Genomic DNA, 71,669 nt, shown 5'->3' with positions numbered 1-71,669 from the left:
CAGGGGGTGTCTCGCCGTTTGACAAAGGGAATCCCTGCCACCTTTCGTGTAGTAGTCACTACCAGGGAGGCTGGCGTGGAATGACCTGATATACAGAGGGTCTGACGGAGGACGAACGTTTTTCTATTCGTGGGTTGACACCTCTTATGAGAGCAGGTGTTGATAAGGAGGGCACCAGACGTTTCTGAATTGAGAAGAGGAATAGCCTGGCTGGTGGTTTCTGCTTGAGGATGTTTTCCACGAAGTCCGCTTCGGGGACCACTTCATCTGTAGCAATTTTAAAGTGATCAGCTGCTTTACGCAACATTACGTTAAAAGTCAACTGATCATCCACTGGCGAGGGTTGTTGCCTAGTGGAGGTGGACTGGGGAGAATCTAGAGACAGGGCATCCAGATCTTGAGGATCCAGGGACTGCAATGGTTGATGGTCACCAACATCTGGGTTCTCCTTCCAGCCCTCTATGGGATCATGCATGTCCTCAGGGTTGATGAATTCCAATTCCTCTGTCAGCAGGCATGTCCTCCTCAGTTAGGTTGTAGTTGTATATATCCTCTTCTAAAGAGGGGTCAAAAAGCCTTGGAAATTTAGCTTTGGGGTCCACAGAGCTCTCATCCCTTGGCCTCCTTGGTGTGGGTTGTTTTGAATGGGAAACAAACCTGTCCAGCCTTTCCATGCAGTTCTCAAACTTTTCTAGTCCAAACTGAGGACCTAGAATGGTCTAGAGGTGGCAAAGTGTCTTGAACAAATTTATCCGTCGAAAAGCATCAAGTTTTTTGTCTCATCGTCAACAGCAGCCCTTCTTCGCCCTCAGAGAACTCCTTGAGGTACCAAACAGAGGTGAGACATCTGTGCTCTTTCGATTTATGGGCGGGTTCCGGTACCATCCCCCCCCCCCCCCCTTTAGGCCATCCTTTGACCACGGCGGAACCTTGGCCTTTTCCGTAGGCCTCGGAGCATCCCCAGGCTGCTGCTTCTCGGTAGCAACAATCCTAGCCAAGCTGTCGGTGACGTCCTCTGCGGTCGGGAGGCGCGTAGCTTCTGTTAGGGAGAATTATCTGTAAAGGCTAATTTCCCAAACCTAGTGAGTCTCCCCAGCAGCTTTGCTGGTTTTTGGGGATTTTTTTCTCCTGCTAAGAGTGAGACTCTTTTTCTCCCACTCTTATGCATGATTTGAGAATGTCCTTTGACTTTGTAATGTGTTTTATCGGCTATGGGGTCTTTTACTCCATAGGGCTTCTGTGTTTTTGGTAAGTGTGTTACACAGCACCCCGACTACTGTCTCCCAAGGCATGTAAAGTCACCATTGACTTTACTAGTCTTAAATTGTGAACAGAACCAATACAAACCATCATATTGTGGAAGTACTGGTAGGGGTAATTCGATTGCCCTTGGGTCGGTTTTCCAAGGGGGCACTGTCCAGTCTCCCCCCCCCCCCCCCCCCCCCTCCTTGTCGAGTTTCTGGCTGGTGGCAGTGGTTACCACGCAAAATATTCCATCGGAATATTTCCTATGGGATTTTCCCATTCATCTTAAACGCACCACTTTTTTGGTGCAATTTTAAAGAAACTGCCGGGTTATTTATTTAATGTTTATTCCCCGGTTGGGTCTTTTTGCCAGAACTTTTAAAATGGCGTTTGTGTTCGCATCTGTAACTCCAACCCAAGTCGAGCCTTTTGTTCCACTTTTGGCAGGCTTCTGCACAGAAGCCTCCAAAAGTGGTGCCACTCTGTCTGGGTCTAAAGGATGTGTGGGAGGGTGGGGGGCAGGGGGAATAGGCACGCTGGACTGAGTTGCCTTGGCAACTCAAGTCGCACTCTTGTGATTGGCCCAGTGCATATTTGATTGACAGCTAGGCTGATGAATGGGGGTTTTGCTGCATAAAACCAGGGCTTTGGGGAATGGAACTTAAGAAGTCGCCACAGGACCTAAAGAATTCGGAGAGGGGAGAAGCTGAGCCATCAACAACGACACCACCAGTGGAGCCCTGCTGTACGAAACTCACTACTTTTCCGACAGTGAAGATCTTCTTCCAGGAGTCTTCTTCCCTTTGAGCTGGTGGGACCAACCAGTTCGCCTTTTTCACCTTCCTGGATCGTCTCGTGGTCGAATCGCCCATGCCAAGCACCCCCGCAGCCGGATAGCCACGCTTCACCAATACTGCGAATAAAAGGGTAGTACCTTTTAACCGGGAAACTCTGCGGCTGGTTTCTTCCCTGGCAGTGCAACGACCTCCAGCTTTCCTCCACATCGAGATCTTCTCTTCCCCTGGACGAAGCACCAACTCGCACCCGCTGCCAGGAACAACTGCCCCCGCTGGAGCTTTCTCACCATTTCAGGTACTGTGTCCCGCCTGGTCTCCCTTGCAACAGGCTGTCCAAGGTGTCCCATAAATCCTTGACTCTCTATCCTGAGGTGACCTCGGAACGGTTAACATTACCTTTCTAACTTGATCCAACCTCTTTTTTACTTTCCTGCAAAGACTTTCATTTCCACTGTGTGATCTTGGGCACATTCCGTCTTGCCCTCTCCAAGAGTGGGCCTGGCCTATTAACTTTTTGCTCTACAGTAGACCCTGCCTTTCTTGACTTGCTATGGTTCTTTAAAAGTGTTGGTACTGTGTGATTTTCCTATTCTGCCTTTTCTCTCCCTTTTTAAACAAATTATTGGAGTGCCATCTATGGTTACGCGCTCACCTCTATTTTGCTAAATAAGTGGCGTCTTAACCTAGACTTGTCAATTAATTAGGGAGGTGTATATATTTCTAGTGACTGTTTGAACTTGCTTGACATATTAGTGCCAGTGTATTTTTACTGGTGTTTTTAAATAAATAATTATATACTTTTATACCAAAGCTCTGGTCAGTGTTTGCTGGTGCTACTGTATTTTTAGCCCTATTGTGCATACACTATTTACTGCTTAACTCTTCTTGAGAGAAGAGCGACTTGGTCAGCCACAGCTACCAGGTAAATCTGGGTGGTACAGACTGCTACCAATTGGGTTTACTGCTAACACCTGGTCCCTAAGTGAACTGCACCGGTTTCTGCCTAACACTGGTGTACAGCGGTGGGATTTGTATTGAGTATACATTTTAGTGTGCTTTTAGATACTCTAGTGCAACTAAGCACAAAGCTTAGCACTAAAAAGTTTATTTTCTAACCTTTCAACTATGGAAAGTTATAGTCGAGAGTCCCTTGCTACAAAAACTGCTGATTGTTTGAGAGTTCTCTGTAAGCATAAGAAACTCCTGACTAAAGGCAAGAAAATGGAGCGAATAGAAAGATTGTTAGCAAACCAACGTTTGGGTGATGGTTCAGAGGAGCCTACTCTCCCAGCAAATGTAGATAACAGTGATGATATTGATCAAAGTATTGAAAATCTTGAGGTAGTCAGAAGAGGAGGGTGAGGCTGTTGTGACTGTCCCCCGGGGGCCTCTGTCTGCTCTACCAGCTGTACCTACTGGACCTTTATCAGGTCCCACATTTAGTCCCCAATGTATTGAACTAGAGAAAATGAAACTTGAATTGGAGTTTAAAAGACTTAATGCTCAAACAGAGCAACGGCACCAAGAACTAAGGCTCAGAGAAATGGAGCTCAACCATGAGCTAGAGATGAAGAAATTGTCTGTTGAAAATGCTTCTCTCTCCGGATCCTCTAGGAGTACCAGTCCCAAAAGACCCCGGATACCTAAAGAGATTGTGCGTATGTATGAGCCTAAGTTGGATGTGTTGAATTGGTTGGCTATGTGGAGTATAATCATGGGCTCCAGGACATCTCAGGGAACAAGTTACTTCCCTGATTGTTCTCTTGGCTCCCCCCTGTTGTATCTGATGTGGTAATGGAGTTGGGGGGAGGTGGATAGAAGGGACTATGAATGTGTGAAGCTAGCTTTAATAGCTAGATTTGGGAAGACCCCTTGCCCGTACCTTAAGAGGTTTAGGACCCTCAAAAAGAATGATGGTACCCCTTGGGCTACCTGGGTGAATGAGTGTTTGAAAAGCTTAAGAGGGATGGATTAAGGGTTACAAGGTGAACACTTATGAGGGAATGAGAAATCTTGTAATTGGAGTCAATTTATGATGCCTGCTCTCCTGAGGTCAGATAGCACTTGGCTGATTCAAAGGAATTAGATTCCAGGAAGCTAGCTAGCTAAGGCTGCTGAGTGGTGGGTTGCCAACAGGGCTACTCACAAGGATTCAGGGGTCACTCAGAAAAAGGATGAGGGGGAAAGCAGCCACCAAGAGGCTTCTAATACCTCCCAACCCAAAGAGGGCCCCAAACAACAAAATAACCAGGGTAAGCCCCAAGGTAAACCACAACAGGCTAGTGTACCCTCTGGTCAACAACCAGAAGGGGGTCAGAACAAGCCACCCTTTCAGAGAGCATTTGGAATATGCTATGTCTGTAAGGCAACTGACCACATCAAAGGAGATCCAAAATGTAAGGGTAAACCTACAGGGATCAGCACAGTCTCCTTAGCCTTCACTCCTGAGGACGAAGTCCAAATGGCTAGTGCTCACTTTGAAGTCTTTGCTGAAGAACCTTTGGGTGTTCAAGTAAGTGTAACAGTAGTCCATGGGTCTGGTTAGCAATCAGAATAGGAGTGTGTACAACTCCATACCAGAAAACTCTAAAGTTTATTATATGGACAGTGTTCTTGTCAATGGCCAGGATACTCCTGCCAGGCGAGACTCTGGGGCCAGCAGAACAGTAGTGGATGAAAGCTTTCAGTCCAGAGGATGTTGCTAAGGCACCCAAAGGTCGCACTAGGATGTCTGGAGGCCCTGTCCAAATGGTTCCAATTCTACCAGCCTCATTCTGTGTAATAACATGACAGTGATGATTCCCGTCAGTGTTCAGACTGAGGTGCCTGGGAGAGTCCTGTTGGGTTGGGAAATGATCTAAGAACTCTAGGAGTAGTATCCAGTACCCCCAGGCCTCCCAGTATGGAGACCCAGAACCAAACCAAATTGGCTAGAGAGGCCATCTTAAGGGACCACTCTAAGCCTGTGGGAACCTCTACTGAGAACTCCACTACAAGCCCTGGTGTTGGTAAATTGACCTTGCTTGACATATTAGTACCAGTGTATTTTTACAAGTGTTTTTAAATAATTATATACTTTCATACCAAAGCTCTGCTCGGTGTTTGCTTGTGCTACTGTATTTTTAGCCCTGTTGAGTATACTCTATATACTGCCTAACTCTTCTTGAGAGAAGAGTGACTGCTCAGCCACAGCTACCAGGTAAACCTGGGTGGTACAGACTGCTACCAATTGGGTTTACTGCTAACACCTGTACTCTTAAACTTTTTGCAGTGGTCCCCAAGGGAACTGCACAGGTTTCTGCCTAACAGCTTCAGCCTACGATTGCAAGGGAGTCCTCTTCGGCAGTACCAGGGCCTTGTCCTCAGTGGCTGCCTTCTTCGGAACCGGAACCCTGTCGACGCCAGATGCCTTCTTGCGATGAGTCTTGACGGAACCTTGTTTTCGATGGCCCGGTCGCTAGGCACATATGCGCTGCAGGGAGGGCCTGCCGATCCCGACGGTCAGTCATTAGTGTACCCAATGGCGCTGGAGTTTTCTTCGACTTGGCCGAAGATTGACTTGGGGTTGTGCGCTTTGTGCTGTGTACATGTTCGCCTTTGTCGCCGGGGTGTGGCTTCCCCATAGCAGTGCCCAAGCCGTGCCTAGCGGGGCCGGGGACAGACATGGAAAGGTCAACAACCTCCGGTTCGGAGGTGTGATGGCCGCTCTCACCGTCGTCACATTCGGTGGCTGTGGCAGAAAATTCAGCCTTCAACATACCGTAGGCCGCCCACCGCTTGACTTACGCTCCTTTAATGTCTTAGGACGGAGGAGCTACGCATCCTTCTTCCTTGTGATTGAGGGGCAAGCACTGGTTACACCATCTGTGCTTATCTTTCCAAGGGAATTTGCTCTTCCACATAGGGCAAAACCTAAATGGAGTCCTCTCCATAGCTGAGGGTGGATAGAGTGACTAAGACCAAAAGGGGAAGAAAAGGGAAAGGTATTCTCAGTTTGTATAGAAATGTCCACCCCGACCACACTCTCCCTACTGTACTACTGTACAGGCCGGTGGAAGGCCCGGCCACGTGGTCGGCAGCACCGACTCGGTCACTGTGGTCGAGTTCTGAAGTTCTTCGGCGGAGGTTTAACGGCCGTCGAAATTTTATATAATTATTCGACCAAAGGTCGATGGGACTTTAAGCAAAGACTTTGACGAGCTCCACATCAAGGCGACCAGTATGCTGGGCAGAAAAAAAAACAATCGGAGGGACATAGACACATGAGGGATCTTGGGTACACTACACATTACGTAGGGCTAGTGTTGCAGGCATGCCCATGTTGACATCTCCTTTTGATTTTCAAAAGACAAGATGCAATACTCTTTTACCACTGGATGTCAGGCAATATGCACAGCATGTGATTCTAAGCAGATTAACAAACTTCAGAAACAATGTGTGCATACAGCATGTACTGAATGGTCAAACTTTTAATTGCCAATTATAAAAAAGAAAAAATGGTTTAAAGAAAATAAGTGCTCAGAATAACCTCCAAAAAGGTCAAATGCTTTAAAAAAATGTAAATCAACCTGAAAACAAAAAAATAAAAAAAATAAAAAAAAACTTAAGAAAAGCATTGACAAGGGTTTCCTGGCCTACCTGCATCAAGGTGTGGCGTGCATTATTCATAACGTTTTGGAAAAGATGAGGGCAAGTTAAAGTGTTGATGGTGCAACCTTCCTCCTTGGAAGGGAGAGAGGCTAATAGAGAAGAATCTAGGAACTGAAATGGTGAGATGGAACAAGTTACTTACCTGTAACTGTTGTTCTCCAGCATGGGTCTGGCATGGATTCACATGCTCATGAATATTCCCCGTCGTCAGGCTGGGAATCCTCGGTAAAGAAAAAACCAGTATCAGTTTCGTTTCTGATCTGTCTTTCGTAGTAATAACTGGTCTCTGCGTCATACTGACCACAGCCAATGACTGCCCTCTACCTAAGCACCGCCTCTGGCAGCCATCTTCAGATTTGGAAGCACGTGAAGTGGCAGTATGACCAAGTGAAGAGCCGCAGAGGGGTAGGCGGGAGGGTTTGCATGTGAATCCATGCCAGACCCATGCTGGAGAACAACAGTTACAGGTAAGTAACTTGTTCCTTCTCCAGCATGGGGTCTGGCATGGATTCACATGCTCATGAATAAAGATACATAGCAGTACACACATGCACAACCACGGGAGGTGGCAAAGGCTCAACATTAAGCATTGCATCAAACTCAACATTAAGCATCTTACCTCCCCACCAGGCTCACCTCAGGCGAACAGGTTGCGCAGCACTGCTTGGCCGACCCTGGACTCCTCCCTGGAATCCCGATCGACGCAGTAGAACTTCGTGAAGGTGTGCGTCGACCTCCACGTAGCAGCCCTGCATATGCCCAGCAGGGGCACACCAGAAAGGAACGCCGTGGTAGCTGCGATCGCTCTGGTGGAATGGGCTCTCGGACGGCCAGGCAGCGGTCGGTTTGCCAACCGATGACAGTACATGATACAGCCGGAGAGCCATCTGGAAATGGAAGCCTTCGAGAGAGCCTTCCCCTGATTGACAGGTCCAAAGTTCACAAAGAGTTGTGACGTCTACCGAAAACACTTTGTGCGGTCCACGTAGAACTTCAGCACTCTAGCCACATCCAGCGAGTGCAAAGTTCTCAGCCGGCGATGAAGGCGACGGGAAGAATACAGGCAACACCAAGGGTTCGTTGAGGTGGAAGTCCGACGGTACCTTGGGCATGAAGAAGGGGTGCGTCCTGAGCACTACCCTCGTGTCGTGAATAGTCAAGTACGGGGCCTTGCAGGAAAGGGCCTGGATCTCTCCCACTCGTCGTGCAGAGGTGATGGCCACAAGAAACGCTGTTTTCCACGACAGAAACTTCAACGGGGCCGAGTGCAGAGGCTCGAACGGAGGTCCCATGAGCTTGGTCAGCACCACGTTGAGCTCCCACGCCGGGGCCGGAGCCTTCACCGGCGGGAACGATCTGAACAGTCCCTTCATGAACTCTTTCACCAGACGATGAGACCACAAGGACGTCCGCCCCGTGGTTCTGGTGTATCGGGAGATCGCAGCAAGATGAATCTTGATGGACGCGTGTGCCAGTCCAGCTTTGGGTAGCGTCAGCAGGTACGGTAGTACTTGGGGAGCCGTAATCCGTAGAGGGTTAATCTTCTGTGCGTGGCACCAGACAGAACCTCTTCCATTTGTGTCCGTAGCATTTAAGAGTCGAGGACGCCCTGGCCTTTGCAAGAACCTCTCTGCAGTCGGACGGTATGTCGTATCCTCCAAACTCTAGCGCTGCAGGAGCCAGGCCTGCAAGTTCAGCGATTTCGGGTCACGGTGGAGGATGGCGCCTCCTTCCCTGGAGAGCAGATCCGCGTCCACCGGCAGCTTGATTGGCGGGGACGCTGACAAGTCCAGAAGGTCCGGGAACCATATCTGCCTCGGCCACGCAGGTGCGACGAGGATCATCCTGCACCGTGACCTCTTGAGCTGGTTGACGAGCCGGATTAGCAGTGGCAAAGGAGGGAACGCGTAGAGGAACAGGCCCTCCCAGGGGAACGAGAAAGCATCGTCCATGCTCCTCGCCTGGGGAAACCTGCTGGCGAACCTCCGGCACTTGGAGTTCGTCGCCGCGAACAGGTCGATCTGGGGTGTGCCCCACCGTCGGAAGAGGCGATCCACTAGATCCTGCCGTAGTTCCCACTCGTGGCACGAGCGCAGCTCCCTGCTGAGTGAGTCGGCGATGGTGTTTTTTTTATCCCTGCCAGATGAAACGGCACCAGAAACATCCCTTGGGCGACTGCCCAATGCCACAGGTCCTGCGCCTCCTTGGACAGTGCTGGGGACCTGGTTCCGCCCTGTTTCCTGATGTAAAACATGGTGGTGGTGTTGTCGGTGAAGATCCTCACCACCTTGCCCTTGAGGGACGGAAGGAAGGACCTGAGGGCCCAAAACACTGCACGGAGCTCCAGGATGTTGATATGTAAGGATTTCTCCGTCGGGAGCCAAAGGCCTCTTGCGTGCAGATTTTCGGTGTGCGCTCCCCACCCTTCCAGGGAGGCATCCGTGGTCACTGTCTCCTGGTGGGCTGGGGTCTGGAAGTCCATGCCCGCCATCAGATGCGCGCGGGTGCCCCACCACCGGATCGCTCGTCGGAAACTCTCGTCGAGTGTGATGCTTTCCCCGAAGCTGCCCGTCGTTTGGATCCAGCGCGCGTCCAGGAACTCCTGCAACGGGCGCATCCGGAGCCTGCACATGGGAATGAGGTAGATGCAGGAAGACATCATTCCGAGGAGGGACTTGATGGACCTCACCTTGGCCGCGTCGGCCACCAACATCCGCTGCACCTTGCCCAGGATGGTCCTGGTCCTCTCCTCCGACGGGGAGGCCAGAAGGGACACTGTTGAGCCTCGCTCCCAGAAAGAGCGTCTTGCGCGGGTACCAGGTGGGATTTGGCGTAGTTCACGGAGAATCCCAGGTCCGTGAGAAGTTGGACGGTCCTTGCCGTGTGAACCACGGCGAGCTCCCTTGTCTTGGCTCGGATGAGCCAGTCGTCCAGGTAGGGGTAGACGTGGATCCCTTCGCGGCGCAGCTGCGCCGCCACCGGTGCGAGGCACTTGGTGAACACCCTGGGTGCCGACCGTAGTCCGAAGTGGAGGGTTTTGAACTGGTAATGACGCCCTTGGACCACAAACCTGAGGAATTTTCGGTGCCCCTTCAGGATGGGAATATGGAAGTAGGCATCCTCAAATCCAACAACGACAGGCAGTCTCCTTCCTCCAGCTGACCCAGGACGTGCTGGAGGGTGACCATCCGGAACTTTTGCGCCTTGATGAACTTGTTCAGACGTCGCATGTCCAGGATGGGGCGCCATCCCCCCCGTCTTCTTCTTCACGAGGAAGAATCTCGAGTAAACTCCGGAGCCCCGAAGCCTCTTTGGGACGAGTTCGATGGCGCCCTTCCTGAGCATCGCCTTTACCTCCAGGAGAAGTTGAGGGACGTGAAGTTCTTTCCTGGCCACGGGGGGGACGTGCGGACACTTTCTTTGAAAGTCGAGCGCGTGGCCCCGGGCCAAGGCGTCCCGCACCCAACGGTCGGTGGAGATGGACTCCCACACGCTGACGAAGCTCGCCAGCCGGCCTCCCACCGGGGTGCTTCGGTGGGGGCCCGACCCCACGGCCGGCTCAATCCTGCTTCGACGAGGCTTTGCCGCCTTGTCCTTGGCGGCGACGACGGGGTCCGCCAGACTTGCCTCTTCCTCTGTAGGCCTCCTGAGACGACGAGCGGGCCGCTTGACGGTAGGAGGAGAAACCGCCGCCGGAACCTTTGGAGGCGCCCTTGCTTCCGCTGCTCCGAAAGGGCGTCCGTCGTTGTTGCAGAACTCCAAGGGCCCGGGCCGTCTCGGTGTCCGCTTTAATGGCCTCAAGGGAATCGTCCACTGTTTTCCCAAACAGGTTGTTCCCATCGAAGGGCATGTCCAGGACTCTGGTCTGAACGTCTTGACGGAAGTCCGTAGCCTTGAGCCATCCACGCCGCCTAAGGCAAACGCTGTTGCCCAACTGGCGGAACCCAGTGTCGGCGATGTCCGTCGCAACGGTAATGGCGTGGTCCGAAGCCACCTCACCTTCCTGCAGGATCTCCAGGGCCTCTGCCCTCTTGTCGTCCGGCAAGAAGTCCAGCAGGGGAGCCAGTTTGTACCAGAGCTCCCTGTCGTATCGGGCCACGATAGCCAAGGCGTTGGCAGCTTTAATCGTCGTCGCTGCAGACAAGATGACTCTGCGTCCCATAGCGTCCAATTTCTTTCCCTCGCCGTCCGGTGGGGAAGTCGATGTGGAGGCCGCACCCCCCCCCCGCTTTTTTCCTGGCCGCCGCGGAGACGACGGTGTCCGGGGTAGGCTGCGCCCGGAGGCACAGGGGGGCCGTGTCCGGGACCCGGTACTTTTTCTCGTACCGGTCTCTTCTAGCTGGCGTCGTGGAAGGGTTCTTGAGGAGGGTGAGGCCCTCATCCCAAATGTCGTCCAATAGAGGCACTGCGAGGACCGTCTTCCTCTTGGCCTCGCGCCGCTGATAAAGGAAACCTTCCTTCTCCTCAGGGCAGAGTTGGAAAAGCTCGGATGCCCTGGCGATCATGGAGTGGAACGATCCAATCTCGTCGGGCGGAGAAGCCCTGGTGGGAGGCGACGACGGTACATCCTCGTCGTATACCTCGTCGTCCGTACCCGTCGCTGCCGTGTCAGTCCCCGTATCATCCCCTCGGGTGGACGGGGAGGAGGGGGTCTGGAAGGGGCACGACGGCTGAAAAGGAGGAGGGTGGATCCTTCTTTTCTTGGTAGGGGGAACCCCAGAAGGTCCCGGTTCTGGGCCCCCTGACGGGAGAGGTTCCGTCGGCAACGGTAGTCTCGTCCTTATCTCTGAGCATAAGGACTGTATAGCCAACAAAATGGCCACCGAGCTGTCTCGCGGCGCTGGCAGAGGGGAATCCGACAGGCGATCAGGGGCCCCGTCGGTACCCTCGACGATGTCGTCACCTGCGTCGGGATCCATCCCGACGGGCCGGTCTTCTTCCACGCCGAGGCCGTGGCTTAAGACTTCGACCAGCTCCTCCTCCGAGGTTGAAGCCGAATCTACGACGACGCCCTGCCCCCCCTTTTTCTTCCCCACGGGGGATTTCACTGGGGTCCTATCGATGGGCACAAAAGAGGACTCCCTCCGAGGTGGCAGGGAGACTCTGAGCCCAGAGGTCACCACCACTGGCGTAGCCTCCACAGGCTGAGCCAGGGCCGCCGCGACAGACTCGATAGAGGGCTTGGCCGGATGGATTAAGGCCTTCACCACCTTAGGTGCGCTCACCGCCTTATCCTTGAGGGCGGGGGGGGGGGGTGTACAGTGCCTCGCTCCCCCTCCGAGCTCGACCGGGGCCTCTCTAGGAGCCTCGCCGGGTGCTCGGCCTTCCTCTTACCCGACCCAGAGCGTTGGCTCGTGGTTGATGGTGCCGGGGAGGGTGCGCCCAGCCTGGCGCCCGTAGAGCCCGACCGTTCGGCGCTCCCGGTGCCAGCGGACTCGCGGTGCTTGGCCTTATGTTGGACCCCCGTCGCCGGGGCGTCCTCAAAGGTCTTAGAAGACCGCTCGGATTTCTTCCTCTTCTTCTCGCCGGACGGGCTCTTCCCTTCCAGCCAGTTGGCGAGACGTTGATGGCGGTCCTTCATGGTCCGCTCCGACATGTTGCCGCAAAACGCACAGTCCTTCTCCACGTGCGTCTTGTCCTCATGTAGGCAGTAAAGACAAAAAGAGTGTTCGTCCTCCTTGAAGACGTTCTGCAGCTGGCATCCAGGGCAGACCCTGAACAGCTTTCCGGGCGTCGAGCTTCCCTTCTCCTGGGCCATGACCGGGCCTGAGAAACTTCTGGAGTCCTCCAAAAGCATAGCTCGACGAAATCTTCACCCTTGAGGGGCGCAGACGAATCCGACACGGGTCCCCGTTGATCGGATGGAGAGTCGGTGGAGCTTGAGGCTCTTTTGACCGAAAAAATGAAGTTTTTGAGAAAAAAAACGTGAAAAAAAAAAAAATAGCACTAACGCTCGAGAGCAATAGCACGAGGATCCCAACACATGAACGTGCGGTAAAAAGCTGAAGATGGCTGCCAGAGGCGGTGCTTAGGTAGAGGGCAGTCATTGGCTGTGGTCAGTATGACGCAGAGACCAGTGATTGGTTATTACTACGAAAGACAGATCAGAAACGAAACGGATACTGGTTTTTTCTTTACCGAGGATTCCCAGCCTGACGACGGGGAATATTCATGAGCATGTGAATCCATGCCAGACCCCATGCTGGAAAAGTAGGCTAGGAGGATCAACAAAGTGAGCAAGGAGGAAATCTACCTGGGAAGATGAGGCATGAGACAAACCTGGTAGAAAGCATGATAGAAATACAGAGGAAAACGGACAGCAAAACAAACACTCCAACAAAGAGTCAAGACTCAGACTTCAAGGATCAATTTTCTTCCAAGTTATATTTTACAAAAACACAATAACAATTCAATAAATAGAAAACAAATGTACAAAAAAAAAGTATAGCAAAGTAAGGAGTTGGTTCATCACCCGGGTAGAATGTTCACAACCCCGCCTCCAGATACCATATTGCAAAGTTAAGGATAACCCTTTCCTAGTCCATAGGTTTAACATTTCATTCATTACATCAAGACTTCCTAGCAAGATCCTGGCTCTTGGTGAGCTTAGTGCTCCGACTGGGTTCCTGAGAATGTATCCAGTTGAAGGGCGGCATTGGGAGTTGGAGCACAGCGGGTGTAGTAAAGACTGGGCTACCCCGATGCACAACATGGGGTCAACCAACCCAGGAACTGTTGTAGATGAACAGGGGAGGGGGGGGGGCGCTTGGAGTGCGGCTATTCCAGGCAGCTCCAATTTTCAAGTGAGGGCAGCAAGAGGTAAAATCACCCAACATTTTTAAGGGTTATGAGGCAGGTGAGGCATGAGGTAAACCCTTTTAGTAAGGGCTCTGTCAGAGCTGCGCTGCAGAGATCCAATGAGGTAAATAGACCATTTCAGGAATGTCGATGGCAGGGAGCAGGCATACACAGTGACCCCCATTCACTAGACTGATGTGAACAAAGTGGGAAACGAGGTAAATCTCAAGCATACTGGCTGGTACAATGGAAGCGTCAAACGGAAATGTAAAGGGCAAGCAGGTCTCAAAGGCTCAATCAATGACTGCATGGCACATTGAAAACATGGAAAAGTGCCACCTTTAGGGGTACTGTAAAAGCTCCAAACCCCCCCTCCCAAACCAGCAATGGAAAAGAAAATGGGCGGGTGCACCACCCAAACACAAGACAAGGAACCTTCAGTGGGAGCAACAGAGGGGCAGGCTGGCTGAGAGGACTGGTCCAGTCTCTGCCTCTTAAGGGTGGCAGTGGGAATGTTGAGTGGATTAATTCATCTACAGCACAGGGTGGGATTGCCCTTCCTAGAAATACAACACTGTGTTCCAAACCTCAAGGCCCTTGTTGGGATTCAGCAACAGTCCAGCAGGAACAGTCCGGGTATACGGGACAGTCGAGGTCAGGACGCCTCTAGGAAGGCAGAAAATGCATATTGCTTCTATTTTGAAGTTCTCTAAAGTGCTTTAATTAGAAAGCCAGTTGCTACAGTCCCATTGCTTTGGTAGTGCATGGCATAGCAGACTACCTGGAAGGTACACTGGCACCCCAGACTAGGCATCAGAAAGGTGCCCGTTTCAATGCGACAACCAGGGCAAGCGAAGCAGAAATGTAGAGACCAGCAATCCTGCCACACCTGGCACCTTGCACAGAGTCTTTACCACTATTGGGAGGGATTGCAGAGACTTACTAGTGCTTGGAGAGGGAGGCCACTGCTACACAAATATGGATCCTTACAGTGATATAGGAGGCTTGAAGGCTGTGTGGTTTCCTTCAGATAGAGGCAGAATTCACCATGTGTTTAACTGGAGAATTCAAACAATAGGAGCAGGCAATGCAAAGACCACCACAACCCCTTAATGGTGTAGTCCATAGCATCTTTGCCAGATTACTCTGGAGTAAGAAGAGCACTCACATTCTGTACGAGTTGAGGTCAGTTAGATGAGATTGAGGTACAGCGGATGGCTCTTAGGTCCATGGTGTGTGTGTGGAGGGGGGCTTTGAATTGTAGAGGAAGAGACTTTAAAAGCAGAGAGGGGCCCATTCCTCTTCCTGTGAGTTTGCTATGCACATAATATTCATAAAATAAAAAATAAAAACAGACTTCTGGGAAGAACACTGGTGCCTCTCCAATTCAACCGGCATGACCATCAATCAGCCGCCCCTCCCCCTTTTCAGAAAGGCACACTACCAGCAGGCTGATTAACAGCAACACCCCCTCTTCACCATCGGCACTCAGTTCAAGGTCATACCAAAAAATACAAGAAGTGGCTACCCCTCAAACATACAGCTGCAAAAAGGGCACAATATTGAACGGACAAGGCATCGGCCACACAGCCGACAAGTGTTATCCAGAAAGTTCTCAAATATCCTTAATATTTACCACAGACGTTCCTCGTGCCATGCCAGAAGATCCAATATGGCAGCACTTGTAGCAGAACAGTACTTTGTGTAGTTGTTCAACCAACAGTTAAAGCAGGGTCTAGAGTGGCCCCACTTTCACCAACAAAAAAAAAAAAAAACAGAGTCCTGTTCTGAGCATGCTCAGAACAACCATCAGAAGTCTAGTAAAAACGTATCAGATTCCAGGGAATAGAGGCGCAGCAAAATGGTGCATTTTGGGACATCGCCTCTTGCTCAACTCCAAGACTGAATCAACATGCAGAAAGGATGGAGTGTATGGCCATGTGTGCAGGAGCTTTGGATGTATAGCGGTGTGACGTGCACACGTGTTGGAATGCTGGGTGTGGAGTGCACATGTGCAGGAACGCATGATGGGAACAGAGCCAGCAGGGCAATTCCTCATTTATCCTTCAGTTCACTGGAGTGGCTTGTAGATTAATACTGACCGCAGCATATACCAAGTCCTTCTACACTTTTCCTCTCCATTAAATAAATAAATAGAAATTAAATATAAACCATCTTATAAAGGTTAAAAAATGACACCAGAGGAAAGAGTGGCTTTGGGTGAGCCCGGCACAAGTTCGCACAGGAGCCCTTCATCAGCTGAAGGGGTACCAGGCAGGCACCTGGCGTCAGCCGAAACGCTCCCGCACCAACAGCATCAGTTTCTTCTTGCCTTTGTAGGTCTGTTTAAGATTGTCCAGGAACTGCCCAAATTGCAAGTGCCCATCAGGGGATAGCATGAAGGTCTCTCGAGCCTTGCACAGAAACTCAATGAACTCCCCATAGTGCCGTGGACTTATATGCGTGAGCCGCGAATGAGTGGTACTGATGTAGGCAGTCATCGCTGCATCTAATAGCTGGCACAGGGGGGCCTTCTCCGACCCCATCATTTTACCAGAGTTCCTGCGACCGGGGAGCCCTGCCAAGCTCGGAGTAGGGATGCTCCAGCGCCGCAGAATGTCTGAGAGAACAGGGGCACATTGTACACTTTTAATTACCAACGGCACCACAGCAGCCAACTCATTCTTGCCCAGGGAGTGGCTGAGGGAGCAGGCCCAGAGCACATCGTTCACAGCTGGGTGAGTGTCCTGGTTGAAAGCAATGTTAAGGTGCGAGAGGGCCAGCATTGCCAGCTTGTAGGCTCGCAGAAGCAGGCCCCGGTGCTCCATGTAACGGGCCACCGTGAAGAGGTGCGAGTGGCCCATGCTGCTGCTGGAAGAGTCCAAAACGATCTGATATGCGGCCTCAAAAGCAGCATGGTTCTTCTCACACAGCGTGAGTGCCGGCAGGGAGCAGTTCTGAGGGTCCTTCATCGCACACTGCAAGGCAACGGTACGGGCACAGCTGCACAGCTCTTCCCGCTGGTTGTAGTCCAGACTAAGCCGCAACAGTGTGGAATGAGTGGTGCTCGTTACTGCCACGATAGTCGTGGCCTCGATGGGTGTGAACAAAGAGTACCAGTTCTGCATGATGTTCATCAGGGCCTGTACACCTAGAGGAGAATCAGAAGGTACACATTAAGAGGCGACAAGTGTGCATTTCTCAAAGTGCTACCGCTTACAAATCATGGTCACAAATTCACAGACCCACGCACACCGGATGTATGTACCCTGAGAGACACCAAGTACCAACAGTGGGTCTCAAAACTGACCGATACGACCAGTGTGCTTACTGCGCATGTTCTGTGGCATCATACATTCAGTAGAATTGTAGCACCCGTTTTCCTTTTCTGTGTGAGGGGGCCAAGAACTAGAGTCTAGCAGAAAGGTAGACTGGACAAACCTCAGCCTACTTTTGCCCGACAAGTGTTCGCTAGGATTCATAATTGACACCAATTAAGAGTGCTTTAGTTTAAGGGCGCCAGATACTGCAACTTTCATTTCAGTCCTATGCCAAGTTCCCTTTACATGCTAAAAGTATCACTTCATGTGAGCACAAAGAAAAAAAGAAAAGCACAAACCAAAAAAATAGAATCGCAAATTAACTGTGATCAAATTTGCCTTTAAGAATGGTGGATAAACTTCTGCAAAACCAGGACTCGTGGTCTGTAACTTACCTGTGCCTTCCTCACAGCCCACTTACTTTCCACATCCTGCTGTTTCAAGGCCAACAGGTAGGTGTGGGCTTATCTAGGCTCTTCTAGGTAACTGACCAGTAGGCTTGGTTAGTATATTAAAAGGCTCAATAGACCGGACAAATAAAAGCTGCATCTAGAGATCAGTCACAAATTGTGCGCAGTGCTTCTCACTGTTGAGCAGTTTACTGACTGGTTGCATTAGTAAACCGTAATTAGCTGGAGAAATATATGGCCATATCAACCTTGACGGGACCATTGTAACGAGCGGTTTAATTTTGAAGTCTCTGGTCTCAAGCAGATCAAACAAAATATCTTCATTACACTATTGCCTTCTATTCATTTCAACTGTAAGACTAATGGCACCAAGCAAAAGCATGCTGTGAATAGGTTTCCGAAGGTGTGCAGGCCAATAAGTGGATGGTTGGGTTTATTAAGCATGGCTGAAGAAAAAAAAATAATAAAGTGTAATGTGCTACTTACTCCACATCAGAATCCAAGAGCAACCCTAATCCCCCCTGAGAAAATACACCTTGCTTTTTTATTTGTATTTAGTTCATTTCGAGCCTTTCATCAAAATAAAAGCATCATTCATAAAACCACCACAGATAAAGACCCCATCTTAATAAAAAGTGGCCCCACTCTCACCTCCCAATTAATCACCTCTCGTATCCTAATTTTCCACCAATTTCAAATTGATATCACTCAAAAGGGGTTAAGATTCTAAAAGCCTTTGAGCAGATTCCCAACTCCTACCAAGACCAGTTAAGGATTGTACTGCCACTAAGAGCAGCGAGGTTCAGTCGCCATTTAGTAGGACTTCTCTACTTTAAATTATTTCTAAGGCATCATCAAACTGGCCCGGAGGCCTACGGGTGCCAAAGGAGCTGAAAGGGGAAAGTGTCTAGGCTAGCCCTAGGCCAGGAATTAAACTGAAGAGAGTTTTAAGCCGTTTCTTGAACACTCCAGTCGGGCAGTTTCTTAATGTGATGGGCAGGGCATTCCACTTAAAGGGAGCAGCCTCCCAGAAGGTCCCTTTTTTTTTTACTAAGTCAAGGGCAGCTTTCGGTATTTGCAACGGTTTCAGGCAACTTGAGCGCAGGGAGCGTAATTCTGGTTTCTTTCTAAGTCTGCCGGCTACGTATGCAGGAAAAAGCCCTGCCATTGATTTATAGGTAATCAATCGTAAGAGACCTAAAATCTATCCAAGCTGCGATGGGCAGCCAATGCAGACTTCTCTCTACCTCCGACACATGCTCACACTTCCACAACCCCATAGTCACTCTAATGGTGCCATTTTGGAGTGCCAGTTCTCTTTTACCAACACCTACTAGTAGGGAACTAAAATAAGCAATTTTAGACTAACGTTTCGCAGCCCTTTCAAGACAGAAATGGGCAAATATGCAAAAGTAGCCGTATGTTCAGTGACTGATCAAATAGCACACCCAGTATTTTTATTTTTCCTTTAGCGAGGAGGTCCTGCTTCACAACGCAGAATCTACTATATTTCGCATTGAGCTTCCCACCATTCTGCTGATGCTAAAGTGCTTGTGCTGTCTAAACACACTTTTAAAAATAAATACTCTGTTCTTTCTTTCCTTAACCCTGTGCAAAAAAGCTGAATGTGGTGTAGGGATACAACCTCCCCGTCACTACAAAACCAGCAACTCATGTCTCTTGCGCCCTCTCAATTTCTTACACAGGTGATCCCCTTGCTTGGCAGCCAGTTTAAACGAATGTGTAGCAACTATTAGGAAACCAACGGAGGTGCATTAAGTGGCAGTTAGCCACACTGGGACCAGTCATGCTTCTGTAAAAACAAACCCAATAAAAATGAAGTCCCAAACTGGGAACACTGTTTAGTAGTGAAATTCAGTAAGAGCCACCTGCTCGTATTCAAAGATTACATTACCTGCAAAACACAAATCTAGACTAACAAAAAACAAGCAAATGAAGGAAAAAAAAAAGTATTACTCACCGTCATCGTATTTCTGATGCTTGTATCTGCTTAGATTCACATGCTATGGATAGGCCGACATCTAGTGGAAGCTGCAGAGTATTCGTTTGTGAAACTCGAAAAAGGACATCGACAGAGTATCCTAGTGTGACGTCCACTGTACCCATGGTCCTTCAAGCAGCGAGGTCCCTCGATTGTTGTTTTTTGACATGAGGTAGCATGAAATGTAGCAGTTAAATATCAGACGCTCATAACATCTATGCACCTTTCAGGAGAGGCAGGGTGTGGGCACATGTGAATCTAAGCAGATACAAGCATCAGAAATAGGATTACGGCGAGTAATGTATCCCTCTGAGGCTTGTGGAATCTGCTTAGATCACACGCTATTCATAGATTAGTGAACAGTGTTAGGAGAAGGTGGGTTGTGAGAAGGATTAGCAGCAAATGCATGTTTTAGAACCGCTTGCTGCACCTATGCATTTGCTATGGAATGGGCGTCAATGCAGTAGTGATGAGTGAAAGTGTGTACTGAGCTCCATGTAGCTGCTTTGCAAATGATGTCTAAAGGGACATTTGCAATAAATGCCAGAGTAGCTCCCGTACTCCTTGTGGAGCGAGCTTGTGGTGTGAAAGGCAGTGTCTTGTTTGATGCATACAACTGTGCTATTCATTATCAGACTATCCATCTGGAGATGGCATTCTTGGAAATGCGGTCTCCTCTGCCTGGTGCTACGGAGACAAAACAGTTGGTCTGTTTTTCTCAGCGGTCTGGTCTACATAGTAAAGGAGCGTCCTCCTTACATCTAGTGTGTGGAGTTTTACCTCACCTGAGCCAATTTAAATCTGGAAGGCGGGGGGTAGCTCAATGGATTGGTTCACGTGGAATTTGGAAATTAACTTAGGAGAGATCCTAGGATGTGTACATAAAACCAATGTGCCTGTGTATGACAAAGAAAGGGTCCTGTACTGACAATGCTTGCAGTTCAGTAACTCTTCTTATGGAAGTAAGAGCCACTAAGAAGGCATTCTTGTATGTCAGGTGTTTAAGACTTATGCATAGGCTCGAAAGGCCCCCCACCTCCCCCATGAGCTTTGCAAGTACTACATTAAGATCCTAGCCTAACGGTGGGTTAGAAATTGGAGGGTGGAGTCTTTTTACTCCCTTCATGAATGCTTTAATGGCTGGAATTTTCCACCACAATACCTTACTTTGAGAGGTGGTGTACGCTGATAAAGCCGCCGGATGGACTTTTATGGAGTTAAATACTAACCCAGAGTCTAACAAGTGGATCATATAATTTAGATTGTGAGAAGGAGTACATTTCTAGGGGGATTATTTGCTTAGACTGCCACCAGATTACAAATCTCCTCCACTTGTGGAAATAACAGTGTCTGGTGTTTGTTTTTCGTGCCGCCTTAAGGAGAACCATACACCTCTGTGGTAGATTAAGATGTCCGAACTTTATGATCTCAGGAGCCATGCTGCCAAGTTCATAGAGTGTGGTTGAGGATGCACCGTTATTCCATGTTAAATCAATAAATTTGCTTGGCACAGGAGTTTGATGGGAATAGCACATCACCGGTTTGCGTTCTTGTCCACATAGTAACAACCAGGATGAGCGTCCTGTTTTCTGTGAATACTGTCACTACCCTGCTCATTAATAGGAGTGGGGAGGAGGGAGCGTAAGCAAATATCCCTGGGGCTTCCTCCTCACCCCTAGAGTCTGGTTGGGGAAACCTCGACGTGAAGCCTGGCAATGCTGGTTTTCTCCTGTAGCGAAAAGGTCTTGCGCAGGGTAACCCCATTGTGAGAAGATGTGGTCTACAACACTTGGGTCTAGCTGCCACTCAAGTTCCTCTGGTAGGGGATCTCTGCTCAGAGTCTGCTAGAGAGTTGAGCACCCCAGGAACATGTTGGGAGGATAGGGACAGTCCCTGTTTGAGTGCCCACCTCCATATTTTCTGTGCCAACCTGGACAGTGTGCCCCCCCCCCCTGCTTGTTGATATAGAACCTTGCAGTGGTGCGGTCCGTTAGGATTTGAACTGACTGGTTTGGTTTGTCAGCTGTGCTTCGAATGCTTGGAATACTGCTAGTAGGTTGATGTGGTTCTGTGCCGTGATGCGAGTCCACAGACTGGGTGATGAAGGAAATGTGCTCCACACCTGGAGAGAGAAGTGTCTCTTGTAACGATCGCTTGTGCTGCCGTGTCATGGCAGGGTTAACAGGTTTTTCTTTTTGTCCACCAGAGTAGGTTTTGTTGTAATGTGAGTGGAGCTAGCCGTTTTCACATGATATTCTCCGACCATGGTTCTGATGAGGTCAGAGTGTTTTGTTTATGCAGCATTCCAATGTTGTCAGTATTACTGTTGCCTCTAGATCTCTGGCTTTGCTGGGGGTCTTTTATACCATACAATCTTACAATAAATACCAAGAATAAGGGCTCAGGGCGGCAATCTCTTTTTAACATTGGCGACGAGGATGGGATTGTGGTGGAACCCCAGCAGCAACAAGAAATAATGCCGCTCCGCTCCATCGGAGTGTAATAGCGGCCATTGTGTGACATAGGACCCAGCGCTGCTGTAGCCCGCTTCAAATAAGTGCTCCCTGGTGTTTCCTTGCCCCTCCGAGCTCGGCATTTTGCGCGTTGTGCTCACGGAGCCCTCTGAGAGCAACCACAGCTGTTCCGATTTCAGCACGACGTTCAGTGACTATCCCGACTTTACCGTATAAAAGGGTATAGACGCGCACTCAAACCTGCCAGTGCACAAGCCGTAGCCTCAGAGCGCCCGTTTCTTGCACATGCTGCAGGATACATTTCGTTTGGAAGCAAGAAGGAGGTAGATTGAGGGAGGGGCAGGAGTAACAGGACCATCCACTCGCGGGACTGTTCCTAACAGCAGTGAGAGGGCTCTCAAGTGTCAAGTCCAGGGAGCAGAAGCGCGAGGGGCAGATTGTACGGCAAGCCAGCGGAAATGCGATCACGGCAGTTCACAGTAACATGGAGAAGCTTACCTTCCAGTGAGGAGCATACTGCCTAAGAAGACAGACACTGTCAGCCACCGAAGCTTACAGTAACTTGTAAAGACGTACTTGCCAGAGATAATCTACACAATAAGCATATACAAGAAGTGTATTGTCACTTATTATTTCCATAATAAGAGTTTGAGGAACCTGAAAAGAAGAAAGGGACTTTCTCCTCTGTGTGTTTAAGTAGACCAAGATGGCTCTATCAGGCATAGCTGGGCCTCCAATATTCATGCCCACTCCGGGTCCTGCAAAAATATTATGGGCTCAATGGCGCAAAGGTTTCTTGCACTACCTCAAAGCAGCCTCAAGCACTCCAATGAAAGAAAACTTGCATTGTTACATGTTTTGGGATACATGGGGCAAAGGATTTTTGAAACACTTCCTCAGCCATCTGGTGATGGCAGTGGTGACAGTGAATGCATTTGATGTGGCTCTGCAAGTTAAACTTGCATTTTAATCCCAAAACAAGTACAATATTGGAACGGTTCAACTTCTGCACGCTTGTGCAAGATCAAGGGGAATCTGTAGAGGAGTACAAGAGTGCTTTACGCCATCTTGCTTTGTCATTCAAGTTTCAGGGGTCATTCGATGAGCACATTCGAGACCAATTCATGACTCACTGCAATTCCAATAAAATTTGTGAAGAGCTATGGTTAAGGGATGAGCCCACCCTTGATGAGGTATTCGATATTGTAAAACCCGTAGAGCATTCTTTAGCTTGTGTGGCAAAGCTATCGAAGAAAGAAACCAGTGAGTCAAATGAGGGTAAAATGGACATCTTAAGTGTGGTTGATGCCAAGTGTAAGAAAAGAGGAAAGGACAAACAAACCACTTGTGGAATCGTGGAAGACAAAAGACCAGGAGGATCGCAGAAAATAGATAAAAAGGATGAGAGACTATGTTTCCGATGTGCAAGTAACACTCATTTTGCAGCATCTGTGGCGTGTCCAGGACGAAGAACCATCTGTAAAAAATGCAAGAGGAGATGGCGCTTCACAAACTGTTGTAAAAATTATCAGATGGCCAGTTCAACCAAAAAAGGATGTTATATATCAACAAGGAAGAGTAAGCAAGATAGTGTAGGGGAGGGCAGGTCAATAGGACCCCCCCCCCCCTCTAGCCTACATCTCCTACCCATGTGAAGACTCATGACTCGGCGGCCTGGCTGTGGATCGAGACGTGAGGCTGCATGGCCACATATATGGCACAACACAGTGTACTAGACAACTCCATTTTGTTAAAGGTGCTAAAACCTAACACAGGCAGAACAACTTGCACACATAGAAAGCTGCAGCCTGACCCTTGCTTGACTGCATTCAGAGGCCTGCACTGCCCTCGGCCTCCACCTCATGGTAGATCCGCTGAGAGCTCGTTCCCACGAGCAACTAGACCCGAGCAAACAAAATAAACACTGCATCGTTTAACCTTCCGCAGTACATCATTGCCCCAGTCATGACCGAGCTCATTAGGAAGTAACCGAAACCAGCCCAATCCTGCATGCCCTGACCCTGTACCAAGCCCCCAAAGTTGGACTGTGTGGCGCCCCTTACACCCGACCACTCCCGAGGCACCTTGTATTGTATGGTAACCATTTTTGTAGTATTTGCCGTGTTGACTAACGTTTGCTGCTATGGTGTAGAAGCGTGGCCATATGATAGCTTTTTGACAGCCCCTGTACATAACGTAATGAATCGCTGAAATGCATATAGGCCCATCAAGGGATTGGAGCCAGACTTTATCATGGTATAATATGTATTGCCCTCTGTTGCACACCAACCAATCTAACACTACCTCATGTTCGTATGTCAAATGCTGTTATGAAATATTGTGCTAAATGACAAAGTCACCCAGCTTATATTCTTACTAATGTAAATATATGTGCACAACCCAGAAGCCTCCCCAAGTGTCGTCACCCGCCCCTCGCCAATGGCACGATACGCTGCCCTGTGCAGGGAGACAGGCTCAGAGCTGCAAGGTCGTCTTCCCCCTCCTCCCTCCCAGGCTTGCCGGGGATAGCTGGTGTTCGAACAGCACAGCTTCACCTCCCCTCCCAATCTTGCTGGACCCGCTTCAAGCATCTACCTCCCCCATGTCAGAGGCCGCCACAGCCTGACTATGAATTACGAGCTACCTGGTCCTAAATCCCACCGTCTCCCAGGCACCGGTTATATGCCCCCCCCCCCCCCCCGGCCCATTGGTATCCCTGTTCACCCCAAGTTAATGACCCTCAAAGAGGGGCGCCCACCCCATTACCAATAGATCGTAATACCATACCTCCCCGCACCAATCAGGATAGGGCGCTCGAGTAACCCCTCCCATGCCCCTGACCCTGCACATAGACTCATGGGATTAACATATTTGAACCTAAGGTGTCACTACAACAGATGTATTGGGGGTACTTCCTGTTGCATATCAATGTCCCCGTCTCCTTCTTGACCTAAGGTCAATGTATTACAAGAGTTACAAGACAACTGAAACAGCACAGTATAATGAATGGATGTGACTGTGTGGCCACAAGGGCAAAGTATCAACTCAACCACCAATCATCACTACAAGTCGTGTCCGTCCCCAGCACTCCACCCCGATCAGCCCAGCTGACCCATCTGCCCCGCGTGGCACCTCATGGACGTCCACCAATCCTGGAGCAGCAACTGTATACAACCTAGTCATCGCCACCCAATCCCTAAGACTATGTGCCCCCTATAGCTTGTGTCATGCGTGACAGTTTTGTAATAAGTAGGACTGTCTTTGCTATTGTCAGACAGAGCGCTCGGAGTTTGCAGAGTCCTTTGCATGCCCTATATTGATTTAGATAAAAACCCTTTTGATCTCACCCGCACTTGGTCCTGGTCTCATTCCCCTCCTGGGGTGTGACCTTTATTGCCTCTCACTAAGGGGGGTGCGTTTCTGGGGGACACTTACATTCAATAGTCAGATGAAGAGGTTACGCTTCCATTACAGAATGTTGTTGTCCATACCATAAATGTTGTGTGGAATAGTGAGAAAGAGGATAGATGTGAGCATCCGTATGCCACAGTGAGTGTGAATGGAAACTTATGCATGATGGCTGATTCAAGGTCTAAAATTACGTTGGCGTCCAGGGATGTGTTTGAAAAGGAAATGGAGGGTGAAACACGAAAATTGTTGAAACCAGATAATCCTGGAGGTTATAACCAGGACAAAATTGAGTCGTTAGGGGATTCGGTGGGAAAATTTGAATTCAAAGGTCGCTGTTGTGACGGAAAAATATGTCACTAAGAAAGGACAAACTTTGTTAGGATGGAGGGAGCAAAAGTATCTTAAGATTAAGCTTGATCCCAACGAAGAACAAGTTCTACAGGTGTCATGTACACCTGTTATGAAACATCGCAGGGTTTTTAGCAAGACCTTGGGCAAGGTAAAGTGGGTACAGTATCAGATAATTGTAAAAAGGGGAAGTGTACCTGTAGTTGCCAAACTAAGATCTGTTCCATTAGCATTGAGAGATGGGATCAAGAAGGCATTGGAGAAATTACTGCAGATGGGAGTGATGGAAAAGGCAGGAGGGGTGGTCTGAATTTCACCAATGGCGGTTGTAAAGAAAGGGTCTGGTGAGTTGAGGCTGTGTATTGACATGCGTGAGCTCAACAAGTGTGTACTAGTGGATAGACATCCATTGCTGAACACGGGAGAGATGTTGGCAAGTGTTGGACGTGGTAAAATATTCACTAAACTCGACATGGCTTCAGACTACCACCAGGTTGAGCTGGAGGAGGGTTGTAGAATACTGACAGCTTTTATTACACATGAGGGTGTGTACCAGTTTAAGAGAATGCCATTTGGCCTGGCGTCGGCCTCATCAGTCTTCCAAAAAGTGATGGACCGGTTGTTGAAAGGTGTGAGAGGCGTTTGGATGCCAAAGTGTTCAGCTGCCTTAATCAACATATTATGTAGAGGCGGAATCAGCCACTGGCGAGTCCTGCTGAATTGGCGAGGTCATCTCATCATCATGATCAGTCTCTTGAAAGGTTTCATTATCTGTGTGAACACCATAAAGATCACCATGGACTTTTAGGACTGGACCCAAAATAGGAAGAGCATCAGGTCGAGCCTTCTTAGCTGGAGACTGGGAGTTGGAAGCCACAGCTGTTTTATTTTGGAATGCCGGTTGGTTCTTTTCCAGAGACATTGGCCGTAAAGGTCATCCTAGTCATGACCCGGTCTAGGTCTTCCATGTGGCAGAACTTGGAATGCCACCAGGGAACTGAGGCGTAGTGTCCTGTTCTAGTGACTTTGGCTGGCCCTGTGGTGTAGACTGGGGCTGGCCTTTGTTCCTTAAGGCTTCTGACAAGGAACCTTCCTCCTGGGGGAGAGTGCGTTTCTCCTTTTGAGTAGGGGTAGACGTGTCCTTATGAGCTTTATCCTTATGATTGGGGCTCTTGGAGGAGTGTTTTAGTGTGAGTTTTTTAGATGGGACAAACTAGTGATTTTAGAGTTTACCGCCATATTCGTTGTGGGAAGTCTACTTCGGCAATAGAGCGTACCGCAGCCTCGACACCAAACGTTCGGTCGATGTTTTGGGCACAGCGTCTCATTTGTCTTTATACTTATGGGGCCAGTCATGAGGCGATCGAGACCTCAAAAGCTCAGGTGACAGGGATTCTGTGGACCTCCCCGCTAGACGCTGTGTTTCAGAGTTTGCTCAACAAGGTCAACTCCTTGCCACGGGTTGTGTGCTGTGTGCTGGGGATTGTGGTAGGGCTTTCGACTCCAGGTGTCGTCCCTGTAACAGACAGGCCACTGGCTCCGTCTCTTGGGGGCGGGTGCCTGCACATGGGAACCTAACGGTTCCCCATCGCCTTCGCTGTAAGACCGTGGCGCTCCCATCACTGGAGGCTCCCTCCTTCACGTCCATGGCGGCCTCAGCATGCATGGCGTGATGAGCCCAGCAATTAGTTCTTTTGGTCCCGAAGTGCTACTGGCTTGAAGACTCGACAATTCCCCTCATCGTGGTCACACACTAGACACAAGCTGCGAACCCGGTGCTGATCTATCCACAGGAATTTTTTATTGCACGTGAGGCAACATTTTAAATGGAGTGTTCTCCATGTTTAAGGAGAATGGCAGCCAGGCGAGAAAGAGAAATGCATTCTACAATGACAACCCCCCACTATCCCTAGGGCCTAGACCCAGTGCGGCCTTCCAAGGCCTAAAGGGTCCGTAGAATCCGGAGTGTCGATACACGGTCGTCCTTGTCACTGTCGATTAAGTAGCCGAAGCCGGTTTAGAAAAAAGGACAGAAAGATTATTCATAAGCAAATGGTGTTAGCCGAAATGAACTCCGCGATAAGCGTCCGTCACGATGCCAGAAAAAAACATCTGAGGGATCTCAACGCGTGAAGGACCATGGGTACAGTGGATGTCACACTATGGACATGATTAGTGGCACGCCCTGTCAAAGTCCCGTTTAGAGTTTCAAAAACAACAACTGTAATACTAAGCAGATTCCACTAGATGTCGGCCTATGCATAGCATGTGAACTAAGCAGATTCCGCAAGCCTCAGAAAATATATACGATTAGTTCGGTTTGGGGACTTTAACCTATTTATTAGTATTGAGGGGAGCCAGGAATAAACCAATGTATGGCATTTTACTTATTTACAGGTTGGTGGGTTGACAGTCAGCATTCGTGAGGGAGCAAGGGATTTTCCGTTTTGATTGATAATTGGTTGCTTAGGTTATCACAAGATGCTTCACATGTGGGCCTTAGTGTTCACTGAGTTTTTTTTATTATCCATTCACAGATCTGGGATGATCCTAAATGCGTTGGCCTTTCATTCTTGCTTTTTAATGTGTTATTAGAACACATCCTATTACAATTCGAGGTGAAATTCTGAACTATACAAGTAATTGTTTGAATACAGATGGTCTGCTGCTCCATTGAGCACAACCCTGCTATAATCACCTGCCAGAACAGCAAAACACGAAACGCCATTTCAACAGTGTCGTGAGCTTTCCAAATACTAAGTTTGACAGGAGGAGAATAGCACATCTCTCGATTTCCTTCATCTGCTTCCAGCCATTTTCCAACCACACAGGCTGTCCCCTCTGGATGTGGAAAACAGCTGGTGCTGTTCAGATCATGAAAGCAATGAAACAATTTGACAGATTAACCTCTTTGCCTGAAAAATGGAGGGAATTGGTCTGCCTTGATGCTCTTCAACACATCATCCAAACTGCCCTATGTCCAAAATCTTAGTCTGAACCTCTGGGGTAAAGCCTACGTTCGACCAAAGGCTGCCTGCTACGCACCACCTTATTGCTCATTCAGCAGAAGCTTGTCCAAAGTGCCAACATGATACTGTATGCAGCAGTCATGACAGTCCCCAAATATCTGCCTGTTGTGGTTAGTAATTCAAAGAGTATGTGCAACTTGCCCCACAGAGCTTCCCCATCAATCCCAGACGGCAGCCAATCCTGGACCGGACGACAGCCATTTTAAAACCTTGACAGCCAGACAACTGGAAAACGTTCTCCCTACCATCCATCATCCTGATCTGTAAACGGCTGAATTCCTTCTCTTTTCAAAGTCTGCAAGGAACTAGCCATTCCATCAGCAGTCTCCACCTCGCCTCTTCCTGCATTGGGCACCCATTTCCCCTCTAAAACTCAGGACCTCCCCTGCCCCTCCCCACCCATTCCGCCCTGTCTCCCCCCCCCCCAGCTCTCCGTCTAGACTATCACAACAGATTAGATCTCTTGGGTAATCTGTTCTATGATGGTCTCATCCAAACAGATGGCTCCTTGCCATGAAGGATATCTCCCACACCCCGGCTCTTGCCAACTTCAACCACTCCTTAGCATCTGGTGCTTTCCCTTCTCTCAAGCACTTCCTTGTGCACCCCCCTCCTTAAAAAGCGTTCTGCCGACCCCTTGTGTCTGGACAACTACCGCCATTACACCCTTCCTCTGGAAACTCCTGGAGAGGTTGGTCATCCCCCAGCTGACCCAACACCATCCATCTGGATTCGGAGCATGCATCCAGTGGCACGGAAACTGCTCTCCTGAACACCTGCGAAGAACTGCTTGCAAATCTGGACTCCAAATCTCCTGCTTTTCTCATTTTCCTTGACCTCTCCTCCGCCTCTGCACAGGCCTTGGACGGTCAACCATCCTATCCTCATTAAGAGACTCAAGATCTGTCCTCTTCAAATAATCCAGAATAAGGTTGCAAGATTTATCCTTGGCCTCAAGCCTTGGGACTGTATCTCCCCAGCTCTGAAATCCCATCTGGTTGCTGCAAGGATCAAAGTCAAGAACCAGGCTGACTGGGGCCTGGGACCATGCTACCTTACCTGCATCTTACTAAAGAGCTGGGGGCAGATCTCTCCCAAGCTGGCTCCCGCCTATGATGTGTGATATTTTATTTATATCACGCCCATACAGAGGTGTTTCAGAGCGCGACCAGGCAAAGGGAGGGGGAGCAGGGGAGAAAAACAAAAGATCTTACGAGGCCCAATGATGTTGAGAACGTGCGAGGGAAAGGGGGAAAGTGCAACAACAAAAAAAAGGGAGGGGGGGCAAAGAAGTGCAAGGCATAGGATAATATGTTAGTGGATAAAAGTGAATAAATAAGGTGATAAGAGCAGTGGTGGCAGCCAGTGAAGGGTGCAGTGCGGGTCAAGTCCGATTCTGTAGCATCTGATACGTGCAGGAGGAGTGGGGGGGGGGGGGAGAAGAGGTCCTGAGGGTACAGATAACAGGCCCCAGTGCAGGGGTGGCCGGGAGGCAGTGCCAGAGGATAGGTGACTGGGCCAAGGGGGCTCCGTTGGCAGGTGAGGCAGTGCTGAGAAGAGAAGGCATATCAGCAGGGGAGGAGTGTCAAAGGCAGATGCGAAGAGGAAGGTCTTAAGGAGCTTCCGGAATCGTAGTTGGTTTTCCTCCAGTTTCAGGGTGGCAGGAAGGCCGTTCCAAAGGGAGGATACGGCCGAGGACAGATCTGCCCCCTGCACGTTTCTTAGAAAAGCGGCTGACCCTGAGGGAGTTTGAAGTAGAGGAGCAAAGGGCTTGAGAAGGGAGGTATTTACGTAGGGATAGTGGAAGGTATTTTGGACCCAGGCCCCAGAAAGCCTTGTGGACAATGCAGAGGGTTTCATTTAATCCTTGCATCCACTGGGAGCTAATGGAGGGATTTCAGTGCTGGAGAGATACGATCCCAGGGCTTGAGGCCAAGCACAAGTCTCGCAGTTCTGTTCTGGATTAGCTGTAGAGGGTGGAGGCGGGTAGCTTTAGAAAGAGGCTGTTACAGTAGTCCAGCTTAGAGAGAATCAGAGCTTGGGAGACAGTGAGCTTCTGTGGGAAGGAGAGGAAGGGAAAGGTACCTCTGAGCAGGTGTAGTAAGAAGTTAGATTTTTTTGAGACTTCAGAGATGTGTGAGGAGAAGGATAGTGTGGAATCAAAGATGACCCTGAGGTTCTTTGCTTCGCAGGCAGGTGCAGGAGGAGGGCCGAGAGTGGAAGGCCAGAGAGTGAGGGGGAAGGAAGGAGAGGGTGTGCCGCTGGAGGATCAGTTTTATTTGCATTTAACCCGAGATCGTTGGCGGCACACCAATTTTGAATGGCGATTAGACAGTCAGAGATGAGGGGAGAGAGAGAGAAGGTGGCGGAGGGAAGCCTGAAAATGAGGTGTGTGTCATCAGCATAGCATCGGAAGTTGGAGCAGAAGATAAGTATTGATTGAAAGGCCAGGGCGAGAGATTAGACCCCTGAGGAACACCAAAGGTAGAGAGGGAGATAGAGGAAAGACCCAAGTTGTACCTGGGAGAGTCGATCAGAGAGAAAGGAGGTAAGCCAAGCCAGAGCCTGATCAGTGATGGCAAGGTTGTCAGATGATTGAGCAGGATGGTGTGGTTAACCGTATCGGAGGAGAGATCAAGTAGGATAAGGACAGAGGGGATGTTAGATGCAAGGTTGGAGAGCAGATCTTCACGGATGTTCAGGAGAGCAGTTTCCTTTGGGAGCTCTGAAGCCAGATTGGTGGTCATGGAGTGAGCGGACAAGAGTCAGAATGAAGGTTGAGATGAGAGACTGCCAGCTTTTCCAGGAGCTTACCCAGAAAGGGGTGATGGAAATGGGGTGATAGTTAGCTGGACAGGAGGGATCAGCTGAGTGTTTCTTGAGTAGAGGATGCACAGTAGAGTGTTTCAGGGGGGAGGGGAAAGAACCAGAGGCAAAGGAGAGGTTGCAGAGCAGGTGCAAAGGTGTCAATGTGGTCCTTAATGGTTTTGGAGGAACAGGGATGAACCTGTTTTGACGAAGCTTTCATAGATGGGACTTGTCTGGCAACCTCATCGGGGGAGAAAAGAGGAAAGGCGAAGAAAGAGGGGGAGGGTGATCAGAGGGAGGATCAGCAGGCAGAGGTGGGGAGAGGAGGAGAGTGGGGACAGGACCCTTAGTTTTACAGATAAAGTGTGAGGCAATGTCATTGCAAAGGGCCTGAGAGGCGAGAGGAGAGGTGGATACTGCGGCAGGGTTGGCCAGCTCCTTGCAGATTTTAAAGAGTTCGGCCGAGTTGTTAGATGCTGCAGAAACACAGGCTTGAATATGAGCTCATTTCTTGGTTCGTACAGAGAGACAATATTGCCTTAGGAGCAGGCGACAGGCCAGTTTGTCAGGGAATGAGCAAGAGGCCCTCCATTTCCTCTCAGCCGCCCTACACTTACGTTTAAGTGAAGAGAGGTCAGAGTCAAACCAAGTGTTACACTTAGCTTTGGGCTTAAGGCGGATCCTCATGACAGGGGCAAGAGCATCCAGGGTAGCAGTAATAGAGGAGTAAAGCAGGGAGAGGGCCGAGTCAGGGTGAGAGTCAGCCTGAAGTGGAGGAGGGGATGAGAAGGAGGCAACAAAAGACTCGACTGACACGCTTCATGGGTCGATGTCCGAGAAGGTGGGTGGCAGTCTTGGGACCCCCTGTTCATGACCCTCCTAAAGCCACACATGCATCTTTCCCCTCTGCCTCCTGCCTTTAGTTCCTGAAGTGACTTCTAATCCATATACTCAGGGGTATGGTGCCAAACAGCTCCTCTACCGGTCCCAACTATTCACTCCTAGCTTAGACATGAATGTATGAGGTGTCCTACCCGACTCCTCTCTACTAACTCTCCTTGTAGCAAGAACAGATTTCTGTTCAGACATGGGCAAACATCAGACAACATTGTCTCAACCAACTATGAGGATGAGAGATCCTCCAGAGATCAGAACACCACTGGGGACACTAGATCCTGAATGAAGGACTTGTCAATAGCAGCATTGCATGGCTCGCCAGCTTCAAAGGGGCTCTGCAACAAACAACTAGCAATGTCCAACATCTACTCCCTCAACAATGGCTGCTCAGGTAACAGCTGCCTCATTCTTCCAATGACATCAACCACTATACAGTCAAGTTGTCGGGAGAGCTGCCGCCAACATGCAGGATTCAATACAAATTAGCACCAAGCAACCATACATGCAGGCAAAGAAGAACTCTGAGCTTGCTGCATGCTTCTTGCAAGCCCTTTTTAGAAACCCCAGCACTGTAGTACATTTTTCAGTCTTTACTTTCCTTCTTGCCCCTGATCTTCATGGTAAGAGGGGGCACTGTGTATAGTGGGCACTTCCACAAAGAAGGAATCTAGCTAGTGGGGGCCCCTAAAATTAAAGTACAGGTCACCCAGCATTAATTGTTGCCTCCAGAGCTTCTTCGGAAACAAACTGCCGCACAGGCAGAGTGAGACGAAATTCTTTACTAGGCATTGTTAGGCCTAAGTATGCTATGCCAATGTGTGAATTCAAGGCCCAAAAATGTGAATCAATTGCCAGGGATTACCCATTCAGAGTGTCCATTAACATCTCGATCATGCAATCTAAAGTGCCACTCTAATTTACATGGGAATACTAAACACTATGGACCGACAAGAATCATGTACCATCAGCAACCGAGAATACACCGCACACAGAACGTAAACTCAGTGCTCTCATAGTGCCAGTTATCACTAAAGGAGCGTTTGCATGCTTTAACTACCACCAGGTTGTGGCCCAACGTGCACCATTTACCCATAATGTCCCTCCAAACATTCTTCAGGAGACATAAAAAGGCCCCCTGCAAGTAGGTTTAACCCTGCCCCATCAAATATTTGAAGGTGGCCCCTCCCACCATCTCAGGTACCCCTATGTGACACTCACCAATCTCAGTGGCACAGCTGACAAGCCAGCGTACCATCTCCCTGCGCCGCCAGGTCATAGTGTTCAGGGTCATCCTCATCACCTGGAAAAGAAAATCCGAGAAAGTTACATGAAGCACCAGATGGCATTAAACGGAGCACCACCTCCATTCAATAGCCTGGCCCCTGTCATCACGGCTGCTCTCCACAATAGGTTTCTATCCGCCAACAGACATTCCTCAAGACTGCAGAATCCCACATGGCTAGGGCGGTCCATTTCCCACAGCCCAATTAGGTCAGCATCCGTCATGGAAACTAGTCTCGGAAGGCCATACATACTCCTACATTAGCCCAAACAGCAGAAGTGCACGCATGTACCGAGCCTTGCACAGCATAAGCAGACAGGAGCTAGCAATGAGAAATCCTAGAATAGGCCCACAGACACTCACTACTTGGATTGTCTTTACCCACAAATAAACAGGAGAGAAATCTCTGGGGTGGGCATTTGCTCCTCGCCTATCAATAGGCGATCATGGGAAAACCTGTACTTCACATTTCAAATGCCTACTTGAACTACACCCTGGGGCTACAGTGAAAACTCCCAAACATCTCCAAAGCAAGGCAGCAGCTAGCAATCGAGAGGATAGCGTTTCTACCTGAGATTCTATAGAATAGAAAAAAGCCGAGCCGTGGGCGACTTAGAATGATGGGGGAATAGAATGGAGAGTAGATCGATGGCACAATACAGGGAAACGGCTAGATTGCTAACAATGCACAATAAAACCAGTGATTGGTGGGGGTCAGGAAAGATGTTGGCAGACCGCTTGAGGGTGGCCTTTCCAGAATGATGTGTTTTAGCACCAATGTCTCCTTGGACAGAGAGAAGATGAGTATGGAGTTACAGCAGAAGGGGGTAGCCGTGAGAGAGCAGAATTGAGAGGCAGCACATGTAATGATGTGTTATTTTATATAGCGCCTTAATCCAAAGCGCTTTACAGAGCACATATTTACATACAATATCACCCAACCGAAATTGGTACTCACCAATGGATGTGTGTGGTGGACGAGCAGACCACGAATAGATGCAAATGCTCAGAAGGAATTTAAAGGAGGTAATGGTTTTGCATGTACAGCCAACCAATGTAGGGTGAGTAACCCATGTTGGGGGAGTGCTTGGGAGCAAAGATGGAAGCAAGTGGGTAAGAAGAGTAGCAGGAGATGCAGTGAAACAGATGAGGGTGTGTGATGGATGTGTGTGGTGGACGAGCAGACCACGAATAGATGCAAATGCTCAGAAGGAATTTAAAGGAGGTAATGGTTTTGCATGTACAGCCAACCAGTCCGGCAATGATAGTGAGAGGACAGGAGTGCGTTAGTCAAAAAGTCTGGGACGTGAGTGCTCTCTGGAGAGAGCTTTGCGAAAACCAGATTTGGGGATTGGAAAGGGGGGGGGGGGGGGGGGGTTGTTTTCAAAAGGCCAGCATACCCAAAGAAACATCCACCTGTCCAGCTAATATGCTGCATAGCCATTCTTTTCTCAAAGTAGGCAACACAGAAGCAGTTTGCAGCCTATGTAACTTCCGAATTCCTACCTGAAGGCCAAGCTCCAGAGAGATGCCGAGGAGGCTGGTGTCCGGGGGGGCATTGGCAGGAGTAGCAGTCTTGCAGGCATCTTGAGCAAGCTTGAACAATAGTGCTGGGGAGTGAATATTCTGCTGAATGGATCCCAGCACTGTGTGCAGCCATTTGGGGTCCCCTGGCATAAAGAAAAACAACATCTTAAGCATTGTACAATTTTATGATGCCACCCTGACCCCCTCCCAGCCAAACCAAACACATCCCCCTCCCACTCAGCGGGCACACCCCAGAGTCCAATACAACCCTGCCTACAAATCCAGAGCATCACACAGAGCTTCCAAGTGTCCTTCCCATTGACAGTCCCCTCCCCACACAAACCTATGTAAGCAACCTTTAGAGCAACATCCAAGGTCATGTGGTGCCCGACAAGACCAAACACCCTACGCATGTGTTCATGTGTTCATAAGGCCCACACAAACTCCCTTGCTGAACCCCCCCCCCCCCCCCCCCCAAATCTCTCGGAGCCAGACAACCGCAGATATGCAACCACTCCTCCTGTACCAATAGAGTACTGTTCACTGCTGCTGGACCCTACTGCCCCATCCCCACATCAGAGCCAGACATTTCACCCACCGTTGCAAGACTGACCTTTGGCAGTGGTGAGCATGGCTGATGCCAACTCACACTGGCGTGTCTCCAGGTGCCCGAGGATGAACCACCGAGGAAAGCGGTTTGCCATCATGGAGTCCAAAGGGTTGTGGTGCAGCAGGTCTGCCGGGCGCATGGCTGTTTCCAACACTGGGAGTCTAAAAGGAGAAAAAAAACACAACAAAAAGTACTAAGTTTAATAGATGAACTTTGGAACAGAGTACATTAAATGCCCTATAGACAGTCCCACCGAAGGAAAACCATGTGATGCTGTGGTAGAAACGCTCATCTATGGGCTAGACTCTACTTACCATCAAAGGTAGATAATGGTTTGCCGACTTGCAGGACTCAACCGCTTGACAGCTGCCATGAAGATGCAGACCACCCCCCCGCCCCACCCTACCAATGCCAAGCTGGCAGCATTTGAACTCCTCCAGCCCACTGCATTTCCAATGCCTAATTTCCACCCCGAAGCAAAATTGGTCCTAGTAGTCAAAGAAGCCCCCCCAACCCACAAAAATAAAGTGTCATTTTAGCGCTAAATGAAACGGCACTCTGAGGGCCTGCCAGTACAAGGCATGAACAGACGTTTACCATTTAAAAAGGCAAGCGCGGTAGCGCAGCAGTCTTCTGCAGGTGGGGTGAAAGGCCTGCGAAAGAGAATACAGAGCTACACCTCCCCAGTGAGAGGCAAGGACCAGGCGACATAGTGAACAGCAGGGCAGCCACATTATGTGGTCATGCAATTCCATTCTTTGAGCCAGACATATAGCATTGTCCTCACCTAAATCAGCACTGCTATGACTCGAACTTTTAAGAAACGTGGCCCAATAGCATTATTCACTTGGGCAGTAAGGGTGGAAAGCCGGGGCAAAGCAAACAGCTCCACCACCAAAGTCACTGGGGCAGGCACCCATGTGTGATGACCAGAAGTAGTCGTCCCACTGTGTGTGCTGCTACTGAACACCAAGCATTTAGCTTTACTTTAAAAAAAAAAAAAAACATTTGGTGCCTTGGAAAACATGCAACTGGGTCTTAATTGGCACTTCTATGCAATTTTTTAATGAATCATTCTTTGCCTTAAACACAGCTTCCCAACAGGCCATGTTGCACACCCATGCAGCCAGGAAACACCTGAAAGTCCTACTGGTGGCAACCCAGACCTTGAATCAATGAGAGCAAGAACTGGGTGCCGTCTGCAGAGGAGCTGGAGGAACACTAGAAAGTTAAAGAAGAGTGTAAACGCTGAGGAGATGAAAGATTAGACATCTCGAAGAACATCGGAGCTAGTAGGAAGGAAGCAGGGTAATGTGCGACGTACCTCATGGCTCTGAGCGCCACCCTGTAGGCCAGATCAGCATCGTGCGGCAGGAGGGCAGTGAAGAGGTACCGGGCAAAGGTATGCATGGGTACACTCTCCCGGAAAACCACCTCACCAAAACCACTGAAGGGTCCACCTAGAAAAGCAGAGTGCGCACAGAGTTAATTCAGAAAGAGCTCATCCCAAATTCACAAGGGGGCACACCAAAAAGATTCACAAAAACAAAGCGGACAATGTTGCCATATGTCCAGAAGTTGTATAGTAAGGCTGAGAGACTGCACATCGTAAGCGAGTGGATGTGGACATCCTAGACTATCAAAAGTGGCAATTGGGAGATTTAAAAGTAATGAAAAACAATCCACCACAACACATACAAAACCTATAGAAAGAACCCTACCTTCCAGCAGCAAGAGTGCTTGTTTCCTCAGGACATGAATAAGCTTCTCATCCAGCTCCATCTCAGCCAGGAGAGCAAGGAGCTGTTCCTCACTTCGCACCACCTTGTCCTGGGCATAAAGCCCTTCCGGCATGGCCCGCTGCTGCCCAAGGCCCATAAGTGCCACCTCCAGGGCCAATGTGAAGTAGGACTCGCCAGAGCTGGGATTAGAAGGGACGGGCACATGCTGGTAAACTACCTTTTTCAGTTCTGCTGCCGAGTCTAAGGAGAGAATCACAGATCTTAACCAAACTCCAAGACATTCTAGACAGTACAGTAGAATGAGCACAAGCGGTGCCTACATTCCTTCGACCCAGAAGGTACTACAATGGACCCTAGAAAGAGTACTTTGGAACAGAGCAGGTGGAGCATGTTGCTTTAGTCCCTACTGAATGAAAGCTGGCAACTTCAAGAGCAGCAGCATGGCCGCCAGCTCCTTGTATGGTAATGGGTATTTGTACCGCGCACTATCACCACTGGAGTGGTCCCCTGGCGCTCTGAAAGAGGAAGGAGGGGGCGAGTTAGAGGAAGGAGGGGGCGAGTTAGAGGAAGGAGGGGGCGAGTTAGTGGGAATGAGCTGGGAAAGTGCTAGAGAGCAGTGATGTGGGTCCGTTGGCTGGGCTCGGGGTGTTGTGTGCTGCTGTGCGTGTCTATGTGTGGTTTGTTTTGTTGTTGCGGTGTGGAGTATGTGCGGTTTGCTGTGCATTAGGGGTGTGGCTGCGGTTGGTTAGAGTTTGAGGCGCATATGCAGAGGGGTGCATTTGTCAGTGGAGCACTTGCACAGCACAAGTCATGAGTGCAATAAGAGCCCTGGGGGTGCAGGACTGTTCCATGCTAGAGACTGCCACCAACCCTAACTAAGCATGACCTGCATTCACTCCATGGCAGCCACCCATGCACAAACCAATTAGTGTTCCAATGCCAAGCGCAGGCTTCATACCTGGGTACAACGGCAGGCCCTCGTCATCTGTCCGCGATGCCTCCAGGAAGGTACGGCACAAGCAGCCAATGGGATCCAGAGGGTGTCCCACCCAGCCCTCCAGGTTGGTGATGGGCGTTATGCCTTTCTGCAGTAGCTCTGTACAGACAGCAGGAAATGGAGATATTTAGGATTCATCTTGCACTCCTAACGGTGCACGTTTCACCACAACCATCATGCTAGCCAACAGCTTTTCCCATACTCACTCCATGCCCACTACTAGGACCCTCTCGCCACGACAGACAAATCCATCACACACACACCTTTCTTCTGCTGCTTGGAGGCTTCCAGCTGGTGGCGCTGCTGCATCCGCATGGTGTTCACCACAGCAACAGCGAGCCGCAGAGATTCCTTGGGGTACCCGTGAGAGCGCAGTGCATCCACGCGTGCACAGGCTGTTGGGAAGTGATCTCCCAACCACAGTGGGCGTCCCTGGGAGTCGAAGGACAGCTTGTCTCCGCAACTCTTCATGCCAACAGTGTAATATTCGCTGCCCAAGATCTTCTGCAGATGGGCATCTCCCCAGCGCAGCTCCCCAGCCTTGATGGCACGGCCAAAAACTGTCTGCCGGGCTCCTACTGCAAGGAGAGATGAGAAAACAGTTGCTTCAGTTAGGCGACAGCCAGGCAGAGAATTTCGTACGATGGGCCAGGCAAGAACATCACAGAGCAGAACTAAGCATGCAGAGTTAAGGTGGGCGAATTATTTTGATATTGCATTCAATTTTCTTTGAGGTTCGCAGGTGTCAACATGCAAACGGACCATCATTTCCAGGAGTGGTTGGGGTAAACATCAGGCACCATATGCGGGACTAGGCAAGTGGTAGCCTGTACTCATTTTGTGAAGCTGGGAGTAAAACCGTAATTCCTTTTCACAATGGGGATATTATTTACCCAAGTAAAAAAATATATGTGGACTTCTTGGCATCTTGCAGCATTTCATACCCCAAGTTCTCTTGAGATAAGATAGTCATTTTACAGTGGCTCCGCAGTACCACTGACCTGCACATATACATGGAGCTGTGGCAGAAGCAAGGGGGGGGGGGGTTGTGTTGGTGATAGGAAGCAGGCATGCATAGATTGGGTTTGTTAGGCCCATCAGGTGAAGCAGGCAGGCAGCACAGGGATTCTACAAGATCAGTTCTGCATCCCTAATCTGAGTAGCTGCCATGGGGAGATGATGCAGACTGAAAGAAGAAACTGCCGGGTAACAGAACTGTATAGAGAATAGAGGGTTACCCACATTACACCCCCCCCCCCCCCAACACCTTCAAGTATGATCGACACAGTGCGGATCGTACCTGGATTATGGCTGGATGGGAACTGTAGAACAGAGCTAGCGCCTGGGGCATCAAATGAATAGTTGCCTTCTTCCAGTGGGCACACGTCCATGTTGTTCCACTTCTTGAGCAGCTCCAGCCAAACCCCCCTCTCCTCTGGTTTACAGTGAGGGTTTAACAAGACACAAACCCATAGAGCACCTGAAAAGAGGAGGACGAGATTGAGAGAGTAAAGGACCCAGATGAACCCAACGTGCAAGCCGAGGCATAGGACCAAATCACAGAGGGTGAAACCAGGGCAGAAAAGCAGAACCAAAAAAATGCATTTCAAACAAATGGGAGTTAAACCATCACTCACCCAATTCAAGAACCAACTCTGCAACAGAATTAACCAGCATTTGGAAGCAAGGGAAGAGCAACTCAACGTTACCATGCCACTGGGAGTCACCCCTTCCCTCTAGTACACGCCGCAACCAGGTGCAGCCTTTACTAGCAAGCCCATTGGATGCAATGCCAGCACAGTCCTGTATACCTGTGGCTAGCATTTTACCCAGTGTACGATGAAAGCAGTGTCCACGTCCCTTCCCTTTACCTTCCCCACTCGTGCTCGTTTGGACTGCCCAGATTTGCTCTCCTGAAGGCCCCATTGCTTTCAACGTGCATGAAGTACCCTCGCAGCTACCTGGACGAACATGCAAGGGATACCCCCTGCAAGCGTGGGGACCCTATAACTTTACTTGGACATCGGATGAATTAGAACACCAGCCAATTTGTACACCATGGTTTGATATATGGCTTCTACCAAGGACCCTTAGAAATAGATGCCCAATCACAGTTACCGCATCCTCAGGGGGAATTTCCCCTACCTCACATATCCCCACCGCTTCTCGGCTACCAACTCCATCATCCTCTTCCCGCCTTGACTATGCAAACTTCCTCTACGTAGGAGCCCCTGCATCCCAACTACGGAATCCAAAATACGGCAGAACGCATATATATTAACCTTCCCACCAGAGAACACATCAACCCCACCCTGAGAGTCCTCCACTGGGCTCCCTGTTGCCCAACACACCACTTTCAAAGCCATCATCACCCATCGAGCAATCCACAACACTGGCCCTGAATTCCTGCGAGACAAAAATTGTCCCCTACCAACTCCTCAGGAACCTCAGTTCTCGCAATACATTCCGCCTAGTGATCCGACCGCATGGCTCCATAATACTTGACAGTGCCTGCTTCTCTGTACAAGCACCAACTATATGGAATTCCATCCCCTTACGCATTCGCAACATTGAAAACCACCTTAAATTCTGGAAGGCCCTCAAAACCTGGCTCTTCCCGATACTCGCCTAAGCAAATGCGTTGATACACCACTAATAAACTTTCCATCGCAACTCAGGGGCCAGCAGCTCTCGCAGCAGTTTCACCTGACACCACCACATACTGCTCAACAACACCGCCTGCTGACCAGCACACCAGCAGTTTTCGTTGTGGCATTTCCTGATCCACCATCAAGCCATCCACAACAACATTCCCACGAGACAAGCGCCAGAGCTAAGCCAGCAGCCTTCGCTGTGGCCACGCTTGCATCATACTTACCACGCAGCAACCCACCAACCCACAGGAGAGAACAATGAGATAAGTGGCCCAGGTCAGCACACGCCCACCATCAGCCATTCACTGCTAACCCGCATCACTTTTCCCAAGAAGCGCTCCCGCCCCCCCCAACACTACCATTTTCCCCAAGCTAGGTACAACAACCAATCGATGACTGCGACATTATGGATTCTTACTCTACAATAGGCTGAAACCTACGGCCTCAAGCCTAGGCCCCTTTCCACCTACACGAATCTAGGGGTACCCCCCTCCATTTGTTCATTATATGTGGAGACCTCCTGCACTGGGAAGCCTGGGCCGCATGCCTACTTACAGGACTCAACTTTAGGTACGGCCTCAACTTGGCCTACTATATGACGAATCAGGTTGCAGGGTGACACCCAGGTCTCTCTCCGCGATAGAGTCCTCAATCTAGGTGTAGCCTCAAACTAGGCTTACCAAAAGCGTAAACTTTTACACTGAAACAAAGGCCTTTCTCCCGCTGTGCAGGATCCTCTAATCTAGGTTTTCAGTCTGCCTCAGTTTATTATACGCCGATGCTGGCTACAGGATAAGCAATCTCGCAGCCTACAGTACGTATCACTCACTCCACTAGCGTGGACACAGGCCGCAGGCACGTCCAATCATCCATGCACAATAGAACAGGTCTACTGAAACACCTGACGTACCCAAACACCTCTGCCACTAGCATACAGCGACCACCACCTGAAAGGAACCTGGTATAGCTAACCTCACAGACTCTTCGACAACAGCAATCTCTGTACCGCCAGAGCACACATCTACTGGGCTGCTTAGTCGAGCCTTGCCAGCCACCCAAGACTTAGAATGGCAAACATGAACACACGCATCTAATCTTACCCCGCAGAATCTCAAACCACATCGACTACGGTCGCCAAGGGCGTTCCAACCAAGAAAAAAGCGCATTGAAGCCACACAAGTGGCGAAAGAGCGTTATATTATAAGTAACAAAAAAATACAATATAACCTCAAAATGCTTAAACCAAAATGAAAATGTGTTCCTTGTCTTCAAAAAAGGAGGTTTTAAGCAATACACCAGAAACTTCTGCACCATTTATCCTACCAATTCAGGAAACCATTACAGACTGACTGAGAAGTCTAGGTGGCCATTTAACTGCTTAGCCTGGTCAGCCAGCATCATTTAAGCTTCTAGAAACTGTTCCACGTAAAGATGTGATCCTGTGCCACAGTGACCAATCTGGTCCACGACCTGGGGTGGATTCTTCTTGAAGCACCCACTGCCTGGTGGTCATGTCCCATTAGGGAACAACCGAGCCCAAAATCAGTTCTGGGGGTCCCACCCACAAATGCTCCTCTGCAAAGAGTTGTGCTTTACATTATCCAACAGATCTCGAAGAGCGATATTCTACTTCCAGATCAAACACCACCCTCTGAGGTTTTATTTGCATCATTTACTTGCCTGTATGTGGCACAATACTACAATATCCTCAACACCATAAATACAGCACGGAACGGCGGCTTAAGGTGAATCATTGATGTGCGATTTCCCCCTGGAGTGAAGGCTTCCCTCCGCCAAACCAGTTCCATATGAAAGTTTCCATCGAACCCAAGGGCAATGCAAGACATTAGCGCAGATTGCATCATAAGATGCCATACATGGCAAACCAGGTGTTTAGCTGCAGGTAAACCTACTTGGCGTGCCTCAGGGACCAGCCCATAAAATGCCCCGGCAACAGAAGGAATGGACACACTCACCCAGCTCATCCCAGAGCTGCCGGCACTTGTCTGTCATGCCAGCTCCCTGCTGTCTCCAGAGGGTTAGACGAGGGTCCTCCAGGAATTGCTCAGTCATCAAGATAAGCATGCGGGCACCGTTGGAATCCCTCATCCGCAGCATCTCACGGACCTATGGGAAAGGACGGCAGGGTGTCAGAAGCAGCAGGTATCCATCAATACTAGCAGCAGGTTATGGGCCAAAGGCATTAGCGTAGGAGAGCAGGGGGTTGGAATGGGATGAGGTCTTAGTTGATGAGGAGTAGCAGTCCATACATTCATGCGGTCAGTCCATCCGGAGCAGAGCGGTGGAGGCAAACTGCCCAGAATACCAGATAATGGAACCCACACTAGTCTTACCTTGTTGAACATGGACTGCAGCTGTTTGCTGGCTCCATAATATCCCCCATTGGACAGAAGCTGCTTTACTTGCTCCTGGATTTGCTCCTCGTCCAAGTGCCAACAGTTATCATCCTGTATCCCAGCTCCAGCTGTGGGGTCAGGGGCCCCTAGGAAGAAACAAACAGCTACAGATCAGCACAGCAAAGCAGTGGCAATGGATAGGACTGGAAAACGCCTATTCGACCTACACTGTGTGGCGGGGCGAGAATTGGCAAGACACTGAAGACACTTCTTGTACCCAAAGGGGTGGGTTTGCGGAAGGGAACACTAAGCTAACAATACTTCAGGAGCACCAGGTTAGTTACAGATCGAGAGTCTTGTAACTAAGTTAGCTTAGAGTGTAATGGAAATAAGACAAACCACCCCCTTCATTTCATGGTGAGCTGGACGTGCCCCCCCCACTTTGATTACAGGGAAGTAACCTAGGTCTAGATTTACATGCCGAGTGTTGGGTGAGGAAGGGCCAGAAGGCAGGCGCTATGGCGGATCTGTAAACAGGAAGGAGGGTGGGTAGGGCTAGTCGGGAGGAGGGGGACTAGGAGAGTGGGAGAAGTGGTGTGCTGTTGGCAGCTTCAGCTCGGTATACACCGAGTGCTGGACTTACGGGACCTTGTGTGCGGTTTGTGTTTTTGCTGTGGTGTGGTAAAGTGCGTGCGGATTGCTGGGAGAGTAATGTTGTGCGACTTGTGTATGCAGAAAGTCGAGGGTTGGGTTAGCGGGGTCTGTATCCTGGTTCAGGTGGTTCTGTTGGAGCTGTATCCCTGTGGGTGAGGTTGTTGCTGGTTCCTTATTGGCCCTCGCTGTGGTGGCGCTGCACTGATCCAATGTTATCATAGTGAGTATTCTATGGAGTGCCTACCATCTCCTACCATGCAGTGATAGGTGTGTCTGAACCTTCGGGTGTAAAGCATTCAAAAACCAGACAGAAAAGGGCGAGGCAATAATAGAGCGTGAGAATGGTAGCCCTTACCATGCACGCGGTTGATCTCAGAGCCCAGTAGCAGGATCTCATCGGCCAGCCTCTGAGCCGTAGGCAGGACCTCCGTGTGGTGTGCACTAATCAGGTACTGCACAAACTTCTGCAGCTGGTCACGATTCATCTGGGACAGGGTCTCCGAGATGGGCAGGCGCAGCTCCACCTGACGGGCGTTGCGGATGCGGTAGAGTGAGAGTGCCACCACATGAGCGCAGTAGAAGATGTCACGGTTGTCGCAACCACAGCTAACAGATGTTATCTTGCAGCGGTCAAAGCTGATGGAGACATGGTAGACCTTCTCTGGGTCATTCTGGCTCGGGGGCTCTGTAACACTGCCACTCAAATGGAAGCCTGAAACACCAAGGACATAGAACGGCATGTATGGTACGTGTTAACGACTGCTGTCATTTAGCAGAACAAAGAACTATTAGTATGCGCCATGTGGTACGGGCCATTCCCACAGAAGCAACGTAACTTGCCAGAATGTCCACCAGTTGCCAATGGCTACCTTTAACAGGCACGGTTGCAGTAACACTAGGCGCTCTTAGAAGCCCCACACCAAAAGAGGGAACAGTACTGTGAAAGTAATGGCCGGTAACCATACAGGATCGTCGTATTATGGAGGGCCTTCCGAAGGACTTGTGGGACTGTCTATATCCCTACCAGCACTTGACACTGTCTGCACCTCCTTGCACTTTTGCACTTGCCACCCGTTACTTTTACTTATTGTTCTGTGTCCCTTCCCTTGTACTGCACTGCCCCTTCCTCCTTACCCCCTCCCCCCCGCTTCCTATGCACTTGCTCGATCTGAAGGACACCTGGCCTAGTAGGATCGTTGTCTGTCCTCCTTCGGTTCCCCTCCCTTGCCACGTCGCGCATTGAAACACTTGTGCATAGGAGCGTTATACATGCTTTATCATATCGCACTAAAGGATCAGGGTGCTCGCAAACACTCAGGAAATGCAGGAAGGGACCACCAGCCTTTCCAAGGCAATCAGAACAACTGAAAACCCCCCAGAGTTCAATCACGACTGCGAGGGAGGACAAATCCTCCTCAAAGCAAGGAAAGCAGCCAAACTGCCACGAGAAGCCACTTTACAAGGCAGGCAGGCAGGCAGGCAGGGACGGCTGCACCGGGGATGCCTGCATGACTAGTAAATGCACTACTTTACTGTAGGCCCATATGAGAGGGTCTACCACTTGCGTATGCACGAAGTGTTCCCTGTACATCATTTGATTAACAGACCCAGATCAGGACAGAAGCGCAGGGGTGCTCCCGAACCCCACCTGGGGAGATTACAGAAGACCAGCACCTCAAATTCAGGATTGCACTAACAATTTCCCCCTCTGCATACACCCCTCAAACCCAACACAACCACAAACCGACATCACAACAAACCGCAAAAACTTCACTACATTGCAACAAAACAAAGAACTCGAACACTACACAACGACTACCGGCCACAAAACGCCCCAGGCCCAGCCAACGGACCCACCGGGCTGAGACCGCCAACAGCACATCACTGCTCTCTTGCACTTTTCTAGCTACTTCCCACTAACCACCCCTCCCTTCCTCTTTCAGAACCGCCAGAGGCCACTCCGGTGGCGATAATGTTAAGGACATTTGTACCGTGCACTATCACTGTGCATCACTTCCACCAACCAGAAAAAGAATGATCTATTCCAAAAGCATTGAACAAAGCAACGGGAAGTGCTTTAAGGGAGATGTGAAAATGAGCAAGGGGGCTCGAGGGGCACTAATGTGTGGCCAAACGAAGATGCAGGTGGATTAGGCAACAGCCGCCTGCACTACTAGACCCAACAAGCAAGTATTTTGGGTTAATTGCCATTGCCCCAATGTTCTAGTTTGCATCCAGTCTGCATGCTGTAAATACATCTCTGGCTCAGTTTGCATTTAAATCACAGTATGTAAATAACAGAAGATGCAACAGATAGACAGTCTTCAGGGCCCAAATGTACCATGGGGTAGTTCTGGTCAATAGCACCATATTTTGGTTCTTAGGCGTTTCAAAGGCATCAAACCTCGGCTTCGAGCAATGGGGCGAGCGGATCAAGCTCTGTTCAGGTATGGTGGATTGAGGGTGTCCAAGCAGCAACCGTGCAGGTAACTGGCACAGCGAGACCATGAGGCAGTGTCAAGCGGCTCAATGTGCAAGCAATTCTTCAAAGGAGTGACAGAAGTAAGCACTGGTAGCGCCCCTCAGCGTCTATGGTGTAGAGTTCGGCTTTGATGGCAGTAAGACTGGATTTGAGGCAGCAGAACGGATCCTCCAGTTGCTGCAAGACCCAATTCAAGGGCTCAAGGACAGGACGAGCCCTTTTCAAGGTCTGCTCTAGATTCTGGTCCAGAATGGCAGGTGCTGGTCCACAGCAGTTATCACCCCCAACAAGCCCTGGGAGTTGGTAGGTGGCAGAGATCTCCTCTGTCTGGGACTGCACCTTCACCTCACTGGTTGAGGGCTCTCCCAAGTGAGGCCCAATGAATCCTTCTCGGGTATTGTTCCAGAGTGGAAGGCCCCTTTTGCAAAGGTAAAAGTTCACAAATATTATAAGATAGCATGCCTTAGTGGTCCAATCCCTGCTCTTGAAAGGAATGGACTTTGACAGTATGACATGCCCTGGAGAAGAGAGGCAGAGGGAAACACGATGGAAGCTTTCTCCACAATACAGAGCCCTTCTGCCTACTCTGATCCTAGTGAGACAGGAATGGTCTGGGGTTAAAGGACCAGAAGAGGGGCAATGGGTTGTATGCAACTCTTCAAACGGCAGTACAGTGATTGCTTTTAATAGAAAATAAGTAGATCTGGCATCGGGAGGGGGGGGGGGGTCAGTTCTCAGCATAAAATTGTTTGAATGCCACCGTCATGGGCCACTTACGATAATCAGTTTTAGTACAAGGGTGAATACCTTGGCAGTAACTGCAGCCGTCAGGTGGGCAGCTGTGAACTCTGAACCTGCCCTGTGCCACTAGAAGAGCAGGCACTGCAAATCAGGATCCCGATGCCGCAGGACACAGATGCACACTATGGTACCTTGTAAAGCGCCAACATCCACAGAATCAAAGTGCAAGACAGGAGCATATATGCAGCGCGAGAGGCCGGAAGTTAATGAAACGGGAAGGAATTGAAAACCTTCAATTCCTTCCCAAAAGTATGTTGCTGTGATGTAAATCCAGTGATAAAACGTCCCAAAGCGTGGCTGCCAGAACTAGGAAAGCTCTAGTGCCCTACAATGCTTAACACGATGCTCTACCAGAAGGAAAGCATGTGGGGAATAACGCCGAAATATTTTAGTACAGTAGCTTTGCCAGTATTCCACAGAACTTGAAGACTAATGCAAGTGCTTTGTACGGAGTTTGCCACAGGTAAACTACTAAGTTCTCAGGGCGGTGGAAACATGCAAGTTGGAAAACAACGAACAAGTGCTGCTTCAATTTGAATCACTGGTAATGTATAACATTTAGGTGCACTGAGCGACGAGAATAGCCATAGTCCATATATATATATATATATGTATATGGAATACATTACATAAGCCTCAGAATATGTATATATTACCTTAAATCGTATTTCTGATGCTTGTATCTGCTTAGATTCACATGCTATGCATAGGCCGACATGTAGTGGAAGTTGCAGAGTATTACAGTTATTTTTGAAAAGGGGCGTCGACAGAGCATGCCAGTAATACTATCCCTAGTGGGACGTCCACTGTACCCATGGTCCTTAACGTGTCGAGATCCCTCAGATCGTTTTGTTTCTGACCTGAGGTTGCATGAAGTGCAGCATGAGTAAAGGTGAATTAAAGCATATGTATCAGATAAAGCTCAGATAAAACATTATGCACTTCCTACTACAAGGGGGAGGAAGGGTGGGCACATGTGAATCTAAGCAGATACAAGCATCAGAAATATGATTACAGCGAGTAATGTATCCCTTCTGAGGCCTGTGGAATCTGCTTAAATCACATGCCATGCATAGATTAGTGGGCAGTGTTAAAAGAAGGTGGTGGGTTGTGAGAAGGTCCAACGGCAAATAGATTTAGAACCGCTTGTCCCACCTGGGCATCTACTTTAGAATGTGCGCCAATGTAGTAGTGCCGAGTGAAAGTGTTTACTGAGCTCCATGTCGCTGCTTCGCAAATGGTGTCCAGCGGGACGTTTGCGATAAAGGCCAAAGTAGCTCCTGTACCCCTTGTGGAGTGAGCTCTTGGTGTGAAAGGCAGCGTTTTGCTTAATAAAGAGTAACAGAGCTGTATGCATCTGACTATTCATCTGGAGATGACATTTTTGGAAATGCGGTCTCCTTCTCTGCCTGGTGCTACGGAGACAAACAGTTGGGTCTGTTTTTCTGGGCGGTTTGGTCTTTTTACATAGTGAAGGACCACCCTCCTTACTTCTAGTGTACGAAGTTTTTTCCTCAGGTGAGCTAGTTGGGTTCTGAAAGAAGGCAGGTAGCTCAACCTTTATAGAGTTAAAGACTAACCCCGAGTCTAGCAAGTGGAGCGTGTAAAGAAGAATGTGGGGTGGGATGGAGTACATTCTAGATTTTTTTTTTTTTTTAGACTAGCACCAAATTACAAATCTCCCCTTGGAGTCTGGTTGGGGAAACCCAGGCGTGAAGTCTGGGCATTGCTCGTTTTCTCTTGTAGCGAACCAAGTCTAGCATGGGGTAAACCCACTTGGAGAAAATGTGCTCTACAACGCTTGTGTCGAGTCGTCACTCGTGATCCTCTGGTAGTGGATCTTTGCTTAGCGAGTCCTCCAGAGTGTCAAGTTCCCTTGGAACATGTTGGGAAGTGAGGACCATCCCGTTTCAGTGTCAATTTCCATATTTTCTGTGCTCGCTTGGACAGTGCCCCCCCCCCCCCCCGCTTGTTGATGTAGAACATTGCAGGAGTGCTGCCTGTGAGGATCTGTACCGACTGATGTTTCCGCTGCGCTTCAAAGGCTTGGAGCGCTTTGAATACTGCTAGAGTTCCAGCAGGTTGATATGGTTCTGTGCTGAGAGATGAAGGTGATGTGCCCACCCACCCGAGAGTGATGCGTCTGTTGTAACCATCGCTTGCACCACCCGATCGTGAAAGGGTTTTCCCTTCAACAGATTCACTTTTGTCCACCAGCAAAGGTTTGTACTAGTGTTGGCAAAACGACCACTAGATCGTCCCACTGACCACTTGCCGGAGACCACTGCCACTCTGGCATTGGGCGCAAATCGCGTGTGTGGGACCAGGTAAATGCAAGATGCCATCATGCCAGGCAAACACATTGCTTTGCGTACGCTTACCTGGTGACCAGCTGGATACTGAGGTATTTGCAGCAGTATGTTTTGGATTCTTTCCATTGATGGGAATGCTAGCCCTTCTTCCATTTTAACTGTTCGGTCTTGTCTGGAACAAGGCCTGATTTTTTTTCTCATGTATTGAGAAACCCAACTGGAGAAGGTTTATCGTTCTTTGTGCGTTTTGCCTGAAAATTTGGGGTGACTCCCCTGTGAACAGCCAGTCCAGGTAGTGGTACACTGGGATTGCCTCCCTGCACAGGTGCGCCACCACCAGTAGCTTGGTGAATACCCTTGGAGCGGATGCTATTCCAAAGGGTAGCACCAGGAATTGGCAGTGCTGGTTTGCCATCTTGAAACGTAAAAATGTTCTGTACGCTGGGAACATTGAAATGTGAAAATGGGCATCTTTCATATCCAAGGTTGCCATGTGTCTCGGGAGGATAGCTCAGGGACAACGTACTCACCTTGGAAGCAAGCCGACACGGAGCAAGACAGGTTTGATCCCCGGGTCTGCGCTTATAAACCTCTGGGCATTGGGCGCGTTATAAATAACCCATCATGTAGTCCCCCTGCTTTAGCAGTGGATTACTTCAGTAGCATTGTCATGCAGCATTTTTGTGGCTGGACATAGGTGCAGGGTGCAGATCTAATACTGGGCGCATTGTTAGTTTTTGGAACAAGCAAGAAAGTTTTAGATACCCTTGTTTACCTGGTACGCCAGGACGATTGCAATGGCGCCCTTTAACAGCAGCGCTGCAACCTCTTCTAGAAGGATGCGCCGTTCCTCCCTTGAGGTGGATCTTTGACGCAGGGGATGGTTGGAGGGTGACTGCAGTAACTATGCAATAACCGCCTGCCACGTTTAGCACCTACTTGTCCGAGGGGTTTCCCCTTCCATGCGTGGGTGAAGTGTGTAATACGCCCTCCTACTGGAGGGAAATGGGACAGGACCTGAAGCGGGTGGTCACTGCTTTGAAGGAGTTGCTCCCACCTCTGGAAGAGGAGGATCTCCACCGGCCGTGAGGTCTTCGCGGGCCTCTTTGGAAGCCTTGAAGGGCTTGTACTTGATTGGAACCCCAGGATGACCCCTGATTATGGCTGCATCCGGAACCCGTCTGCAAATTGTGACCCCCTAAGCGCCGAAAATGGTTTCTGCCTCTTTGGCCCGATTCTTTGTTAGTGAGCTGGCCCAAAGACTAGCGTCATACTCTTCCTTGGCACTCAATGCAATCATGCAACCTCAACCGCCTTGCCGGACAAGGCATGAGGCCCGATAGGCATATTGAGGAGTGTAGCCTGCGTCTCCAATTTAAAACCCCGATTGGCGCAGCCATGCATGACTCTTGACGAGTACCTTCTGCGATGATTCTACCAGCTTTATCTGCTGCATCCAAGTCATTTAAGAAGCAGCTCCACACTGCCTTTCCTTCCGCTACTGCGAGGGACAGTTGGGACTTGGTTCTGGGGTTGAGGCCATTAAGTTTCAATCTCTTCCCACTTGTGGCAGTTGTAACACCACCAAGTGGTGGTGTTGGCAATTATTGCTTGATATGCCGCTGAGGTGGCCACTTTTCTCCCGAGTGTAAATTTCTTGCTCTCTTTATCGGGGGTGCTTCTGAAGAAACGAGGTGTTCCTGCCCATTTCCTTGTTGTGGCAACTACCAGTGAGTCTAGCTTTAATTGACCCCTTCTGTAAAGGGGGTCTGTGTGCAGGGTGGAACATTTTCTCAATACAATGGTTTACTGCCCGCGTTGATTTGTTCTCTGTATTGATTGTAGAATGGGAATAAATTGGGTTACAGCCTTTGGTCACCCAATATGTGTTGGCAAAATCCTTGTCGAATGGGGTTTCCAGAGTTTGAATCTGGAAATGATCTGCTTTCATGAGCAGGTCATTAAATTGTAGTTGGTTATCCACCGGTGAGTCTGCCACTGGCGGGTCTACGTGATCAGGAGAGGGTAATATGTAAACATCATAATAATAATCTACCTCCCCCAGGGTATCTTGCTCCTCAGAGTCTGTATTAGGATCATAGAGATTGGTCAGGGTTTTGCTGAGGGGTAACTTGAAGGGTGGCTGGGGGTTGTGAAGATGTGGCGCCACTAGTTGGTGGAGTGTTTTGTAAGCTTTCTATTGCTTTGGGATATGTGCTTTGTGTGAGATGTGTGTGCTAATGCCGCCAGGTGTCGCCCCCGTAACAGCGCCGCTGCCCTGTGTGATGGGGGGCTAGCACGTGGTAATCCAAAGGTTCCAGATTGCCTTCGTGGCAAACAGCGATGCTGCCGCCACTGGAAGCTCCCGCCACGTCCCAATGACCATGTAACTAAGTAACTACGCTTTTTAGTATAACAAGTGGGCTGTAGTGCGCTATATAAATATGAATAAAACAAAAAACATGGCAGCCTCGGCATGCATGGCGTTGTGGGCCCAACGTTTTGTCTGTCCTTTATGGTCGACTAAAAAAAAAAAAAAAAAACACGCCGACAAGCTTTACAGTGGCCCTCGTCGTGATCCCTATGAAGAGGGAGGTTGTACATCCAGTGCTTGCCCTTAAAGGGACATTTTTGTTGCAGTTCAGGCACAATTTAAAGTGTATTTTCCACGCTTCACCACTACCGCGAATAAAAGGGGTAGTACTTTTAACTGGGAAACTCCGCAGATGGTTTCTTCCCTGGCAGTGCAACGACCTCCAGCTTTCCTCCACGTCGAGATCTTCTCTTCCCCTGGACGAAGCACCGACTTGCACCCGCTGCCAGGAACAACTGCCCCTGCTGGAGCTTTCTTACCATTTCAGGTACTGAGTCCCGCCTGGTCTCCCTTGCAACAGACTGTTCAAGGTGTCCCGTAAATCCTTGACTTTCTATCCTGGGGTGACTTAGGACCTACTAACTAATTTTTTCTGACTTGATCCAACCCTTTTTGAACTCTTTGCAAAGACTCTTTAAAAGTACTATTCAACTGTGTGATCGTGGACACATTCCGCCTTGCTCTCACCAAGAGGGGGCCTGGCCTATGACTTTCTTGCTCCTCAGTAGACTCTTGCCTTTTCTGACTTGCTCTGGTTCTCCTAAAGTGTTGGTATTGTGTATGTTCCTAATTCTGCCTTTTTCCCTCCCTTTTAATTAACTTATTGGAGTGCCATCTTCGGTTAAGCGCTCACCTCTGTCTGAAAATAAGTGGTGTTTTAACTAAGACTTGTTCAATAAGTGATCAGGGATGTATATATCTTAATAGTGACTGTTTGAACTTGGTTGCCGTGTTTGTAAAATACACTAAGTGTGTTTTTAAATAAATTATATACTTTTATACCCAAGCTCTGGTCAGTGTTTGCTTGTGCTACTGTATTTTGTTACATATCTTGTATACTCTATATACTGCGTAACTCTTCTTGAGAGAAGTCTGGCTGCTCAGCCACAGCTACCAAGTGAATCTGTGTGGTACAGACTGCTACCAATTGGGTTTACTGCAAACACCTGTAGTCTTAAGCCTTTTGCAGTGGTCCCTCCTAAGGGAACTGCACAGGTTTCTGCCTAACAATGATAAAAGGGGCAACACTGTTTAGGAATACTGGACGACATGATCTGGGCATGTGGTTCGATTCATGATTAGATGATTGCCGATACCGGATCTAGGGCGACAGGTTTAAAAGAAAATAATGCAATTGTCTCTTTTCTGGACCTATGGTGTGGGAGGGATTGTCCATACTAGGCACGATAGTGGCGATCCTAGTGGCAATAACCTAAAAGAATGCAGAGGCTAAAGTCTTGCACAATTCGGACGAGTCTGGTGCCAATAGTTCATGCCTTGAGGTTGCATAGTAGTTTGAATATTTGAAACAAATTCTTTGGTGCATTGTCTGCAACATCCATTTGATGCCATGGCTATTTTATATTCCTTACAATTAATTTTCAGGGATGAATTGTTGCACAAGAAGGATCCTTCCGCTGGGCTCGTTCTAGGGCTCCAATATTGTTTGATTATAAAATGTGGATTCTACCTTTTTTTGTTTGTTATTATTATTATAACTTTTAGCGAGAGGAGCCTTCACATTCATTTCTTGCACTGGGGTCCCCCCCTTACACCCGCCTCGGCCGCACACCTAGAGGACCCATACCGGTAGCCCATCTCATGTCAATGATCTAAGTGGATTTCCAAAAAGCACATCAGAATGTTCAATTAGATGGTCCATTGGGGTATTACATGTGGTGCACGGAGATGGATTTGGGCGGCGGGAATCAGGTTGCACTGGCTCGCTAGCCTGTCCAGTTACGCAGAGGTCTTAGGATGATGTCCCCAGTACTCCTAGGTTGCACCAAGAAGATGGATTAGGACTGCCCCTTCTAGGATTAAAGCCAGATCAGGATAATTTACCACTGCCCAGGGCCTGCACAGTGGTTATATGCAAGTATCTGATCTCCCCTTACTGCACCTTTCCCTCCATTTTTATGGAGCCCCAAACATTTTGCTTTGCATTTTTGAATGTGAGGTGAAGCCTTCAGCTTTACTACACTGGCTTTTGCTCATCTGTCATGGAGAAAGTGACATGTCCTTATAATTCTTTTATTATGCGCTTAATACACAAGACCGGTTTAAAAGAGCGAGACCAGGTTTCAAACCTGTGTTGATATGAACGCGCCCCCCCCCCCCCCGCCAAAGCAATTCTCCCAGCCTTCAGGATGTCAGTGCTGCAGACATCGTCCCTTAGTCTCGGTACACCGTTGCCACGTTTCAGTGTACAATGCATCTTACAACGCAGTACAATGGGATACACTTTGTTTTGCCCTAGATTAATACTCAGGTTTTTTGGTTACTTTAGGTGTTCCTATGGGACAAGCTGGTGGCAGCAGTTCCTTTATTTAGCCTTTTTGCGTCTGGCTGCCTGCTATGGCGATTCGAATGTCAAACATGGCCATGCAACAAGGACTTCAGTTTGTCCCTTTGCCATCTGGTCACTAACCTTCTTCCTGACCGGTGAGGACAGGAAAATCCTTATATGGACTTCCAGTGGCCGGGAAAGCAGAGGCTTATTGCAGGCTACTGCAGGGCCATGTGCGTTAGCTGCCAGGAAAGGCATTTGGGACTCTGTGGTCCCAACCCACAAACTGGTTTCAGTGTCTGAATGGCACGCATGAGCTATGCCAACAGTGGTCCAGAGTGGATGGGTGCAAGAAGAGGACCCCTGAACCCGCTCTTCAGAGCTTCAGGAAGAAACCTGAAGGAGCCAAGTATCCTGTCCAGCTGCAAAACAAGTAAGGAGAGCATGGACTTGTTGGGAGAAAGCATGGCCACCAACTTCTGCTCCTGTCCTGAAGAGCCCTGTGACGAAGAGCCTTCGACTGTTGTGATAATTGATAAGATGAGGTCCAACAAAAGGGAGGAAAAACCTATTGGTGATGAAGGGGGTCTATCTAGTATTTAGACATTGCCATGGACGGCAGTTAACCACATTAATGTTGACAAGAGTTTCGCAGCCTGTGATTTTCAGCCAATTAATACACTGAATATTCAGTGCATCTATAAACAAGGAGGTGGCAGCGACTCCTCTGCCTCGGGTACATCTAAAGGGACACTTAAACCCGCTAGGGCTAGCCGCGTCAATGGACGGACCCGAATGTCCCTAATTTGCTGAGATGTTAAGGCTAAGTGGAATTTAGTGTGTATGGGCCGGTGTTGGGAGAGTAGGCAAAGCATGTTCCTTTTGGTCTAGCCTGGGAAGAAGCATATGCAGGTCAATTTGGGTGACTTGTGGAGTGGGTAGGGACCTAACCGTGGAGTGGCTGTTTTTAGCATGGAGTTTATGAAGTGGAGGGGGGGGGGGCTATAGATTTCAGCAGATTAGCTGGGCCATCACACACTAGCCAGAAAGAGATGGGTGCACGATGCTTGCACTCGCCCAAAAACTGCTACTTGGTACAAGGTACATACTTGTAACCTGGACCCCGATATAAAAGGTGTGCACGCTGCAAAAGGTCTGACCGCCTAATTCAAACCATTCAATGCTGAGAACGAAATGGTGCGCCGATAGCCACGTAAAAGGAATACCAAGTGGTCTGAAAGAGACCCACCTGCTGAAAGCTCAAAACCAAGCGGTGTGGGGGTGATGCGGAGGCTCATTTACTGATTGCCAAGAAGCAAGGTGTCAGGAAGAGACTAAACACCAGAGCTCTGGGAGCAGCCCATCTACCAAAAGACAATGATGCCGGGTAGTATAAAGCCAGAGGATGAGAGGCCCAGAAAAGGCTGCAAGAGAAGTCTACAACCCGAGAATGAAAAGGTCTAGGAGAGTACCATCCTGAATGCAGAGTCAAGAGGCGCAAGAGTGCAACAAGAGGTGCTGAAGAAACCGGGCAGGACAAGGAAAAAGATAAAGCAGCGTGCGTGGGACTGAGCTCTGAAGGAGACTGAAAGGCTCACTGAGAAAGCAAAGAGGGGTCAAACAGACTAGAAGAACCTTCCCAGGAGACTGTGCTCTTGTAGAGCACAGGTGGGACATTCGTAGAACAGTTGGAACTTTTGCTTGCAAAAGATTTGCTCCATTAAGCCATGGGTTGTCTGCAACCTCTTTGGACATTCATTTAAACCTTTGACAAACATTTTATGAAATGCTATGCATGGCGTTGGTTTGTAAATTAGGGACTAGGGCCAAGAATAGGTTACAAACGTCATGATTGTGCGCAAGCCTCCTCGACCTGCTGGGGGGCACTTGGAAGATCTTGGTCGTCCCATTTCTGACACTTGATTAATGGGTTTGCAACCCGTTTCGCCAGGTATTTTAGGACCGCAACTCGCATCATCCCTAGCCAGCAGACAATCGGGGATCATGGGGCGGGTAGTCCAAAACATCTGTTAGCCACAGCTCGCAGGCCGTTGCATTGCCAGACGTGCAGGCTGCCCCTCCCCGCCCCCCCCATTTGCCTTCAGTCCAACCTGTTCCCAGATCACCCTCCCTACGGTGGATACAGTAGGAGCAGTGAGCAGGTATTGGGCATGGTTATAACATGGAGAGGAAGCTCACAGAATAGCAATAACAGAAATCCATGTAGATGTGTCCATTCCTTAAGCGTCCCGGCAGCATGTGAATCAAGGCTCCCCACCTGCACAGCACGTCAAACTACCACCATTCATGATGCACTCTGCTGGGGGACCTTTGCTGGGTGGAAGCCACCCCCACCTGCTGCAGCCGGGGCCAGAGCCAACATGCCGGGTGCGTTTCATGACACTGCGCGGCGATACTGTGAGTCAGCCAGAGACTGAATACGTCTGGAGGCATTAAGGAACCAGAGCCTAAGCCTCCATTTAGAAACACCTGCCAGAACGGGTCCCAGAAGTACAGGAAGGGTAAGGAGACAACGCCAAACACAGCCCAACACTTGCCGAAACCATGAAACTGCACCTACTCATCCAGCCCATCCTGCCGCAGAGCTGGTGGCAGACAAGCTGTACCAGAAACCATTTCACATGGTTACTGCGTCCGGCAGAGACCCGTCATTGAGCAACTTTGCGTCGTAACACCGGGAGCGCCATTGCTTTCTAATTTCAAGGACCATGCCAAGAGCTCCCCTTCTGTGGCTAAGCGGTCAAAAACCATCTTACTCAACTCAACGCAGGGACTACTCTGATACACAACTACAATGCCCTCCGAACAGCTGGCATGGTCACTCCCTCGCACCTGGCCAACCCAAAGAACGTCAATCTGACAGGATGACTGCACCACAAAGTGTGGCTTGCTAAAAAAGCTTCTAGAGTCCGGTGCCACCTGTGAAGGATTCAGCTACTGCCATCTACTACTGGCAGGCCAGTAAAGAACCCGAGTAAAGGAGATCACCACCGCTCTTGGCAGGAGCACCCCCTCTAGGCGAGCCATCAATTATACATTACTAAACAGAGCATGACCACACCAGGAAGTGACCCTGATGCCAGGACAATTATCTGGACAGGAATGAACAGGGACCTCCATCCTCGCCTCAACCACCAGCAGCTTTGGCACATCAAGAATTGGTCTTTCCCAGCTCTGTGCAGACTAAAATGCATTCCCTCAACCACACCTCTGTGCCAAGAGGATTGCACCAGCTTAGTCCAAGCCACTCAACCTCAAACTGTCCATATGGACATGAACCGCGCCAAAGTTCCGATCCGATTCTGGGACTCGCATACCTTCCAACCACCACCCATCAAGGATTTCTCTGCTGCAAGGAGGATGTGAAGTGTAGCAGTCTCAGTGCTGCGTCCAGATTGCAAGGGGTGCAGAAGGTTGCTTATGGTGATGGGTTGTGGCGAGGTATGGCAGGAAAGTGACAGGGATGGGGTTAAGAGTTTGTTGGAGGATGAGAGGCTGTGACTGCATAGGGGCTAGTACCATGAGACAGGAATGTAGGATGTTGAGCCAGGGAGGAGCAGGGGTGGTGACGCAATTGGACTTGGCTTAAGGCGAGTTGCTTTGGTAGTACGGGTGATGGATCAGCGTCGATGGGGTGTGATATTCAGGAGAGGGGGGTTGTCCAGTCCATTGGGGGGGGGGGGGTTACATACTGCAGTGGATGGGGTTGCAGAGGTCACATGGGATTTGACAGTGTTGAATAGTTTGTGTACGATGGTGGCATGGTGTATTTTTTTCCAGCAGTGTTTGGCCGATGCTGGGGGAGGAGGCATGGGTTCTCTTGCCAGGCTCTGTCTAGGTGCCTGGATTCGTGCTTGATAGAGGGAGCCGTTAGACCATGCCCGATGTGATGGCTGCAGAGTTTATGATTTGGAGAAAGCGGAGGTGGTGTAACTGTTGCCGCGGGTGGATGATGATTGATGTGCAGTTTACTTACGTGCCTCACTGCAAACCATGGTGCTCCAAGCCCAGATCCAACCATAGGCGAGCCTCTCCACTCCCCCGAACCGGAATGCAAAGCCCATTCACCCAACGCTATACCCAACACCCCAGTCCTCGCACTGTAGGCACACAACGTGCTCCCAAGGCAAGCCGCTCATCCTCAGCCACTTGGGCCAAGCCCAGGTTACCCATCACCCAAAGAAGGCATCAACGTGGTGCCCTCCTAATGCAACATCAACACAGACTGCCCTACCACTTCCTGCCGCTTCAGGTGTAACACGAGTCAGCCCTGAAACCAGCAGCCATACTATATAAATGGCGTGGGAGTGGCGAGCAAGTAGAAAAGTCTGCAATGCGTGGAGTGCAACGATGGCGACAGGGCAGGGCACACAAAAGACAGTGGAGCAGTGCGAGTGCCCATGCGGGAGGATGGTGAAACTGGATACCCCCAGGGCAGCGCCTGCACCCCATCTGTTCATCACAGGCCGGCTGCTCCTGCGAGGGTTACCTGCTCAATCATGCACGCCCACCCAGGGGACACCCCCTAATGAACCCTAATAGAGGAATCAATCCGCAGCCCCAGGACAGGATTGTGGTTAATTAAGACCTCCGTTTCCTGCACAATATCCCCCACACCCTCCCGCCTCTCATTAACCTCTTCGCGGATGGAGAAAGACGGGGCACTGTCGCGAGGAAGGCTTCTCCCTCCCCCAGTTACGGCTGCGAGCTTTTACGCACCTTGGAGACTGCAGAGCCAGCCACAGAATGCCGGAAGCAGGCAGCAGAAGGCCACTAAACAGCCATCGCCATCCCGTAGCACTGGAGTGCCACGAAAGAGGCAGAGCGTGGCCTAAACAGCGGCACGGAAGACCAGAAAACAGACAAAGGGCGGTGTAACCGACGAAACAGTGAGCCAGAGTGCTGTGAGCCCCCAGAGGCTTGCAGGGCCTGGCCAAGGCAACACCACCCCACGCCCCCAGAGACAGGCCAGTGTAGAGGCTGGGCACAAACTGCAGAGCCTTGACATGGCCAGACGCCTTGTCAACTCACCCGGGGTAGTGGTGCTCAGGCAGGGAGCTTCCCCCTACTTCCTCCTCCCACCCCAGACTGACTGCTATTCAGGCATGGTGTTCTGCCAAGGAACTCTGCCTTAATGCCAGAAAGACTGAAAACCCCAGCTCCCTCGAACCACATCTCTCCACTGGCTCCCAGTTGCGGTTGGGATCATCATCATTCACAAGTTGACAAGCACCCCAAGAATCTGGTGCGACCATCCGCCCCAGGCTACCTGCCCTCTCAAAATCACCACTCAAGATAGACCCAAATCCCAGCCTTGATAAGACCCTCAGATGGTCAAAACACTGAACAATGAAAAACCACAATGGCATCAAAATTAAACGGGTGGACTATACCTACTAGGAATTACAGTGAACAAAGCGAACTCATTGATGTGTACAAGCACCATACAAGTAGAAACCCAACACCAAACTGCCGCATACATCGAGTGGCTGAAGGCAGACCTGGCGCAGAGATTTCCATTGCATTACTAACGCGTTCTGTATCGCGCTCATGGTATCGGGCAATATCCCCACCAAAAATATCGCAGTCCTGGGGAACGGCCATAGGCAATATTTTTATTGGGGTTAGTTATCACCGAAGTTCCATGCTTAACATTGCCGGTGATGGGATATGAACACATGGAACCGTGCTCATAAAACACGTGTTTCAGTTAACCAAACAACCCCTGCAAGCGTGTGTCCCTCCTCACATGCCATTACTGCTTATATGGCGTCACACGCCCAAAGGACTCATGGTACAATAGTTTCGGCTTAAGCGCCACCTAATAGGACAAGCTAAAAATAGCACCTCCTTACAATACTAACTAATGCCCAGCAAAAAATATTGCTGCCCAGCCACCTTAGAATACCCCCCTACCCCCAGGATAGCTGACGATGGGGAGAGGCAGTCAGGCAGAGCTGGCACCTCAGCAGGGAGATCTGGCTCGCCGACATACCGGGCCAGGCAGACTCAGACACGCCGCAGGAGGGCCGGGCCGATACCGGCCCGCAATTCTTCACGAATTCCGCCAACCGGCAGCAATGGGTCTGGGCAGGTCCATGGCAGGAGCATTCCTGCAGCCACGTGCCACCTCTGGGCAGGACAGGTCCCGGCGTGTGACATTAGCACACACTTTCACTGGCCGGCACACCCGGCACATACCTGCCAGAATCCCCTGGAGAGCAACGGGCATGACCGAGCATAAACCGAGCAGTTGAGCAGCAGGCCCAGCGTGCACCAGCACCCTGAGTGGGCTGTCGACCCAGCCCCGGGTGCCAGCTAAATGCCACATCGGGGCACCGGCGGCAGGTACCCACTTTGTACAATGTATCTGGTGCGTGGCAGTGTACGCACGGAAAGAACCGTGCATCCCCCTCCCCCCTCGATGTCCTTGACTGGAGGGCACGACCACAGTATGCCACCACAACACTGCTCTCACACACGCCTGGGGCCCAGCATCTCGTAATCCGGTTTACTGCACAGCAAAGAGGGCGACCCCCATGCCCCCAGGATGAACATATGAAGAGGCAGAGACGTGCACAACGCGGGAGCCCAACACGCATCTCTACAGGGGGTCCTAATCCCCTAATGCGGGAACCCCACCCATCACCAGCATTACAGAAAGGGGCCCCTCCCTCTGGAGAATGGGCCGGGTCCTCTCCACTAGGCAGAGGGGACCACTGAGCCAGAGAATACACTCTACCCCACCCCCTCAAGATTCAGGTGAAGAGGGCCCCTCCGCCCCACAGACAGGCGATATGCTTCGGGCTCCCAGGGGCAGAGAGCGAACCCCCACCTCCATCTGTGTAAATGGAGCCAGACTGGGGAGGGGCCCGTGCTGGAGAGGCCCCGGGGTAGAGGCAGAACAACAGAGCGGGTTTGTTTCCCAAATAATGCAGACAGAGGCTCCCGTGATTGATGAGACGAGGGCGGGGGCGTGTGTGTTTTGCATTGTTCTTGGGGGGGGGGCAGGGGCATGTGTGCTGGGGGGTAGGACAATCCCATCCCGAGGGGAAAAACGGGAGGCCAAAGGCTGCCCATTGAGCCCCTCAGACAAGATGAAGCGTGTCCGCCACAGCCCCCGCACCTCACAAAGAGACCCCCCCCCGCCCCCCGCTTCACCTACGGACGTAAAGCAAACCAGAGACGAGCAATATCCACATGGGGGCGCAAGAGGTCCATCTCCACTGCCAGGGTTCAGGCTTCAACCAAGGGATGGCAGGGCACAAAGGTTAACCCAAACCCCCGAAAACAGACGTGCCCAGAGCTGCCAAAGCCAGGTCCATACACGGGATGATGGCATTAGGGATGTGGTGCCAGAGCCCTAGCCCCAAGAGTGGGCACAGATGCGCCATTTGCCAGTTTCAAACGTGTGTGCCCTGGACTCAAGAGGTGGCGAAGAGCCCCAACAGCTAGGGGCTCGGCACAAACACTAGGGGAGGCCAGCCATGTGGTACCAACGGGACAGTGAGATCTGCAACTGAAAGGGGGTGGCAGCCCAGAGGGGCGACGCGCATTTGCCCCACAGCAGGCACCTCCATGGCCACATCGGCCCGGGCTTCCTACTTGCAGGCCATGAGGTAGGGGGTGCGGTGTGTGCGCACAATACTAGAGTGTGCAGAGACTTTTGGAACGAGGTACCACGCCTCCTCTTACTTGGTGTAGACTGGCTGATAAAAGCAAGATCATTAGAAGGGGAAATAGGTGGACGTTTACACTAGAATAGCAGCAGACACGGCAGTAGGTCCACGGGGTAGTGCGTGCCCCACAGCACGAACACCCAGCCCACACTCATAAAAAAGGCGGAGCTGCGGTCTTCACTCACCCACTTGCAGGACACGGCTCACGGCGCCCGACTGCAGCAGCTGCAGGCCTCGGTTGAAGGGGATGCGTGCGTCCCTCTCACCCTCGGGCGGGTGGTAGCCAAGGGACGAGTACATGCAGATCTCCCTTTCGCTGCGTGGGAAGGACCAGAACACAATGCGCTTCTGCACGGGCTCCGGGACTCGGGAGAAGCGCTCCTCCACCTGCAGAGGGAAGAAGCAGACTCATTAGACCGGAAGACAAGAGCGCACCCTGTGGCCAAAGGATCCCACCCTGCACAAGTCGCTGCCACTGCAAGGCGCCATCCCCGCTCCTGCCCCGCTTCACAAGGACACCAGAGGAGGAACACAAACTAAGCCCCACGAACAAGATCACCCTATGCGTTAAGAAAGCGGCCCACCAACGGCCACACAGCCGCCATGTTGTCCAGTAGCAGGACACCGCAACGCAGGCCTGTGGTCCAACACCACCCCAGAGGGACCAGCTACAGAGGCCCAGTAGCAGCCACACGACATCAGCCATGCTGTGGTCCAGTGAGATGGCATCCCAACACAGGCCTGTGGTCCAACACCCCCCCCCCCAGTGGGAACTACAGAGGCCCAGTAGAAGCCACACATCACAACCATGCTGTGGTCCAGTGAGATGACATCCCAACACAGGCCTGTGGTCCAACACCCCCCTCCAGTGGGACCAACTAGAGTGGCCCAGTAACAGGGCGTGCCAACACAGGCCTGTGGTACAGTAACACCCCAGAGGGACCAGCTACAGTGGCCCAGTAGCAGCTACACGACATCACAGCCATGCTGTGGTCCAACACCCCCCCCCCCTCCAGTGGGACCAACTAGAGTGGCCCAGTAGCAGCCACACGACATCACAGCCATGCTGTGGTCCAACACCGCCCCCCCTCCAGTGGGACCAACTAGAGTGGCCCAGTAGCAGCCACACGACATCAGCCATGCTGTGGTTCAGTGAGATGACATCCAACACAGGCCTGTGGTCCAACACCCCCTCCAGTGGGACCAACTAGAGTGGCCCAGTAACAGGGCGTCCTAACACAGGCCTGTGGTACAGTAACACCCGAATGGGACCAACTACAGAGGCTCAGTAAGGTCCAGTAACAGGACGTCCCAACACAGGCCTGTGGTCCAACAGCCCCCTTCAGTGGGACCAACTAGAGTGGCCCAGTAACAGGGCGTCCCAACACAGGCCTGTGGTACAGTAACACCCGAATGGGACCAACTACAGAGGCTCAGTAAGGTCCAGTAACAGGACGTCCCAACACAGGCCTGTGGTCCATCACCCCCCCCCCAGTGGGAACTACAGAGGCCCAGTAGAAGCCACACATCACAGCCATGATGTGGTCCAGTGAGATGACATCCCAACAGAGGCCTGTGGTACAGTAACACCCCAAAGGGACCAACTACAGAGGCACAGTAACAGGGCGTCCCAACACAGGCCTGTGGTCCAACACCCCCGCCCCCTCCAGTGGGACCAAATAGAGTGACCCAGTAGCAGCCACACGACATCACAGTTCTACGTGTAAGGACGGAATCCGAATACCAGACAGTGACACGGCTATGGGAGCAGTGGCCGCATCACAGTGTTCAGCACAGCTTCAGCCCGTTACTGACATGCTAACCCTCCGACCATTACCAAGATCAAAACAAGGTGCCCACCAGCTGCCGTCCCCCATCCGCACACAATAGCTACACTTGATAACCCCCCCGAGGACAGGTGTGCACAACTGGTTTAGCTGGAAGGCTGAATGTACCACACAAGCACATACAGTGTACGGACCAGGGGTTTGAAGTGTACTTTTATTCATTGATCTAGTGTAACATGACCACGATTAATGCTATGTGACTGACATCAAGTAAAACTGCACGCATCATAATGGAAAGAGAAAAACGGGTCCAGGGGGCCGTCACACAGCCGAGGGGACAGAGGGAGGAAGCGCCAGCCAGCCAGCCCTTCACGTGGCACGGGGCCATGCATCACTACTCCAAGAGCCGCACCTGGCCCGTATGCTGTGCGTGTCCACACCAATACCCAGCAACACCTTAACGTGAACACACAGGCGATGGCATCCTCTCCCCTGCTCCTACCTTCTCACGTACAGGCCGCCCCACACTCAGGGGTATCCAAAGTCCTTTGGTGGATGGCCCCACAGTGGTGCGCCTCCTCACACCCTGCTGGATCACCAAGCACAGATGTTAAGACGCCGTACCTAGGGTACTAGCACCCCCAGAAGCTAGACCTGCCTGCAGGGCAACACGGGACCCCGCTTGCCCACAGACCCCCCTTTGCTGCTCCATGTACAGTTCAACAAGTGGCCAAAGAGGGCTCAAAGCGTGCGTGTTTTGGAACAAGGAGGCCAATATCGAGCAGACGCGACTTACATTATTACAGTTGTCCATTAGAAGGAGAAAAATAAATGGTCCGCAGGGTGAGCGTGTGTGAACAAAAGTATATCTAAGAAACAAGTGACTTGCAGACGGCAACATTTAGCCAAGAGGTGATGCACACTATAGAGTGTATAGGGCTATACAGTTAGCATTACACGTCAGAGCCTGGGGTGGGGGGCTCGTGAGAGGCGCGCATCTCACATGGACAGCCCAAGACCCCCCCCCCCATTCATCAGGTCTGGCTGGCTGCACATCATGACTCACCGGGGAGACTCATCTTGGCGAGCCCTTGCATCCTGGAAGTCGCAGTCATGGATTTATAATGAGGAAATCCTGGAATACAATTCCCAGCACACGAACCAAGTGCCAGGGCTGCGCTACAAGGCAATGCCACACCCCCCCCCCCACAGCACACAAACCAAGTGCCAGGGCTGCGCTACAAGGCAATGCCACCCCCCCACAGCACACAAACCAAGTGCCAGGGCTGCGCTACAAGGCAATGCCACCCCCCCCCCACAGCACACAAACCACCAAGTGCCAGGGCTGCGCTACAAGGCAATGCCACCCCCCCCCCCCACAGCACACAAACCAAGTGCCAGGGCTGCGCTACAGGGCACTGCCCCCCCCCCACAGCACACAAACCAAGTGCCAGGGCTGCGCTACAAGGCAATGCCACCCCCCCCCCCCACAGCACACAAACCAAGTGCCAGGGCTGCGCTACAAGGCAATGCCACACCCCCCCCCCAGCACACAAACCAAGTGCCAGGGCTGCGCTACAAGGCAATGCAACCCCCCCAGCACACAAACCAAGTGCCAGGGCTGCGCTACAAGGCAATGCCACCCCCCCCCCCCCACAGCACACAAACCAAGTGCCAGGGCTGCGCTACAGGGCAATGCCCCCCAACCCCCCCCCCCACAGCACACAAACCAAGTGCCAGGGCTGCGCTACAGGGCAATGCCGTCCACTTCCCCAGCCACCCCCCCACAGCACACAAACCAAGTGCCAGGGCTGTGCTACAGGGCAATGCCACCCCCCCACAGCACACAAACCAAGTGCCAGGGCTGCGCTACAAGGCAATGCCACCCCCCCCACAACACACATACCAAGTGCCAGGGCTGCGCTACAGGGCAATGCCGTCCACCCCCCCAGCCACCCCCCCACAGCACACAAACCAAGTGCCAGGGCTGCGCTACAGGGCAATGCAACCCCCCCCCACAGCACACAAACCAAGTGCCAGGGCTGCGCTACAGGGCAATGCCCCCCCCCCCAGCACACAAACCAAGTGCCAGGGCTGCGCTACAGGGCAATGCAACCCCCCCCCCCACAGCACACAAACCAAGTGCCAGGGCTGCGCTACAGGGCAATGCCCCCCCCCAGCACACAAACCAAGTGCCAGGGCTGCGCTACAGGGCAATGCAACCCCCCCCCACAGCACACAAACCAAGTGCCAGGGCTGCGCTACAGGGCAATGCCCCCCCCCAGCACACAAACCAAGTGCCAGGGCTGCGCTACAGGGCAATGCAACCCCCCCCCCACAGCACACAAACCAAGTGCCAGGGCTGCGCTACAGGGCAATGCCCCCCCCCAGCACACAAACCAAGTGCCAGGGCTGCGCTACAGGGCAATGCAACCCCCCCCCCCACAGCACACAAACCAAGTGCCAGGGCTGCGCTACAAGGCAATGCCACCCCCCCCCCCCCACAACACACATACCAAGTGCCAGGGCTGCGCTACAGGGCAATGCCGTCCACCCCCCCAGCCACCCCCCCACAGCACACAAACCAAGTGCCAGGGCTGTGCTACAGGGCAATGCCACCCCCCCACAGCACACAAACCAAGTGCCAGGGCTGCGCTACAAGGCAATGCCACCCCCCCCCACAACACACATACCAAGTGCCAGGGCTGCACTACAGGGCAATGCCGTCCACCCCCCCAGCCACCCCCCCACAGCACACAAACCAAGTGCCAGGGCTGTGCTACAGGGCAATGCCACCCCCCCACAGCACACAAACCAAGTGCCAGGACTGCGCTACAGGGCAATGCAACCCCCCCCCCCACAGCACACAAACCAAGTGCCAGGGCTGCGCTACAGGGCAATGCCCCCCCCCCCCAGCACACAAACCAAGTGCCAGGGCTGCGCTACAGGGCAATGCAACCCCCCCCCCCCACAGCACACAAACCAAGTGCCAGGGCTGCGCTACAGGGCAATGCCACCCCCCCCCCACAGCACACAAACCAAGTGCCAGGGCTGCGCTACAGGGCAATGCAACCCCCCCCCCACACCACACAAACCAAGTGCCAGGGCTGCGCTACAGGGCAATGCCCCCCCCCCCAGCACACAAACCAAGTGCCAGGGCTGCGCTACAGGGCAATGCAACCCCCCCCCCCCCCACACCACACAAACCAAGTGCCAGGGCTGCGCTACAGGGCAATGCCACCCCCCCCCCCACAGCACACAAACCAAGTGCCAGGGCTGCGCTACAGGGCAATGCAACCCCCCCCCCCACACCACACAAACCAAGTGCCAGGGCTGCGCTACAGGGCAATGCAACCCCCCCCCCCACACCACACAAACCAAGTGCCAGGGCTGCGCTACAGGGCAATGCAACCCCCCCCCCACACCACACAAACCAAGTGCCAGGGCTGCGCTACAGGGCAATGCCACCCCCCCCACAGCACACAAACCAAGTGCCAGGGCTGCGCTACAGGGCAATGCAACCCCCCCCCCCCACACCACACAAACCAAGTGCCAGGGCTGCGCTACAGGGCAATGCCACCCCCCCCCCCACAGCACACAAACCAAGTGCCAGGGCTGCGCTACAGGGCAATGCAACCCCCCCCCCCACACCACACAAACCAAGTGCCAGGGCTGCGCTACAGGGCAATGCCCCCCCCAGCACACAAACCAAGTGCCAGGGCTGCGCTACAAGGCAATGCCACCCCCCCCCCCACAGCACACAAACCAAGTGCCAGGGCTGCGCTACAGGGCAATGCAACCCCCCCCCCACAGCACACAAACCAAGTGCCAGGGCTGCGCTACAGGGCAATGCAACCCCCCCCCCCCCACAGCACACAAACCAAGTGCCAGGGCTGCGCTACAGGGCAATGCCCCCCCCAGCACACAAACCAAGTGCCAGGGCTGCGCTACAAGGCAATGCCACCCCCCCCCCCCCACAGCACACAAACCAAGTGCCAGGGCTGCGCTACAGGGCAATGCAACCCCCCCCCCCACAGCACACAAACCAAGTGCCAGGGCTGCGCAACAGGGCAATGCCACCCCCCCCCCCCCACAGCACACAAACCAAGTGCCAGGGCTGCGCTACAGGGCAATGCAACCCCCCCCCCCCCCACAGCACACAAACCAAGTGCCAGGGCTGCGCAACAGGGCAATGCCACCCCCCCCCCCCCACAGCACACAAACCAAGTGCCAGGGCTGCGCTACAGGGCAATGCCACCCCCCAATGCCCGGACACTGACTCCTCGTCCCTACAACAGTGGGGGTGCCCCCTTTTCCCGGTACCCTCTCTGCTCCCCAAGAAGTGTCAGTGATGATGCCCCCTCCCCCGGGTCTCACCTGCTCGTAGGCCCAGCTCTCGGCCACACTCTGTGCGCTCAGGTCCAGGAGCGTCTCGAGCCTCCCCCGGCCGCGCATCTCCGAGGGCCCCCCCGGGCAGCGCCGCTTACAGGGCGGGGGCTCCATGCCGGCCTCCGCGCTTGCCCCCGGCAGCTCCGCTCGCTCCTCTCCCGGGGTAGGGCCTAGCTTCCCCGCAGATCCCCGGGCTCGCGTAGGTACGCAGGGCCCGCGAGGGCAGACCTCACCGCGCGCGGGCGGGCGGCCGGGCGTGCGCTCCCCAGTGCCGCGGGCTGCAGGCGGGACTCGCGGGGGTCTCTGCGGACCTCTGGCCCCGGTGCACCCTGGCACGGCTCCCTGCGACACTTTATCCCGGGCGGACGCGGCCTAGTGGCTCCCCGCAGTGACGCTCTGCGGCCCGGCTTCCTCCTGGGGCCTTGCGTTACTGTGCGCCCCGGGTGCGGCCTGCTCCTGCTCGCGGGACCGGGCTCGAGTAGTCGGCGTCCCCGGGTTCCGGCAGCGGCCCCTTTAAACCGCACACAATGAGCTCCGACTCTTTATCCCACAGCCTCGCGGAGCCGCCAACTTCCGCCCACCCGAAGCCGCAAGGCCCGCCAGCGGCAACCCATTGGCCAAGGCCCCTGCCACTCGCCTCGCACGCCCCGCCCCACCCAGCCTGGAGCAGGGGAGCGCTGCTGCCAATCCCTGACGTGCAGCCAATCACACGCCGAGTTTACATTCCAAACCAGAAGCGACTGCCCATATTTGGAGAAATGGGGGGAGGGCGCCGGGGCCCCATTCATGGATCAAAGGCAGCGCAGAACAAACAGCTTCTCAGGGCAGTAGGAGCCAATCAGAGGCTCTGGCCGGCCAAGAGAGAGGCCATACCGGTCAAGCGTGCCTACAGCGAAGGGTCGCGAGAGCCAATCAGAGACCTCGAGGACCTACCGGTCAAGCGTGCCGTACAGCGCAGGGCCATGGGGGAGCCAATCAGATGCCTCAATATAGGTCCTACCGGTCAAGCGTGCCGTACAGCGGAGGGCTACGGGAGCCAATCAAAGGCCTCGCTAGAGGCCCTACCGGTCAGCGTGCCGTACAGCAGAGAGCCAATGAGAGGCCTCGCTAGAGGCCCTACGGGTCAGCGTGCCGTACAGCGGAGGGGGTCATGAGGGCAAGGGAGGCCACGAGGAGAACCGGAAAAGGCCCCAGTTCCCTTGCAGCCACTGAGGCGCCAGAGCGCAGGAGCCCTTCAGAGGCCCCCAGCAAGGCCGCGTGTTGCCACTCCAGCCCGGGGGAGGCCTGGCCAGGGCCAGCAGGCTAGCACAGCCGACTTTCCTTCCTCTTAAACCACCAATAAGTGTGGGACTAAAGTGTTAGAGCCCTTCCTGCAGGCTCGGACTGGCTTATAAGGCAATAGGCCCACGACTCAACCAAAAAACGTAAAATGCTTGTGTGGGTCCGTTTTTGTGGTCAAAGTGCAGCACTTTTTTTGGCCAGTGTGGGCCAGTTTGAGTTACTGCACTATGTGGCTAATAGTTTTGACCAGTGTTGATAAACAATTTGCACCACATTTGATCAAAAACCTCCCCCATGGGTACTACTGTGGGCCATTTTTTTTTCGGTGGTGCCCAAGTCAGTTTTGTGTCCCAGTCCGACCCTGCCTTCCTATGTGGCTATATTGTATGCCCTGTGACCTTTGCTCTCTTTAGAGGCCCTCTTCTTTGGTTCAGGACCACTAACCTTAGCAACAGCCACCTACCACACAATACAGCCCTCCAATGCCGGCTTTAATGCCACATCAATAGTATTTCCCGGACAAACAGACCATCATTTAACTTCTTTGGCTCCTCTGGCGTAGCAGTCGTGTCATAATTAAGGCCATCTCTCAGAAAGGGCGCTTTGATTTTATCAACGCCATGATCAACTGAGGAGTGCCCCGGGACTTGGCTCTGTGGCCCATTCTGTATGATAAGTTATGACACCACTGGCACTGATCCCTGAAAATTGTGGTGTTTGTTTTTAAATGTATTCCAATAACACCAAGCTTCATCTGAAATGACATGAAGGGTGGGGGTTGTCCATGGTTCAGAAACAGCCCACATCATGGCTTCTAATTGTTTTTGCTTGAACACTTCCAAGACTGATATCTTAATACTAGGACCACTTGACTACACCTATCCCCCTTTCCCATGGCCTTCTGGGAGGGTGCAAACCCTGCAGCAATGGCTGACGTGTTTCACTGTGGGTCATCTTCAAGTAGGACCTCTCCTTCATCCTACAAACAAATGCTGTCACAAAACGAGCTTTCCATCACACAGGTTGAATGAGAGCGGTCTCTTCTTGCATACAGAGTCACCCAAAGTTTGACAGGTACAGCAGTCATGTCCTGACTCAACTACTGCAAATTAATTTAAACAGAATTCCCAGACAGAACATCACAACCTGGTAAAGGATCCAGAATTATACAGCCTGACTCCTATTTGGTTTCAGAAGGTCTGATTACATTAGCACACCAAGTTAAGTTAGCATGTTACCAGTGACCCGCATCCGTGCCCGCAAGCCCTGTTCTCAGTAAAATGTAAGGCCCTCTGTATGGCTCATCCATCGTTTTACGTTGCTGGTTGCTCTTTTTCTTTCAACCCACCTTCAAAGGTATGTTCCTCTGACTCTTAAAGATATTTGCCAGAAAGTATCATGCCTATTCCGCAATTGCACAAGTCCCACGTCTGTTTGGCTAGGTACTTATTTTCTTTTGCACATTTCTCTGAGATTCGATGTCAAGACAGGAGGCGAGGATTATGCTTCAACTTATTTTATTCCACAGTAACTTTATTGTGATATTCTATCCTCCAATTCGGAGCACAGGGAAGTCACACGGCGGGACCCAGAGGTGAACTCTACCCACATTACAGCTACAGCCCACTCGGCAAAGGTGGCATCAGCACTGGACATCAGTGTGAGACGGGACTGTCTTCACGGAATGCGCATCTGTCACCGAACTAAGATTCAGAGGTGGCGAGCTGCAGAGCAACATTGCAGTGCGTACACTGGCCCCTCCTCCAAAAGAGCCGACAGTGGTTTTCAACAGCACAAGCTACGCTCAAACTGGCATGCTGAATGCAATTAAGCACCACTCATTGGAGCGACTGTTCCTCCTCCCGAGCCCTGGTAAGATCTGAACCTGCAGTTCGCTCTAGGACAAGACAAAGGTGTATGAGTAATAATCTACTTGGACAACATGTTAAAGGATAGTTCCGGGACTTTTTTTTTATTATCCCTACGGTTCGGCCATGTGTTTTTAAGCATAAATCGGTAGAT

General features: G+C 51.2%; 1 protein-coding gene across 1 annotated transcript; it reads right to left on the bottom strand.

Annotated features, from left to right (window-relative positions):
* Positions 1-13,049: 13,049 nt before the first annotated feature.
* Positions 13,050-69,242, bottom strand: ZSWIM4 (zinc finger SWIM-type containing 4). The gene is made up of 14 exons (XM_069604373.1): positions 68,355-69,242; positions 62,376-62,577; positions 44,368-44,724; positions 43,356-43,504; positions 42,978-43,128; positions 39,648-39,827; positions 38,611-38,925; positions 38,309-38,446; positions 37,330-37,590; positions 36,933-37,068; positions 35,612-35,769; positions 34,978-35,141; positions 33,408-33,489; positions 13,050-16,641 (listed from the first exon to the last, which is right to left on the bottom strand). The coding sequence occupies exons 1-14, from the start codon at positions 68,478-68,480 to the stop codon at positions 15,779-15,781; spliced, it is 3,282 nt and encodes a 1,093-aa protein (XP_069460474.1). The 5' UTR covers positions 68,481-69,242; the 3' UTR covers positions 13,050-15,778.
* Between the last annotated feature and the right edge of the window lie 2,427 nt (positions 69,243-71,669).

The sequence above is a fragment of the Ambystoma mexicanum genome, chromosome 3q, assembly GCF_040938575.1.
Source record: "Ambystoma mexicanum isolate Mex_15411 chromosome 3q, UKY_AmexF1_1, whole genome shotgun sequence".
In the NCBI taxonomy this organism is placed as follows: domain Eukaryota; kingdom Metazoa; phylum Chordata; class Amphibia; order Caudata; family Ambystomatidae; genus Ambystoma; species Ambystoma mexicanum.
Note: the sequence above shows the minus strand (reverse complement) of the source record. Positions and strands in the feature narration are given on the sequence as shown.

Excerpts from the sequence above, each read along its gene's own strand:
- ZSWIM4 (XM_069604373.1), bottom strand. The coding sequence starts at position 68,480 with ATGGAGCCCCCGCCCTGTAAGCGGCGCTGCCCGGGGGGGCCCTCGGAG. Across the intron at positions 43,505-44,367 it reads TGAGATCAACCGCGTGCATG|GGGCCCCTGACCCCACAGCT; the intron begins GTAAGGGCTACC and ends GTTTCTTCCTAG. Across the intron at positions 16,642-33,407 it reads CAGCTGTGCCACTGAGATTG|GTGTACAGGCCCTGATGAAC; the intron begins GTGAGTGTCACA and ends ATTCTCCTCTAG.